At 38.2% G+C, this 72089-nt stretch overlaps 1 long non-coding RNA gene across 1 annotated transcript; it reads left to right on the forward strand.

Annotated features, from left to right (window-relative positions):
• The first annotated feature begins 5905 nt into the window (after positions 1–5905).
• LOC129620563 (uncharacterized) lies at positions 5906–35964 on the forward strand. Its single transcript, XR_008698553.1, has 3 exons — positions 5906–6024; positions 28184–28282; positions 35637–35964. It is a non-coding gene; the product is annotated as an uncharacterized LOC129620563 (long non-coding RNA).
• Positions 35965–72089: the final 36125 nt, after the last annotated feature.

Here is a 72089-nt window from a genome sequence, read left to right on the forward strand (position 1 = left end):
AATACTTGACATGATTTAATTTATCTACAGTAAAATACATGACAGAAATGATATAGGCAGGAGTTCTGACCAAGCAAAATTTACTATATAAGCATGAATATAATAAAAATAATGGGAGATTTTGATAAATAATAGGCAATGAACACTTTAAATTATTAATCACACAATTGGTATTATAATTCTAGAAATTAAACAAGATATTCTGTATTTCTTTACTGACATTAATTTTAATTTTTCCACATTTAATTTTTAGTTGTATCTATATACAAATGTAATTTTAACATAATTGTTATTTTGAGAGAATGTGTTCTGATTTGCAAAAATAAAAAATGAATACTTTTTATAGATAAGAAATTATTTGAAAAAGTACAGTAGATATTAATTTAATTTAATATTTTAAAATATTTTTTAAAATGAAGAAGAATTTTTCTCTAAACTCTCCTCCTATTTTTTAAATAAAAGGTACAGATATAAATGAATAAAGAACAAATAATTAGCCTACCTGATTTGTTTATAGGATTTTCTTTCTTTTTAATCATCACTGATTCCTTTTTCTCTCTTAGGCAAAAGGAAATTTATACGTCCTTAATTCTACTCTCTTTTAAGATGCACGATAATTGTTATCCAATCAGTTGAAATATTCTAATGTGATTAGTACAGAATACTAGTATGTGGACAGATGGGAACATTTTGCTTATATCTGTTAGACCAAGTTAAAAACTCAACTTTAACTTTGTATCTTATGAAAGGACTTTTGCTTCCTAAGACCCTACCAAGATTTCTCAGTCATCAATTGATAATTTCCCATCCATTGGCAAGATTCCATCTGGTAGATGTAAGTAGTTTTTATTACTGTTCACCAAATATTCTATTTTTCTTCCCTATGAAGTCCTTTGGCCAGAGACCACTGGTCTCTGTCCAAAGATCGTGTGATTTGTTTTGGCCAAATAAATGAACAGAGGAGACAGAAGTCATTTCTGGCAAGAACTTTTAAGATCCACTACATAGTTCACTGGTTCTCTTTTTCTTCTACCAAGAGACTGGTAATCAGAGTGATCATTGCTCTACTAGTGTAAATCCTGAAACAAAATCCCTACCTGTTTTAGGATGGATACTTAGAATGATTGAGAAATAAACCTTTGTTGTCACAAATCACTGAGACTTTAGAGGTTATTGAAATGTGAAGTCCACCGAATTATCTAACGGAAGAGATAAACCTGCCATTTGGTATGGGCAGCAATCTCTAAAGAGGCAAGGGAAGAAATAGTGTCATTGGATCTTTTTAGATACTGGAGTGATGGGAAAGGAATCAGTCACTAGACAGGAGCTGTAGTGATAGAGGGATACAGTCATTATCATAATAGTACACCAAGAAAAAGAGATCACGGATCTCTTCTCCACCTGGTTTGCCATCTCCTACCAGTGCATTTCACTGACTGAATTCCACAGGAAGAAGATAAGCATATGGATACAATTCACAGAAAAGAGCCCCTTGAGGCTGAGTTGGCAGAGAAGGCAAAAAAGGATGAAGGGTTGGATTTGGAAGGGCAAACAGGAGAACCTTAATACCTCCTTGTTGCTCTATTTCTAATTCCCATTTGTTTGTTTGCCTGGTGCATAGGAAATACTTAAGGTTATTTAATGGATGAAAGAATAACATAGACTTTAAAACCAAAGTAATCTGGATACTAAGATTAGGCTGCATTTCTTGATACGAAAAAGTAAAGTAGTTGGGGAAGCAATTGTGAAAGAGATCATCAGTTCAGTTCAGTCGCTCAGTCATCTCCGACTCTTTGCAACCCCATGAATCACACCACGCCATGTCTCCCTGTCCATCACCAACTCCCAGAGTTCACTTAAACTCACGTTCATTGAGTCGGGCAGCCATCTCATCCTCTGTCATCTCCTTCTCCTCCTGCCCCCAATCCCTCCCGGCATCAGGGTCTTTTCCAGTGAGTCAACTCTTTGCACAAGGTGGCCAAAGTATTGGAGTTTCAGCTTCAGCATCAGTCCTTCCAATGAACACCCAGGGCTGATCTGCTTTAGAATGGACTGGTTGGATCTCCTTGCAGTCCAAGGGACTCTCAAGAGTCTTCTCCAACACCACAGTTCAAAAGCATCAATTCTTCGGCGCTCAGCCTTCTTCACAGTCCAACTCTCACATCCATACATGACCACTGGAAAAACCATAGCCTTGACTAGATGGACCTTTGTAATGTCTCTGCTTTTGAATATGTTATCTAGGTTGGTCATAACTTTCCTTCCAAGGAGTAAGCGTCTTTTAATTTCATGGCTGCAGTCACCATCTGCAGTGATTTTGGAGCCCAAAAAAATAAAGTCTGACACTGTTTCCACTGTTTCCCCATCTATTTCCCATGAAGTGATGGGACCAGATGCCATGATCTTAGTTTTCTGAATGTTGAGCTTTAAGCCAACTTTTTCACTTTCATCAAGAGGCTTTTTAGTTCCTCTTCACTTTCTGCCATAAGGGTGGTATCTGCATATCTGAGGCTACTATTTCTCCCGGCAATCTTGATTCCAGCTTGTGCTTCTTCCAGCCCAGCATTTCTCATGATGTACTCTGCATATAAATTAAATAAGCAGGGTGAAAATACACAGCCTTAACATAGTCCTTTTTCTGTTTGGAACTAGTCTGTTCCATGTCCGGTTCTAACTGTTGGTTCCTGACCTGCATATAGGTTTCTCAAGAGGCAGGTCAGGTGGCATGGTATTCCCATCTCTTTCAGAATTATCCACAGTTTATTGTGATCCACACAGTCAAAGGCTTTGGCATAGTCAGTAAAGCAGAAATAGATGTTTTTCTGGAACTCTCTTGCTTTTTCGATGATCCAGCGGAAGTTGGCAATTTGATCTCTGGTTCCTCTACCTTTTCTAAAACCAGCTTGGACATCTGGAAGTTCATGGACACGTCTTGCTGAAGCCTGGATTGGAGAATTTTGAGCATTACTTTACTAGCATGTGAGATGAGTGCAATTGTGCAGTAGTTTGAGCATTCTTTGGCATTGCCTTTCTTTGGGATTGGAATGAGAACTGACCTTTTCCAGTCCTGTGGCCACTGCTGAATTTTCCAGATATGCTGGCATTTGAGTGTGGCACTTTCACAGCATCATCTTTCAGGATTTGAAATAGCTCAACTGGAATTCCATCACTTCCACTAGCTTTGTTCGTAGTGATGATTTTAAGGCCCACTTGACTTCACATTCCAGGATGTCTGGCTCTAGGTAAGTGATCACACCATCGTGATTATCTGGGTCTTGAAGATCTTTTTTGTACAGTTCTTCTGTGTATTCTTGCCACCTCTTCTTAATATCTTCTGCTTCTATTAGGTCCATACCACTTCTGTCCTTTATCATGCCCATCTTTGCATGAAATGTTCCCTTGGTATCTCTAATATTCTTGAAGATATCTCTACCATTTGGTTGTTTTCCTCTATTTCTTTGCATTGATCGCTGAAGAAGGCTTTCTTGTCTCTCCTTGCTATTCTTTGAAACTCTGCATTCAGATGCTTATATCTTTCCTATTCTCCTTTGCTTTTCACTTCTCTTCTTTTCACAGCTATTTGTAAGGTCATCCCAGACAGCCATTTTGCTTTTTTGCATTTCTTTTCCATGGGGATGGTCTTGATCCCTGTCTCCTGTACAATGTCATGAACCTCCGTCCATAGTTCATCAGGCACTCTGTCTATCAAATGTAGTCCCTTAAATCTATTTCTCACTTCCATTGTATAATCATAAGGGATTTAATTTAGGTCATACCTGAATTGTCTAGTGGTTTTCCCTACTTTCTTCAATTTAAGTCTGAATTTGGCAATAAGGAGTTCATTATCCGACCCATAGTCAGCTCCTGGTCTTGTTTTTGCTGACTGTATAGAGCTTCTTCATCTTTGGCTGCAAAGAATATAATCCATCTGATTTCAGTGTTGACCATCTGGTGATGTCCATGTGTAGAGTCTTCTTTTGTGTTGTTGGAAGAGAGTGTTTGCTATGACCAGTGTGTTCTCTTGGCAAAATTCTATTAGCCTTTGCCCTGCTTCATTCCGTACTCCGAGGCCAAATTTACCTGTTACTCCAGGTGTTTCTTGACTTCCTACTTTTGCATTCCAGTCCCCTATAATGAAAAGGACATCTTTTCTGGGTGTTAGCTCTAAAAGGTCTTGTAAGTCTTCATAGAACCATTCAACTTCAGCTTCTTCAGTGTTACTGGTTGGGGCATAGGCTTGGATTACTGTGATATTGAATGGTTTGCCTTGGAAATGAACATAGATCATTCTGTCGTTTCTGAGATTGCATCCAAGTACTGCAGTTTGGACTCTTTTGTTGACCATGATGGCTACTCCATTTCTTCTGAAGGATTCCTGCCCGCAGTAGTAGATATAATCGTCATCGGAGTTAAATTCACCCATTCTAGTTCATTTTAGTTCACTGATTCCTAAAATGTCGACGTTCACTCTTGCCATCTGCTGTTTGACCACTTCCAATTTGCCTTGATTCATGGACCTGACATTCCAGGTTCCTATGAAATATTGCTCTTTACAGCATCGGCCCTTGCTTCTATCACCAGTCACATCCACAACTGGGTATTGTTTTTGCTTTGGCTCCCTCCCTTCATTCTTTCTGGAGTTATTTCTCCACTTGTCTCCAGTAGCATATTGGGCACCTACCGACCCAGGGAGTTCCCCTTTCAGTATCCTATCATTTTGCCTTTTCATATTGTTCATGGGGTTCCCAAGGCAAGAATACTGAAGTGGTTTGCCATTCCCTTCTCCAGTGGACCACATTCTTCAGACCTCTCCACCATGACCCTCCCATCTTGGGTGGCCCCACAGGGCATGGCTTAGTTTCATTGAGTTAGACAAGGCTGTGGTCTGTGTGATCAGATTGGCTAGTTTTCTATGATTATGGTTTCAGTGTGTCTGCCCTCTGATGCCCTCTCGCAACACCTGCTATCTTACTTGGGTTTTTCTTACCTCGGACATGGGTTATATCTTCACAGCTGCTCCAGCAAAGCGCAGCCACTGTTCCTCATATTGGTATGCAAAAATGAGGTGATTCATTTTGAACAAGTTTATTTAGCAGATAATTAAGTGAAGAACGTGAGTCAGAAAATGTTATTCATGGCATGCAGTTATGTGCAATTACTCAGATTATTACTGTTATTGATATTGGGTAGAGATCAGCTGGGGCAAGGCATTAGAAGGTCACATGGTTGTGGCATCTGATTACCACAGCAACAATGATAATTAAAGGACTGTGGGAGAGACTATCTCTGTATTGTAAAGCTTATGAAAAAGAAAAAAAAAAATAAACTTAGCATTTGAACTCTCAAACCAAAGCATGAAGAGAATATCAGAAGGTGTATATGGAAGTTTTAAGCAAGATTTTCCCAACCTAGGATACATGTTAAGAATTCACATTTCTTATCTAAGGTAGAGGCACTTATTAGGAAGAAGTGAAAACTATTGTTTGAAATAAGGACATTTGGACAGGCATAGATGAGACTGAGAACTCACCTTTGATGCTGCCTTGAGAATAGAGCTGCTTTTTCCCACTGTCTGATTAAACCAGTCATTCCCTGTAGGAAAACTTTTTAATAACTTCAGCTGGGGCAGTTGCCTCTCAAAAATGTTTCTATTATCCTCAAGACACTCCTGCCCTAGAACCATAATTTTACCTTATTGCCTCCAGAACCATAATAAGATTAAATTTCAGCATAACCTTGAGAGAAAATTGCAAGGTCTGCTCTGAGAGATCAACTTGCCAATTTATATAAACAAGAATCTGGTGAACATGAATTAGATTGAATACTAAAGAGATTAGATCAAGGTGAATGAATTATAAGATTTGATTGGCAGTGGTTCTCAAAATGTGGTCATTGGACCAACCAGCATTCGTGTCACCTGAGAACTTGATAGAAATGCATATTTCCTAGACTCCCATCCTAGACCTAATGAATCAGAAACTCTTGAGCATGGGATCTGGAAATCTGTTTTAACAAATCATCCAGGTGATTCTGGTACATGTTAAAATTTAAGAATCATTGAAATGTGCTAACTGTATGCTTAATGTGGCCTCTATTAGAATTTGAGATTTTGGTATTTTAGCCAGAAAAAATTGAGAGTAAGTCTAACAGTTTGCTGGTAAATGAAAGTCTGGACTCAGCAATTGCCTGTGGTTAATGAGTTTAAGATTTCAGAACTACACTGACATAATGTAGAAAAGGAAGCTTAATGGCTTAAAGAAATGAGCATATCAGAACAGATTTAAAATGTTCAATTTGGTCTACACCTTCACAGTCATGTCCAGCTCTTTGTAACCTCATGGACTATATATAGCCCACTCAACAAGAATACTGGAGTGGGTTGCCATTTCCTCTTCTAGAGGATGGATCATCCTGACCCAGGGATCAAACTCGTGCCTCTTGCAGCTCCTGAATTGTCAGGCAGCTTCTTTATCATTGAGCCACCTGGGAAGCCCCAACTCTTATCTTCCATGGAGGTCACCTACTTCATTCAAAACATAATAGAAGGCAACAGTTAAAGGAAGGGCGGCAACCTTTAAAACCTCTGTGCTGGCATCCCTAAGAGCTGATGACTGACATGAGAGATGTTGCCATGAAAATGAACTCCCTGAGTAGTAGGGCCAAGTGGATGCTCAAACACATCAGAAACAAGGCAGGCACATTATTCTAGTATCCTTATTAATAATAATGTCTTAGTAGTAGTAGTAATAATTATATTATTAATAATAATATAATTTATTAATAATAATAATATATTATTAAACACAGTTTACAGAGTGGTAACCAGAGTGTTTTGACCAGCATGGATGTGTGTCAATGATTAATTGATTACAAGGTCACTGACAATTAAATATGTGGGCAATCTTCTAAGGTGTTCCTTGACTAATATAAAATAAAACCAGTATAAGTTGTCATAGTGAAAATTAGTCTCATACCCAATTCCCAGACTTTAGCCAATTCACAGATCTGAAGTTCTTTAATTTGGGAACAAGCCATGTCCATTTGAGGAAGAATATAGCCTGAAATAGGGCCACAAATGGCACCCATGTCTTTTCCAGACGAACTTGTCATTTACCAAATGATTTTTACTGGGATAGGGAAAGCCTCAGTTCTAATAGTGAATCTGAAGTAATTCCAGTCTGTAGGAGACAAAACACTATCATGGGCCAGTATGGGCTTATAGAGATCAAGTGATGAATGAAGTCTTGACTTCATTTAATCTGACAGTGGCTTCAATAACACAATGTCTTCCTGTGGTCATTTCCACAGTTTCTGAATATATTTGAAAAATAGATTTTTTTTAATCAGCTGAAGCATCAACTTAGAAACTACTGGTAAGTTTAGGTTGCTATGCTATAGAATGTAGTATGTGACTTAAACTAACATTAGATGTTCAATATACAGTGCCATTTTCTTTATAGCCAGAATTCAGAGATTAAGGAACCAAAGAATGGAGGTGGGAGTTACCTCTGTCAGTATTATATATCATATTTCAACAAAGTATTCAGAAGATTTAGAAATCCTAATTTCCAAGGTAGAACAATTTTTGACAGGAAATATAGTCATTGTTCCATTAAATTAAGAGCTGAGACAATCCTTTGACAATTTGGGGGCTTTTCCCACTGAAGAACCAACAGAAAGACCTTACTTTACTGCTAAAGTAATTGTATGTGAAAACTGGGTTAAAATGATACAACAGAGGCAAGAAGAACATGTGTGAAACTCAAGGATTTCACTGGGGAACTTCTTACTCTTCCATGAGAATAGTCTATGGGAAACTGTGGAATCTCAATAAAGTCATCACCACTAAGAGTTTTTAAATTGTAAAAATAAAGGTTTAGTTCACCCAACCAGGTAAAAAACCTCAATCAGAAAAGTATTAATATATGAAAAAAGTAATATTTTTTAATTTTAGATCTCATGCCCAGCTACCAAAGCAGATATTATAGTGGCTATATTTTATGTTAATTTCTTTTCATTTCCCCCTGTTTGCTGCTATTGAATATAAAAATGTTCTGATGGGAGGTCATTTATAATTTACATTTCAGGAAGGAGCATGAAGGAACTGAAATCACTCCATATTTATAGCACAGCTGATGTCAGTTTTGTATGTGGGGTAAGAGTTTCCCCATGTGATTGAGGGGCAAAAATTAATGCTATAAGGCAAAAATGGTGAACTAAGGCAGTTATGCTCTCTCCCCACTCTTCCCATGTATTGATTATCTACTGTGACATAAAAAATTACTCCCCAAACCTAGCATCTTAAAACAACAATCTTTTACTAGCTCCTAATTTTAGTGGATCAGAAATCCAGATATGGATTATTTAGATACTCTTAATCAGGTTCTCTCAGAGGGCTGAAGCCTATCCAAAGACTTGTCTGGTAAAGATCTACTTCCAAGGTCATTCACATGGCTATTGGCGGAATTCAGTTCCTTAGGGTTGTTGGACTGAGGGCCTCAATTCCTTGCTGGACTGGAGACTTTTTTTTTTTTTTTTTTCCCATGTGGACTCTCAGTAAGGCAGCTGGCTTCCCATAGAATGAGGAAGTGAGAGGGCAAGGGAAAATGCCTAATATGGAAGCCCATGATGGAAGCCAGGATGGAATCATATCATGGAAGTGACTTTTCAACACTTGTCACATTCTATTCATTAGAAGTGTGTGACAATGTCCAGCCTTGATTCAAGGGGAAGATACACAAGGGAAAGAATACCAGAAGGTGGTGATGGTTGGGAGCCACCTTGGAGGCTGCTTCTCGGACCCTCAATTCATTCTGTCCCCTATTCTGCCCTGATATGGATGTCAGTTGGACAGCATCACTCAGGCTCTTACCCTTTGGCTTTCTATTGGGTTTTGCCCATGGGAAATCCAGGCAGAAGAATAAAAAAGGAAAGAGAAGCAGAAATACAGTAGAAATATTTCTTTTCCTGCCTTTTTTTTTTTTTTTTTTTTTTTTTTTGCCTTCATGCTGTGTTTCTGGCAGTGGGTAAATTATTCTGCCTCATAATTTGCCTCACCTGAGTGAGTCTGAGCTCCAGATATCACTAAGTAGGGATAATGCCATTCCTCCACTTCCCTCTTCAGGCTTAGGAATGGTTTAGGCTTCCCACAATTTCCAGTCCCTGAAATACCTCAACATCCATTGCTGATTCTTTAATTCTGCACACACATCTATAAATGTTTCTTTCATTAAATTCTTTTGTTTCTCTAATAGAATCTTGAATAGTATACATTTCTTAAAGGAAGACATTATATATTATTAGTTTTTTAGTCATAGTGCCTAACATGGTAAACATTTAACCATTGTTGGGTGATTAAGGGCATGAGCGAATGGGTAGATGAGTGAGCCTACATGAAAGAAAGAAAAATATATTGTTATATGAAAATTCTTTACTGACACAAGACATTAAGCTTCTTATGTTTTGTTTGAAACTATAACAGAGAAAAGAATAAATTGATCTCTAATGAAATCTGACTGTGGCTCAGATCATGAACTCCTTATTGCCAAATTTGGACTTAAATTGAAGAAAGTAGGGAAAACCACTAGACCATTCAGGTATGACCTAAATGAAGTCCCTTACAGTGCAAGTGAGAAATAGATTTAAGGGACTAGATCTGATAGACAGAGTGCCTGAAGAACTATGGACGGAAGTTTGTAAAATTGTACAGGTGTCAGGGATCAAGACCATCCCCAAGAAAATGAAATGCAAAAAGGCAAAATGGCTGTCTGGTGAGGCCTTACAAATAGCTGTGAAAAGTAGAGAAGCGAAAAGCAAAGGATAAAAGTAAAATTATATCCATTTGAATGCAAAGTTCCAAAGAATAGCAAGGAGAGACAAGAAAGGCTTCCTCAGTGATCAATGCAAAGAAATAGAGGACAACAATAGAATGGGAAAGACTAGAGATCTCTTCAAGAAAATTACAGATACCAAGGGAACATTTCATGCAAAGATGGGCTCGATAAAGGACAGAAATGGTATGGACCTAACAGAAGCAGAAGATATTAAGAAGAGGTGGCAAGAATACACAGAAGAACTGTACAAAAAACATCTTCACAACCCAGATAATCATGATGGTATGATCACTCACCTAGAGACAGACATCCTGGAATGTGAAGTCAAGTGGGCCTTAGAAAGCATCACTGCAAACAAAGCTAGTGAAGGTGATAGAATTCCAGTTGAGCTATTTCAAATCCTAAAGATGATGCTGTGAAAGTGCTGCACTCAATATGCCAGCAAATTTGGAAAACTCAGCAGTGGCCACAGGAATGGAAAAGGTCAGTTTTCATTCCAATGTCAAAGAAAGGCAATGCCAAAGAATGCTCAAACTACTGCCCAATTACACTCATCTCACATGTTAGTAAAGTAGTGCTCAAAATTCTCCAAGCCAGGCTTCAACAATACGTGAACCATGAACTTCCAGATGTTCTAGCTGGTTTTAGAAAAGGCAGAGGAACCAGAGATAAAATTGTCAACATCCACTGGATCATTGAAAAAGCAAGAGAGTTCCAGAAAGTCATCTATTTCTGCTTTATTGACTATGCCAAAGCCTTTGATTGTGTGGATCACAATAAACTGTGGAAAATTCTGAAAGAGATGGGAATACCAGACCACCTGACCTGCCTGTTGAGAAATCTGTATGCAGGTCGGGAAGCAACAGTTAGAACTGGACATGGAACAACAGACTGGTTCCAAATAAGAAAAGGAGTAAGTCAAGGCTGTATATTGTCACCCTGCTTTTTTAACTTCTATGCAGAGTACATCATGAGAAACACTGGGCTGGAAGAAGCACCTGCTGGACTCAAGATTGCCGGGAGAAATATCAATAACTTCAGATATGCAGATGACACCACCCTTATGGCAGAAAGTGAAGAAGAACTAAAGAGCCTCTTGATGAAAGTGAAAGTGGAGAGTGAAAAAGTTGGCTTAAAGCTCAACATTTGGAAAACTAAGATCATGGCATCTGGTCCCATCACTTCATGGGAAAATAGATGGGGAAACAGTGGAAACAGTGTCAGACTTTATATTTTTGGACCCCAAAATCACTTCAGATGGTGACCACAGCCATGGAATTAAAAGATGCTTACTCCTTGTAAGGAAAGTATGACCAACCCAGACAGCATATTAAAAAGCAGAGACATTACTTTGAGAAGGAAGGTCTGTCTAGTCAAGGCTATGGCTTTTGCAGTCATGTATGGATGTAAGAGTTGGAGTATAAAGAAAGCTGAGCACTGAAGAATTGATACTTTTGAACTGTGGTGTTGGAGAAGACTCTTGAGAGTCCCTTGGACTGCAGGATATCCAACCAGTCCATCCTAAAAGAAATCAGTCCTGAATATTTAGTAGAAGGACTGATGCTTAAGCTGAAACTCCAATACTTTGGCCACCTGATGTGAAGAGCTGACTCATTTGAAAAAACCCTAATGCTGGGAAAGTTTGAAGGTGGAGGAGAAGGGGATGACAGAGGATGAGATGGTTGGATGGCATCACCGACTCAAATGTCATGAGTTTGAGTAAACTCCAGGAGCTGGTGATGGACAAGGAGACCTGGCGTGCTGCAGTCCAAAGTATGGTAAAGATTTCGCACATGACTGAGCGACTGAACTGGCTGACTGAATGAATGAAAACTGGCAATTTTAAAGAAATAATTTTTTTCTTTTGATAGAGAAGAAAAAAAGAAACTTACTTAAACAAGCCAACAAATTTACAGTAGTGTAAACAGATATTTTTCAGGAGATTACCAAGTTTATGAAGGCAAAATGCATACCAATCCTAGATAGGCATAACCTGAAGTGTGGTTATTTTTATACCATTTCTAAACAATTAAGATTGTTCTAGCCGTATGTGTCATGAAAGACGTTTAAATTTTTGTTGCTAATAAAGGACAATTAAGCTGATGTTTGAAAGTATTTAAGAGTTTTAGTCATAAAATACAACATACTGTACTGTGTTCTAAATATTAATATACAATTAGTAAAGAACTCTAACCCATAGAGGAAAGACAATTAAAAGCATTTACTGTTGTATAACTTCATTCTGCAAGATGTAATATTGTGGAAATATGGATTTTTCATAATTTAGTTTGTCAAGGCAAGGTACCATATTCTTTGAGACTTTGGCTTCTATCATTTCGCCACCATAGTAAGAAATAGCCTTAGTGTTCTGGGCTAGAATTTACCTGTCAATACAAGGCAAATTCTGGAGACCATATGTTTTCTTTCTGTAAAGTATGTTGTAGCTGCCTTGTAAATAACTTTCAAAAATTGACTTTCTCATTATTTTCCCTACCTGTCCTAGCCTTAGGGGACATATATTTGAACAGGAAATTAATCATCTTTGCTACGAGGCACACTTGGTTACTTGCAGTGGATAAGTGAATAAGGAAATATTTGCAAGGCTCACGTAGAGACTATGAGGATGAGTAAAATTTAAAGGTAGAATCCAGTCAACTCAAAAGCATCTTATTAGTGAGAAATTTATTTTTGATGTATTTTTATATAGCCCAACTACCTAGCTAATTTGTTTTTAAAATAAAATCTCTAGGAGTACCTTTTCTTAATTGGCAGTTTTATTGGCATAGTGTTGACAACAGTCCTCATTAATACAACATTCATTGCACTTAAAGAAACCTAAGATGCTGTGCTGCAGGGTGTAAAAATATCTCAAACAACTCTGCACCTTCTTCCCAACATTTGCAATGAATAAAATAAAAAAGTTGAGAGATATTAATAAAGTGACAGAAACCAATAATGTTCAAAAAGAAACTAACTAAGAGCTGTGACTTCTTAATTATGTCTTCTCTTCCATTTCAAACACAGACATGCACAAACCTACATATATCTTAATATCAGCATATTCAAAGATACACTCACTTTTTCAGACTTGAGCTAACTTACAGATTCCCAAAGAGGTGCAAAGTTTAGGAAATAGTTCAGTTAATAGAAAACCAAGAATTCTTTTAACTAAAAATATTTGTAATCAACCTCCCAAGTGGGTAATAAAATATGTGACTGAATGTGAAACAGGCAAAAGTAAGAAGTGACAAATTCATTTATTTCTTAAAAATCAAAACATTATATTGAAAAATCTGTTACTCACTTACCTGCCAAGTTCTAAGATTAGAAATCTTTGTTTTCACTGCAACAGTTGATGCTACTGCAAACTGCTAAGTCACTTGAAGAACCTCCCCCCTGTTCTATTTCAGATGTGTCTTCTTCAATAACTTTTTAATTAAAAAGCTTTACAGATAACCCTAAATTTAGAGTCATAAGAACAATGCTTTTATATTTTTCCCCTCTCTCATGTGTGTATATATGTCTATAATTCTCCAGATTTATTAATATTAAAATAAGTGCTGTCCTGCACTGAAATAAAGCTACAAGTACAATATCTGTCTGTTCTTTAATTACTTCATGGATATCTACCAATGTATTAATTAACTTCTAAATTTAATGACTTTGTCAACTGTACAGTTACTTTTCTCAGTATCTGCTCTTAGTATTGTCCATAGTTTTAAAAATCAAATCAATCATTTTCTATAGGTTTCACTTAATTCAATAACTACAGCTATTTAGTTTATCATTTCATTAAGATACTACTTCTTATTTATAATATTATCATGGTATATTTATTTATTTGTTTGTAATACAGAGAAATATAAGGAACCACTAATAGTATCATAGTATCCAATAGTCACGTATAGATTTGAGAGTTGGACTATAAAGAAAGCTGAGTGCCTAAGAGTCGATGCTTTTGAACTGTGGTGTTGGAGAAGACTCTTGAGAGTCCCTTGGACTGCAAGGAAATCCAACCAGCACATCCTAGAGGAAGTCAGTCCTGAATATTCATTGGAAGGACTGATGCTGAAGCTGAAACTCCAAGACTTTGGCCACCTGCTGTGAAGAACTGACTCATCTGAAAATACCCTGATGCTGGGAAAGATTGAAGGCAGGAGGGAGAAGGGGATAACAGAGGATGAGATGGTTGGATGGCATCACCGACTCAATGGACTTGAGTTTGAGTAAACTCCAGGAGCTGGTGATGGACAGGGAGGCCTGGTGTGTTGCAGTCCATGGGGTCGCAAAGAGTCAGACATGACTGAGCGACTGAACTGAACTGAACTGAATAGTATCATGGGTTAAGAGATGCTAAAAGTCCAGAGTCTACTGAAAACCATTCTTCTATACATGGTATGGTGTGTAAAACTCTCACCATCAGTGTCACTTTATTTCATTAAGTTGAATGGACCAGGACAATTATATAACCTGGTACTATTACAAGGAAGTAATCTAGTACCACAACAGTAACATGATTGGGGTAACTTGAAACCAATCTAAAAAACAATCTTTGCCATTGGGTTTGGGACCAAACTTAACTTTTCATTGAGTCTTCAAATTCTACAACTTTTCCATCATTTAAGATGAATTCTTTAAAACTCCAGGAAAAAAAATTAAAAAGAATCTTTTCCCGCACACACTATTACATAGCTAAGGTTTAGAGAAAGCTCCAAAAGTTGAGGGATGTGTGTAAAAGATCTTAAAGGACAGAGCTGTTTTTATTCACTACCCCCTCCTCTGCTTCAAAGAAAAACAACATAAGTTGCCTATAAGGATAAGGGAAACAGATTTCCATCTGTAAGCCTATAAGGGGCCATTGAAAACAAGGATGTGAAAAAAAAGTTTTAAAAAACACATTCAGAGAAGACTTTAAAATGAAAGCAAACAATTAATGAGTTTTCTAACAACAGAAATTGAGCCTATGCTGAAGCCTGCCATCTATCTCCTTTCTCTTCAGTGACAGAAACAGCTTTTTTTTTCTTTCACTATGTAACCCTATCCTGAACTTTGTGACCTTTACAAGAAAGAAAGGTATTCATGAAATAAAATCAGGATTATCATTGCTGGTGGAAAAATGAGAGACTAGTGGGTTTATTGTTTAGAAACCATTCTAAGTATGAATACTATAGCAAGGAAATTAAAGTTTGTCTGAAAATAACTTTGATACAGAGAACACATTGAAGTTGCAAGTCTATAAACTGCATAATGTTCTAGAGTGACTTCATGGGCAATAATCGCATAATATTTTAAGGAGTTTCCTTATATATGAAGATACTTAATTTGGATAATTTAAAGAAGTAGTTATAACCTTGGGCAAGTTTGTTAATCTTACTCTATGTGTCTCAGTTTTCCCATTTACAGAAATAACAACTCATCTCATAATTTGTTTTTCTGCTGCTAACCTATACAATATATTTAAAATATTTAGAGTTGTGTCTGACACAAAGTAAGCACTCAATAAATATTACTACTATGCCTTTAAAAACAGATTTTTGTTAAAATATAAGTTACAGTGTCACTGGCTAAGACACAGCATTTGGCCCAGATCAGAAATTTAATCTCAGTGCTCTTCTTGACATAAAATAGAATCCACAAAATTTGCAGATGTTCTTCTATGTTTTTTTTTTGTTTGTGTTGTCACTTAGTCATGTACGACTCTTTGCGACCCCATGGATTGTAGCCCTGTAGGCTCCTCTGTCTATAGAATTCTCAGGGCAAAGATACTGGATTAGGTAGCTGTTCCTTCTCCAAGGGATCTTCCCAACCCAGGAATCGAACCCAGGTCTCCTGCATTGCAGGTGGCTTCTTTACCATCTGAGTTTAAATGATACTTATGAGCCTGAAAGCTACAAACCAGTGAGCTATCTTAGAAAACGTTTGGTTACCAGAAAAAAAATGCTTTTTCTGGTCCTCTGACAAAATTTGTACATGATTTATTCACTAAATTAAGCATCTCACTGTGGACCAGCCAGATCATTCACTTGATGGTAAATGATTATCCATTGAAACCTGTTAATTAAAATATACAGTATTAGGTTTTTGTAGCTCAGTCGGTAAAGAGTCTGCCTGCAGTGCAGGAGACCCGGGTTCAATTCCTGGGTCAGGAAGATCCCCTGGAGAAGGAAATGGCAACCCACCCAAGTATTCTTGCCTGGAGAATCCCATGGACAGAGGAGCCTGGCAGGCTACGGTCTATGGGGTTTCAAGAGTCTGACACAACTAAGCACACAACACACATATTAGGTTTTTTCCCATCAGAGAATATCTCTATTGCCTACTGATTAGTCAAATAGAAACAATGCCCCAAGATTTAAGTGGTTCTTATTTTGGAGATGATACATTTCTTCCTATGGCAATGAATGTATGCAAAGCCTACAACAGCTGGTATATGAGAAATATCAAGAGGCTTTGGTTTATGAACTCTAGGTTAAGAACTCTTGAGACAGAAAAAATTTCAAATATGAAGCAAGATTTTCAGGCGTTTTTGTGACAACACAGAGCTTAGGGTGTCAGTTTGGATTTTTGCCTGAACTGAAAAGAATTAGTTGCATCATATATCTTTAATGTATTTGGGTGGTAGAGTTGGCAAAAATTAATATTGTATTTGATTTGGTGTTGCAAATAGACTTTTATTAACACTTTCTATTTATATAGGATAGTGTATTAGTTGTCTAGGGCTGCTATAAGAAATTTCCACACACTGAGTGGCTTAAACAACAGACATTTATTTTCTCACTATCATGCAAACATGGGCTCGATAAAGGACAGAAATGGTATGGACTTAATAAAAGCAGAAGATTTTAAGAAGAGGTGGCAAGAATACATGGAAGAACTGTACAGAAAAGATCTTCATGACCAAGATAATCACGATGGTGTGACCACTCACCTAGAGCCAGACATCTGGGCCTTAGAAAGCATCACTGCAAACAAAGCTAGTGGAGGTGAAGGAATTCCAGTTGAGTTATTCCAAATCCTGAAAGATGATGCTGTGAAAGTGCTGCACTCAATATGCCAGCAAATCTGGAAAACTCAGCAGTGGCCACAGGACTGGAAAAGGTCAGTTTTCATTCCAATCCCAAAGAAAGGCAATGCCAAAGAATGCTCAAACTACCACACAATTGCACTCATCTCACACGCTAGTAAAGTAATGCTCAAAATTCTCCAAGCCAGGCTTCAGCAATACATGAACTGTGAACTTCCAGATGTTCAAGCTGGTTTTAGAAAAGGCAGAGGAACCAGAGATCAAATTGCCAACATCCGCTGGATCATCAAAAAAGCAAGAGAATTCCAGAAAAACATCTATTTCTGTTTTATTGACTATGCCAAAGCCTTTGACTGTGTAGATCACAATAAACTGTGGAAACTTCTTCAAGAGATGGGAATACCAGACCACCTCACCTGCCTCTTGAGAAACCTATATGCAGGTCAGGAAGCAAAACTTAGAACTGGACATGGAACAACAGACTGGTTCCAAACAGGAAAAGGAGTAAGTTAAGGCTGTATATTGTCACCCTGCTTACTTAACTTATATGCTGAATACATCATGAGAAACGCTGGGCTGGAAAAAACACAAGCCGGAATCAAGATTGCCGGAAGAATTATCAATAACCTCAGATATGCAGATGACACCACCCTTATGGCAGAAAGTGAAGAGGAACTAAAAAGCCTCTTGATGAAAGTGAGAGAGGAGAGTGAAAAAGTTGGCTTAAAGCTAACATTCAGAAAACGAAGATCATGGCATCTGGTCCCATCACTTCATGGGAAATAGATGGGGAAACAGTGGAAACAGTGTCAGACTTTATTTTTCTGGGCTCCAAAATCACTGCAGATGGTGACTGCAGCCATGAAATTAAAAGATGCTTACTCCTTGGAAGGAAAGTTATGACCAACCTAGACAGCATATTCAAAAGCAGAGATTTACAAAGGTCCATCTAGTCAAGGCTATGGTTTTTCCAGTAGTCATGTATGGAAGTGAGAGTTGGACCGTGAAGAAAGCTGAGTACCAAAGAATTGATGCTTTTGAACTGTGGTGTTGGAGAAGACTCTTGAGAGTCCCTTGGACTGCAAGGAGATCCAACCAGTCCATTCTGAAGGAGATCAGTCCTTGGTGTTCTTTGGAAGGAATGTTGCTAAAGCTGAAACTCCAGTACTTTGGCCACCTCATGCGAAGAGTTGACTCATTGGGAAAGACTCTGATGCTGGGAGGGATTGGGGGCAGGAGGAGAAGGGGACGACAGAGGATGAGATGGCTGGATGGCATCACTGACTCGATGGACATGAGTCTGGGTGAACTCTGGGAGTTGGTGATGGACAGGGAGGCCTGGCGTGCTGCCATTCATGGGGTCGCAAAGAGTCTGACACGACTGAGTGACTGAACTGAACTGAGCTGAACTGGACTGATGGAAACTGGAAGTCCAGGGTCTAGGGACTGGCAGAGTTGGTTTCTTCTGAGGCCTCTCTTTAGTTTGAAAATGGTGCCTTCTTGCTGCCTTTTCTTACAATTTTCCCTCTGTGCGTTCATACTCTTAGTATCTGTTCATACATCCAAATTTCTTTTTCTTGGGACACCAGACGGATTGGATTAGGATCCACCTATATGACCTCATTTAATTTTTACCACTTCTTTAAGGGCCCTATCTCTTCAAGGCTGCTCCAGCAAAGCGCAGCCAATGCTCCTTACCTTGGACGAGGGGTATCTCCTCATCGCGAGATATCTACCTCACGCCCAAGGTAAGAGAAACCCAAGTAAGATGGTAGGTGTTGCAAGAGGGCATCAGAGGGCAGACACACTGAAACCATACTCAAAGAAAACTAGTCAGTCTAATCACACTAGGACCACAGCCTTGTCTAACTCAATGAAACTAAGCCATGCCTGTGGGGCAACCCAAGATGGGCGGGTCATGGTGGAGAGATTTGACAGAATGTGGTCCACTGGAGAAGGGAATGGCAAACCACTTCAGTATTCTTGCCTTAGGAACCCCATGAACAGTATGAAAAGGCAAAATGATAGGATACTGAAAGGGGAACTCCCCAGGTCAGTAGGTGCCCAATATGCTACTGGAGACAAGTGGAGAAATAACTCCAGAAAGAATGAAGGGATGGAGCCAAAGCAAAAAGAATACCTAGCTATGGATGTGACTGGTGATAGAAGCAAGGTCCAATGCTGTAAAGATCAATATTGCATAGGAACCTGAAATGTCAGTTCCATGAATCAAGGCAAATTGGAAGTGGTCAAACAAGAGATGGCAAGAGTGAATGTCAACATTCTAGGAATCAGCGAACTAAAATGGATTGGAATGGGTGAATTTACCTCAGATGACCATTGTATCTACTACTGCGGGCAGGAATCCCTCAGAAGAAATGGAGTAGCCATCATGGTCAACAAAAGAGTCTGAAATGCAGTACTTGGATGCAATCTCAAAAACGACAGAATGATCTCTGTTTGTTTTCAAGGCAAACCATTCAATATCACAGTAATATAAATCTATGCCCCAACCAGTAACGCTGAAGAAGCTGAAGTTGAATGGTTCTATGAAGACCTACAAGACCTTTTAGAACTAACACCCAAAAAAGATGTCCTTTTCATTATAGGGGACTGGAATGCAAAAGTAGGAAGTCAAGAAACACCTGGAGTAACAGGCAAATTTGGCCTTGGAATACGGAATGAAGCAGGGCAAAGACTAATAGAGTTTTGCCAAGAAAATGCACTGGTCATAACAAACACCCTCTTCCAACAACACAAGAGAAAACTCTACACATGGACATCACCAGATGGTCAACACCAAAATCAGATTGATTATATTCTTTGCAGCCAAAGATGGAGAAGCTCTATACTGTCAGCAAAAACAAGACCAGGAGCTGACTGTATCTCAGACCATGAACTCCTTATTACCAAATTCAGACTTACATTGAAGAAAGTGGGGAAAACCACTAGACCATTCAGGTATGACCTAAATCAAATCCCTTATGATTATACAGTGGAAGTGAGAAATAGATTTAAGGGACTACATTTGATAGATAGAGTGTCTGATGAACTATGTAATGAGGTTCATGACATTGTACAGGAGACAGGGATCAAGACCATTCCCATGGAAAAGAAATGAAAAAAAGCAAAATGGCTGTCTGGTGAGGCCTTACAAATAGCTGTGAAAAGAAGAGAAGTGAAAAGCAATGGAGAAAAGGAAAGATATAAACATCTGAATGCAGAGTTCCAAAGAATAGCAAGAAGAGATAAGAAAGCCTTCTTCAGCGATCAATGCAAAGAAATAGAGGAAAACAATAGAATGGGAAAGACTAGGGATCTCCTCAAGAAAATCAGATATACCAAAGGAACATTTCATGCAAAGATGGGCTCGATAAAGGACAGAAATGGTATGGACCTAACAGAAGCAGAAGATATTAAGAAGAGATGGCAAGACTACACAGAAGAACTGTACCGAAAAGATCTTCACAACCCAGATAATCACGATGGTGTGATCACTGACCTAGAGGCAGACATCCTGGGATGTGAAATCAAGTGGGCCTTAGAAAGCATCACTGCAAACAAAGCTAGTGGAGGTGATGGAATTCCAGTTGAGCTATTCCAAATCCTGAAAGATGATGCTGTGAAAGTGCTGCACTCAATATGCCAGCAAATCTGGAAAACTCAGCAGTGGCCATAGGACTGGAAACGGTCAATTTTCATTCCAATCCCAAAGAAAGGCAATGCCAAAGAATGCTCAAACTACCGCAAAATTGCACTCATCTCACATGCTAGTAAAGTAATGCTCAAAATTCTCCAAGCCAGGCTTCAGCAATATGTGAACCGTGAACTTCCTGATGTTCTAGCTGGTTTTAGAAAAGGCAGAGGAACCAGAGATCAAATTGCCAACATCCGCTGGATCATGGAAAAAGCAAGAGAGTTCCAGAAAAACATCTATTTCTGCTTTATTGACTATGCCAAAGCCTTGGACTGTGTGGATCACAATAAATTGTGGAAAATTCTGAAAGAGATGGGAATACCAGACCACCTGATCTGCCTCTTGAGAAATTTGTATGCAGGTCAGGAAGCAACAGTTAGAACTGGACATGGAACAACAGACTGGTTCCAAATAGGAAAAGGAGTAGGTCAAGCTATATATTGTCACCCTGCTTATTTAACTTATATGCAGAGCACATCATGAGAAACGCTGGACTGGAAGAAACACAAGATGGAATCAAGATTGCCGGAAGAATTATCAATAACCTCAGATATACAGATGATACCACCCTTATGGTAGAAAGTGAAGAAGAACTAAAAAGCCTCTTGATGAAAGTGAAAGAGGAAAGTGAAAAAGTTGGCTTAAAGCTCAAATTCAGAAAATGAAGATCATGGCATCCAGTCCCATCACTTCATGGGATTTAGATTGGGAAACAGTGGAAACAGTGTCAGACTTTATTTTTCTGGGCCCCAAAATCACTGCAGATGGTGACTGCAGCCATCAAATTAAAAGACGCTTACTCCTTGGAAGGAAAGTTATGACCAACCTAGATAGCATATTCAAAAGCAGAGACATTACTTTGCCAACAAAGGTTCATCTAGTCAAGGCTATGGTTTTTCCTGTGGTCATGTATGGATGTGAGAGTTGGACTGTGAAGAAGGCTGAGCACCGAAGAATTGATGCTTTTGAACTGTGGTGTTGGAGAAGACTCTTGAGAGTCCCTTGGACTGCAGGAAGATCCAGACGGTCCATTCTGAAGGAGATTAGCCCTGGGTTTTCTTTGGAAGGAATGATGCTAAAGCTGAAACTCCAGTACTTTGGCCACCTCATGTGAAGAGTTGACTCATTGGAAAAGACTCTGATGCTGGGAGGAATTGGGGGCAAGATGAGAAGGGGATGGCAGAGGATAAGATGGCTGGATGGCATCACTGACTCGATGGACATGAGTCTGAGTGAACTCTGGGAGTTGGTGATGGACAGGGAGGTTGGCGTGCTGCAATTCATGGGGTCGCAAAGAGTCTGACAACGATGAGTGACTGAACACGACTGATCGACTGATCTGATCTGATCTAAAGGCCCTATTTCCTGTACAGTCACATTCTTAGGCATGAGGGTTGGGAGAGTAGGGCATCAACATTTGTATTTAATTGGGACACAATTCAGGCCATAATACACAGTACATGAATTTAATTGGTTTTCTTTGCTTCTAAAAGTGTTATTTCAAATTCCAAATTTTCTTAGTTGAATTATCTATCCTTCAGAAACTTTACATTGTATAGAAATTGTACCTCATTTTCTTACATTAACCTGATGTCAATAAAACTAACAATGGTTAATTTGTGACCCAAAGAAAACAACCGTAGACAAAAGGCTGTATAAAGATAAAATAGTAATAACTGTAGTTTGTAGAGCTTTTCTTGACCTTAAATGTCATCATGGAACAAGTAATGTAAATAAGTAATATGTAGTTTTGAAAAGATTTATAATATTTGTTTAATTGTCATGTTTGCTTTTTATGTAGAAGAATCGGTATACAAGTTATTCTTGGCAATGGAAGGGCTATACAAATTACGTTTTAATTCTTACCATGCTACTGATTTTGCTATGTTAGAAACATATCAATAATATATTTACAAATGTGCCAGCTGAGGTTGGAAATTGCAAGGGAGTAAGAATTGATAGGTTTATATATATAATAGGCTAAAAGATCAAACATTAGAATTTATTTAGAAATAGTATATTTATTGTTAACTTTCACTGTTAAACCTTTCCAAATAAAATATCTTATATTGGTGTGCATGCAGAAATGACAAAAGCTGAATACAAAGAGGTAAAAATTATACAGCTGAACAGTGGATGCAAAGCAAATAAAATCAATATTGGATATTAAAATGGTAAATATTTAGGCAATAAATCTTAGAATATGAAGATTATCAGTAGGTCAACTTCCACATTTGTGAAAAAGATATCAAAAAGAGACCAGTCTACTTACTCCTTTTCCCTTACCAAAAATCTTTTTTGCAAAGAGGAAATCAATATTTTGTGAGAGTTAGATTTTTTTAAAATTTTCCAATGTGCAGTTTTAAGTAATATTAAAAGCATTTAAACCCAGAAAATGTGCAAAATATCAACAAAATTTTAACCCTATTGTGTAGTGTGGTTAGATGAACAACAGAAGTAATTGCTGTCAGTTTGTATTTTTTTGACCAATAATTCTCTGTATTTCCTGCAAGTAACTTGAGTGATGCAAATGACCTTATTTTTACAGCATGCTTTTATTAAATAGTTTATTATTTTGGCAGACTAATAAAGATTTTGGTATTTGCTTTTATTTGCAATAATATTACCACCACATAAAAAAGGATTTTATGTTCTTTTTGAGGAACAAGGAGGATAAAAGTGGTGATGGATAGCGCAACTGAGGCATCAGCAATGAGCTGGAAATGAGACACATAAATATGAAAGCAGAGCTAAGAAAATAGAACTGCACCCTTGGCCTTTCTTAAAAGAACATGCACACTTCAAGGTTCATTCACACTGTTACAAAAACTCCTTTTGTTTCTGATGAATCAGGGCCCACACTTAAAGTCTGAAATGCTATTCATACTCATAACTGACTGACTCCTTCTATTTAATTAGATTCATTCTAGGGAAATATTTCCAAGCTTTCTGAGGATGTTTTGATTTGAGGGGGAAAAAAATCAATTGAAAATTTGGTGGCTGGAGGCAGTGGAAGGGGAATCAAAACAGAGTAACTATTTTTACCTTTATTTAGCACAGTGCACAGAAATGAAAGCTTTCCACACTGTAGCATCTAAGAGTCAATAGAGCAATTGCATAGTATTTAAGGATGTAGGTGGTTAGGCAATTGAATGTGTCATTAAGGACAAATAATATTCAGTATATATATATATATACGTATTCAGTATATATATGTGCATGTTTATATAAACACATTGGGCACACTGCATTGGATGGAGTCTTTTGGAATTATAGCATTTTATCTTGCCAGTGATGGTATGTGTTTATTCAAAAATTATAATTGTCTTCATGCTGCATGTTTTCTGATTTAATGTCAGTATGTAAATTTTACATGTCAAATATTATATATTTATTGTCACCAGAGTATGTTTAGCATTAATTTTATCTTTTCCCATTAATAACTTGTTTCCTTGTAGCAGCATTTAATTGTTACCATGAATGAAGGTAGGCAGACTGTGATAAAGAGAGGAGGGAAGGTAAATCTTTTATTCAGGGCTAGAACCTGAATTGGCAGCTCTTAGCTCAGTAATATTCAAACGTGGAACTATTTTTTCTTTGCACATGAAAGTGTAGCCAATAGATGAAAGTAGGAAGAAGTAATATGTTGTGAGCTGAGAAATCCACTGCTTCATTATCGACATAATTCTTTAGATCTTACAGAGGGAGAGAGCTCTACCATTTGGACTCTTGTCGCAAAGGCTTACAATAGACACGATTCTGACAAGAGGTTGGTGGTAGCTGAACAGACTTAACAATTAATGGTATGCCAAGGCTGAGTTCAGAGAATTACTTTACCCAATGCCAATCATTCATTCCTGGCAGTAGCACTTCACATCTTTCCTGGGATGCCGTCCAACCACAGTGGCATCTAAAATATATCGAGCAGTGTTACAGTTGGAGGTGAAATTGAAATTTGCGCCAAACAGAAGTGACAAATTCACATGGCTGAGTGTTGCCTAGCAATCAGGTCCAAGGGGGATGTGGCAATGCTGCCTTTACCCATGGGGGTGTGTAAGAGGGAAAAGAAACAGTTATGTTAGAGCTTAGGTGGGTTCACAAGTAGAGCCAGGTGTATGAGTGACTTCATTTTACTTTCAGAGTGTAAGGAGGTAGGAATTGAAGTGGCATAGGGAAAGGAGGGCAGCAGCTGAAGTTGGTAGGATAAGCAGCTTTCATGTTGGAGGTTCTCAGCAATTAACCTGGGGGAGGGGGAGAGCAGCAGGATGCCAAGTTGCCAGACTTCCTGCAGAAATTCATGGCAATTGGCCATCCTGCTGCCTTTTGACTGCAGGCCTCTGATGCACCTCTGTTCAGCTGACACTTGGCAGCTGGGTGGCCCCAGGGTAAAGTGAGCAAATGGTGGCTTTCTCTTCCCAGAAATCCACCTGGGAGCAAAGCTCAGCTGGGCAGCCAGACTCAAGAGATGAGTGGAAGGAATGAAACAGTCAGGCTGAAATTCTTATCTTCTGCCCTCATCTACTGTTTCTTTGGGGGGTTTCCCATTCCACCTATTTTTTATTAGTCTTCTCTTTATCTTGGGGAATGCTACTCAAACTCCCCCTACTCTATCCTCTAAAGGATGAAGTGACTGTCAGAATCAGTGATCAATATACAAAACAGCAAAAGGGTGTATCAAAATACCAACTCTGGGGAAAGAAACCCAATGCTTGCCCTGTACAATTTTCTCAGGTAACCACCTAAGAAATCTTATGTAAATTATTTTGTGCTGGGTTTTCTACCTCTCCTTGTTTGGAAGAAGCATGAACCTGGAAATGTGTGGCGTAGATTTAACTGTTTAGTGGAGGAACCCATGGGGGTATTACAGCCATCACACCATAGGTTGTTTTCCTTTTTGCCTACTTTTTTGATATTTTTTTTCTTTTGAAATGTTAGGACCTCATTAACCTAATGAGTATAGTCTTCACAGCCGTATATGAGAGAAGAGCCCAACCTCGACTGAGATGGTGTTCACTATCATTCCCCAGTGTGGTGCTCATTGATCCATAGACTTACTCTTAAAGACTCTCAGCCTGCGCAAATGCCTATTCATAGTGTTGCAAAACTTCAGTGCTATGTCTGGGATGTTTGGTTAAATTTGTATGTAATCTCTTGTTTTCTCAAGGCAGCTAGAACTTCCTAAGGGTAGGAACCTAAGTAGAATCAGATAAGATAAAAAGGTGAAAATGTAAATGCTATATAATAGGTATTTTTGTTATTCTTATGTGTAGTATGCAGTTCATTTTGCAAAAGATGTTTAATAAATTCTGGTGGATCAATGGTCAAACTAAATCATGGATCAATTGATAATGACTGACGAATGTATAAAACTACATATATGTTTAAGAGAGTCTATAGATCATAAAACTGGCTAATAATAATAGCAGCAACTAAATTTATGGACTGATGATTCTGTTATCCCAAATTCTTTAATTAACTCATTTAATTCTCACAGCAACAATATGAGGTGGATATTATGATTCTCATTTGAAATGAGTTGTTTGCACAAAAAGGTTAATCAGTTTTCCCAAATTGTTAAGTAAATGAGAAGAATTTGTTTCTAACTGGGCTTCAGAAATAACCTCCATTAATGGCATTAATGAGTATTAATGGGGCTTCCCTGGTGGCTCAGACGGTAAAGCGTCTGCTCGCCATGCGGGAGACCAGGGTTTGATCCCTGGGTCGGGAAGATCCCCTGGAGAAGGAAATGGCAACCGACTCCAGTACTCTTGCAAAGAAAATTCCATGGATGGAGGAGCCTGGTGGGCTACAGTCCATGGGGTCACAAAGAGTCAGACACAACTGAGTGACAAAAAGGAAAAGGAATGGCATTAATTGCCCATATATATTAAAATTCAGATCTATTCTATTTAATTTCTGTAAGAATGAAAAGCTAAAGCAGAATGCAGTCAGTACACACTTAATGGTCAGCAGAATTTGCTGTTGTTTAGTTGCTCAGTCATGTCTGACTCTTTGCGACTTCATGGACTGCAGCACACCAGACTTCCCTGTTCTTCACCATCTCCTGGAGCTTGCTCAAAATCTTGTCCATTGAGTCAATGATGCCATTGAATCATTTCATCCTCTGTCGCCCCCTTCTCCTCCTGCCTTCAATCTTCCAGCATCAGAGTCTTTTCCAATGAGTCAGTTCTTCACATCAGGTGGCCAAAGTACTGGAGCTTCAGCTTCAGCATTAGTCCTTAAAATGAATATTCAGGACTGATTCCTTTAGGATTGACTGCAGTTCCAAGGGACTATCAAGAGTCTTATCTCACATCACAGTTCAGAAGCATCAATTCTTCACCACCCAGCCTTTTTTTACTGGCAGAATAGTAGTGAAGTGAAAGTTACTCAGTCATGTCCGACTCTTGCAACCCCATGGACTATAGCCCACAAGGCTCCCCTGTCCATGGGATTCTTCAGGCAAGAATACTGGAGTGGGTTGCCATTTCCTTCTCCAGAATAGGACACTTCAAAAATTACCATATCCAATCCCTGAAACCTTTGAATATGTTACCTTACATGGCAAAAAGGAATTAAGGTTGCAGATGGGATTATGGTTGCTTATCAGATTACCTTAATCTAGGGAATGGTTATCCTTGATTAACCAGTGGGTCCAATGTAATCTAATCACAAGAAAATACAGAGATACTGAAGAGAGAGGCAGAAGAGTGTAGAGGAGTCACTGTGAAAAAGACTTGACTGCCATTACTAGTTTTGAAGATGAAAGGGGACCATCATCCAAGGAATGCATACAGAGTCTAGGAGCTAAGACAGGCAAAGGTCTCTGGGCCCTGCCCATACCTTGATTTTAACACAGTGAGACCCTTTTTAGACCTCTCACCTCCAAAGCTGAAACATAATGAAATCATATTGTTTGAAGTAATTAGGTTTGCATTAATTTATTGTAGCAAAATAGGAAATTAATACAGTTTTCAAATTCCAAGATTACAGAATAAATTTTGATTTCTTGCAAATCTAGTGCTGGAAGAGATTATTGATATAAGTTACAGGAGTCAAAAATTGGAAGGCTTGGCCTGATTTAGATTCATTATTAATCTTATTTTCATTTGAACTAGTACAAGGAAAATCTCTCTACATAATCTATAAATTCTGAGCACTTTCCTTTATCTAAAACAAGCAATATCTATTTTTATTCCATTTTAAGCATATTATTTTATTCCAATTTAAGGCACCCAAAATTACTTGGAAAAGAGAAACATCAAGTTCCATGGTCCATGATTTAAGCTATTCTGCCCTGTTACTTCACATTCCTTGCTCTTTTTGTCTTTCCTCCTCTTTTCCATCTTCCTTTAGCGGTCCTTTGTTTAACTCTCAAAACAATGATTTCCTCACACTTGATACTTCTCTGGCTAAAGATCCATAAGAATACATCCCTTTTTAAAAAGTCTCAGTAACCTAATATTTCTATTTCTCTTCTCTTCCCCTTTAGTAATAGTAGTAATAATAATAATAAATGAAAATTTTAAGCACTTCCTATGTGCTAATATTGTGAAAAATGCTTTACATACATTATATCATTTAATCCTCATAAAAAATAAGAAGTAATTACTCTATTTTTGTTTTCAGATAAGAAAAGTGAGGCTTAAAGGTTAGAGACTTGCCATAAGTCAGCTAGCTCAAAAGTAGAAGACCAGGGATTCAAATCCAGAGAAGTGTCCACTTCAGGTGAGTGATTTTAACCTCACTTTCTGCTACTTACTTGTTTAGTTTCTCCCTGGGAGCAGCTACCATACTATCTCCTATGCAAAAAGTACCTGAATGCACAGTGCTTAGGATAAAAAATTATAAAGTGTCAAGTGCTCTGTCCTGAGGGGAGCTCTAGCTGGTTAAGAAATGAACAGAGTAAAAGTGGGGGAAGTGAGCAACCCAGGCAAGTGTAGATGCAAAAGCCAAGGGTATCCTCATTAGAAAGTAGACCCTGGGAATATCAAGGCAGAGCCTTTGGATTATTTAGTTTCATATTTTGAGAACTTCACACCAAGTCTGTGTACAGTGAGTGTTCTACCAGTGATTTTAAAGCTGATATTGCTGGACCTTTAGGGATGTGATGATAATATTGGAGAATCATGTGTTTTATAGTCAGTATTCTAATATATCAAAGAAAATTATCCCTCTACAATGATAAGACTACACAGACTATTTAAAAAGATGAGTTTCTTGGCTGTTGGCTAGGATTATATCAGTTCAGTAAGGTTATATCTTTGTTACTTCATCATGACCAGAATCTTTCCTTAAAGGATGTGTATGTGTAAGAAAATAGGAAACCGAATATTACTTAAACTGTTTGTTAAACAATATATATCAAAACACAAGGATTGTGGAGTATAATGAATTAAAAAGCTTTACAATGGTGAAATAGGCCAGAACTGTAATGTGTACTCAAAAATTAATTCAAAGTTGAGTTTAGTTCAGTTCAGTCACTCAGTAGGGTCCAACTATATGCAACCTCATGGACTGCAGCAGGGCAGGCTTCCCTGTCGATCTTGAACTCCTGCAGCTTACTCAAACTCATGTTCATAGAGTCGGTGATGTCATCCAACCGTCTCATTCTCTGTCGTCCTCTTCTCCTCCTGCCCTCAATCTTCCCCAGCATCAGGGTCTTTTCAAATGAGTCAGTTCTTTGCAGCAGGTGCCAGAGTATTGGAGTTTCAGCCTCAACATCAGACATCAGTCCTTCCAATGAATATTCAGGACTGATGTCCTTTAGGATGGACTGGTTGTATCTCTTTGTAGTTCAAGGGAATCTCAAGAGTATTCTCCAATACCACAATTCAAAAGCATCAATTCTTCAATGCTCAGCTTTCTTTATAGTGCAACTCTTACATCCATACATGACTACTGGAAAAACCATCGCTTTGACTAGATGGATCTTTGTTGGCAAAATAATGGCTCAGCTTTTTAATATGCTATCTAAGTTGGTCGTAACTTTTCTTCCAAGGAGCAAGCGGCTTTTAATTTCATGGCTGCAGTTACCATCGGCAGTGACTTTGGAGCTCCCCCCCTAATCCCAAATAAAGTCTGTCACTGTTTCCATCTTTTCTCCATCTATTTGCCATGAAGTTATGGGACTGGATGCCATGATCTTAGTTTTCTGAATGTTGAGTTTTAAGCCAGCTTTTTCACTTTCCTCTTTCACGTTCACCAAGAGGCTCTTTAGTTCTTCTTCACTTTCTGCCATAAGGGTGGTGTCATCTGCATAACTGAGGTTATTGACATTTCTCCCAGCAATCTTGATTCCAGCTTGTGCTTAATCTAGCTCAGCATTTTGCATGATTTACTCTGCATATAAGTTAAATAAGCAGGGTGAAAATATACAGCCTTGATATACTCCTTTCCTGATTTGGAACTGGTCTGTTGTTCCATGTTCTTGTTTCTTGACCTACATACACATTTCTCAGGAGGCAGGTCAGGAGGTCTGGTATTGCCATCTCTTTAAGAATTTTCAGAGTTTGTTGTATTCCACACAGTCAAAGGCTTTGGCATAGTCAATAAAGCAAGGGTAGATGTTTTTCTGGAACTCTCTTGCTTTTTCGATGATCCAACGGACATTGGTAGTTTGACCTCTGGTTCTTCTGCCTTTTCTAAGTCAAGCTTGAACATCTGGAAGTTCATGTTTTTACGTACTGTTGAAGCCTGGCTTGAAGATTTTTGAGGATTACTTAACTAGCATGTGAGATGAATGCAGTTGTGCAGTTGTTTGAACAGTCTTTGGCATTGCCTTTCTTTGAGATTGGAATGAAACTGACCTTTTCCAGTCCTGTGGCCACTGCTGAGTTTTCCAGATTTGCTGGCATATTGAGTGCAGCACTTTCATAGCATCATCTTTTAGGATTTGAAATAGCTCAACTGGAATTCTATCACCTCCTCTAGCTTTGTTCGTAGTGATGCTTCCTAAGGCCCACTTGAGTTTGCATTCGAGGATGTCTGACTCTAGGTGAGTGATCACATCATCATGGTCATCTAGGTCATGAAGATCTTTTTTCTACAGTTCTGTGTATTGTTACCACCTCTTCTTAATATCTTCTGCTTCTGTTAGGTTCATACCATTTCTGTCCTTTATTGTGCCCATCTTTGCATAAAATGTTCCCTTGGTATCTCTACTTTTATTGAAGAGATTTCTCTCTAGTCTTTCCCTTTCTATTGTTTTTCTCTGTTTCTTTGCATGGATCACTGAAGAAGGCTTCCTTTTCTCTCCTTGTTATTCTTTGGAACTACTGCATTCAAACGAGTATATCTTTCCTTTGCTCCTTTGCCTTTTGGGTCTTTTCTTTTGTCAGCTATTTGTAATGCCTCCTAGGACAACAATTTTGCCCTTTTGCATTTCTTTGTCTTGGTGATGGTCTTAATCACTGCCTCTTGTACAATGTCAGGAACCTCCATCCGTAGTTTCAGGCACTCTATCTATCAGATCTAATCCCTTGAAGCTATTTCTCACTTCCACTGTATAATCCTAAGGGATTTGATTTAGGTCATACTTGAATGGTCTAGTAGTTTTCCCCACTTTCTTCAGTTTAAGTCTGAATTTGGCAATAAAGAGTTCATGGTCTATCTATCAGATCTAATCCCTTGAAGCTATTTCTCACTTCCACTGTATAATCCTAAGGGATTTGATTTAGGTCATACTTGAATGGTCTAGTAGTTTTCCCCACTTTCTTCAGTTTAAGTCTGAATTTGGCAATAAAGAGTTCATGGTCTGTGCCACAATCAGCTTCTGGTCTTTTTTTTCTGACTGTGTAGAGCTTCTCCATCTTTGGCTGCAAAGAATATAATCAATCTGATTTCGGTGTTGACCATCTGGTGATGTCCATGTATAGAGTCTTCTCTTGTGTTGTTGGAAGAGGATGTTTGCTATGACCAGTGTGTTGTCTTGGCAAAACTCTGTTAGTCTTTGACCTGCTTTGTTTTTTCTTCAAGGCCAAATTTGCCTGTTACTCCAGGTATCTCTTTACTTCCTACTTTTGCAGTCCAGTCCCCTGTAATGAAAAGGACATCTTTTTTGGGGTGTTAGTTCTAGAAGATCTTGTAGGTCTTCATAAAACCATTCAGCTTCAGCTTCTTTAGCATTACTGGGGCATGGGCTTGGATAAAAGTTGAGTGAATAGGTTAAAATTTTATGTTTCCAAATACACCCAGTTATAATCTAATAATTCCATGAACAGAGTAATGAATTACTTCTTCTAGTCATCATACTTTAGTGCTAATTGACTTATCAGCTCAACTTCTGTGCCAGGTGACATATAGCTGAGATATGGACACAGAGGAATGTGTCAGAAGGAAGACAACTTTTCTGGAAAGGACTACACAGTTTTATCTAGTTGGAAGTATTAAGGGGCTAGTTTCTTTGGGGCTGGGGGTGGGTGTAGGTATAGAAGAGAGTAACATAAAAGAGAATAAAAAGTATGAAAACAAGAGGTAAGATAATGCAACTAGAGGTAAATGTTTATTTTACAATTTTTCTACTCATGGTACTTAAACCAAAATGGAAACAATAAATAATTTCTAGGTCTCTACTTGAAAGGACTGCACCATTCAAAATATAATGCTGTCCTCAAGAGGAAATGAGATTTGAACACAGGTCTGGTACTAGGATAAGAAGAGTTAAGGCACATCATCTAAGCATATGAATATGTATATAGTAGCATAAAATAAATCATAATTTCATTTAATAATACAGTAGATATCACATGGTAGTACTGAAAGAATTAACCAGGAAATGATCCAAAACTGGGAAGAGGGAGCCATCAGTAAGGCCTGGATTCAAGAGGTACAGAACCAATATACAGGGGTCTGGAGGGAGCATCTGCCTGATTTGCCCTGTATTCCTAGGTATGTACCACATTGGATTCAGTTCAGTTCAGTTCAGTCGCTCAGTTGTGTCTGATTCTTTGCGACCCCATGGACTGCAGCACACCAGGCCTCCCTGTCCATAACCAACTCCCGGGGTTTACCAAAACTTATGTCCATTGAGTCAGTGATGCCATCCAACCATCTCATCCTCTGTTGTCCCCTGGTCCTCTGGCCCTCAATCTTTCCCAGCATCAGGGTCTTCTCAAATGAGTCAGCTCTTCGCATCAGGTGGCCAAAGTACTGGAGTTTCAGCTGCAACATCAGTCCTTCCAATGAACACCAAGGACTGATCTCCTTTCGGATGGACTGGTTGGATCTCCTTGCAGTCCAAGGGATTCTCCAACACCACAGTTCAAAAGCATCAATTCTCCTGCATTCAGCTTTCTTTATAGTCCAACACTCACATCCATACATGACTACTGGAAAAACCATAGCCTTGACTAGACGGGACTTTGTTGGCAAAGTAATGTCTCTCCTTTTTAATATGCTGTCTAGTTTGGTCATAACTTTCCTTCCAAGGAGTAAGCGTCTTTTAATTTCATGGCTGCAGTTACCATCTGCAGTGATTTTGGAGCCCCCAAAAATAAAGTCAGCCACTGTTTCCCCATCTATTTGCCATGAAGTGATGGGACCAGATGCCATGATCTTAGTTTTATGAATGTTCAACATTGGATTACTCTTACTAAAAGAGATTTTTCATTCTCTCTTCTCATAGTAAATAGAAGAGGGCAACTGAAACTCAAGGGACCCCTTTTTTCTTCTCATGACAGCCCTAAGATTCTCAACCTAGCTGTCAAATTCTATAGTACTAATCAGAGGGCTGGGCCCATAGATCCACACAATAAATACTCTCTAATTACACAGTGAAGCATAAAAAAACATTTAATTTGGAGATCTCAGCAAATGGCGACTCTGATACTTCCTAGCAGTATGAATTTGGGTCAGTTATGCATTGATTTTGCTTTCCTTATCTGTGTAATGGGATTACTAAGTTCAACAAAAGATTAACTGAACTATAAGCATAACTGAGGTAACATGTAAATGTGTCTGATAATTATTAAAAACTCAAATGTTGGCTATAAATTTGAAAGGTGACCATTTTGCTATATACAGCTGGAGGCTGACATCTTTCATTGAGGGAAGTTGTGTGATATTTAGAAATTGGGTCTTACTGCTCAAGGCAGTTAGATCTGGAAGATCACTGAAATTCTGTTTCTGAGAAGCAACCATCTAGTCACATTCTTTCTAGGTCCTAAAGCACTGATACAAAATATAATACAAAAAGATTAATGGAAAACTTAACTACACTCTTTGCTCATTGTGCATATGCTTATATCTTGGCTGTGTATCAGTTGGGGTCAGTGGGTGATTTTATTATTAGGCTGGCAAAATTAAAAACAAAACCAAAAAGTAGTAAGCATTTTATTTAGTCAAATGTATTTGACTTAATAGGAAAACACATCTTATTCAGGGATTCTTTCTACTATACTGGTATCAAATTGTCTTTTCTTAATACAATGGTGATAAAAGATAGTAATTATTCAAATTACCTCTCATAGGAAAATGAAAAGTTTTCACTCTATATCAATTTCCCAGTTTTTTTCTATTGTTCATTAATTTTTAAGTTAATTAAATTTGAAATTCTAGAAGTTCCTGACTGTAGCACTGACCAATTAATGGTTTTTATTTTTATTATTAGCATTGACATTATCACGAACAGTGCTAAGAGGAAACTTTCTGAAAACAATATCTGATTGTTCATTGAAAAATGTCAAGTTTTAAAATCCTTACTTGCCTTTCTCAGTATCAAAACCTAACCCGCACCCCCTCAACCTCCCACCCCTAGTTCTGAGGAGGAAAAGATGTGAGAGGAAAGAATAAGCAAGAGTCAGACATTTCTGTGCTCCTGTGGGATCCTACTGACTGAAATATTTAAAAGTGTGGAAGTGGCACAGAGGAAGCCCACTTATTGGTAAGAGGAAAGGTTGCAATTGGGCTTGCACCATCCTCTGCAAGCCTGCTCAGAAGGCTTCTCTGCCCTGACCTAGCTCCAGGCAAGTGGCGATTAGGCCTGTTTGGGGTAAGCAATACAAAGAAGATAAAACACCAACAGCAGTTTGAATATCAAAACTGCTACTTGAGTTGCCACACTCCCAGCAGTATAATGGCACTCACATTTTAGAGGATTTTCATGGGATGAAATTTTAACAGCACTCACATTTTAGAGGATTTTCATGGGATGAAATTTTAACAGATATAGTAGAAAAATTGAAGGAAATAACTCTATAAAAGTTTAAAGTCCATGCACAGTGGTAGATTTTAAATCCATTGTGAAGTCTTGGTTTTGACTACCTCTGATTAACTTTCAAAGACATTTCTATTGTAAATTAATAAACAAACTTTTATAAGGACTGGAGATAGTTTCTGACTTAAGAACTTAATCATGAAGTTGTTAATCTTTAAATGATTTGCAAATATAAAAAGCTACTATTTTCTAAAATTTACCAGCAATATTTGTCAAATTCTTATCATTATCTTTTCATTGAATTTGACTTGAAAAGTAATTTTTATTTGCAAATGTCAACTCTGAGTGTTATGGTGAGTTGTATCAGATCTGTTATTCAGACATATTCACATTTAGTTAAGAGAAACAAGGAGAACCTAGAAACTCTGAGATCTCACAAGATTAATCTGTTATCAGAACCAAGAACATATATGTAAAAGTTTGGTTTGCTCAAACTATTTCAAGCCCCACTCATAATCCTAGACACTTATTTAATCTGAACATATACTTACAAGAGAATTTGCTAAAAAACCTCGTGTCTATAAGTGACAGGAATAGTTGCAATAATACAAATAGACTCGACAATAGCAATGATAACATATATTCCCTAGAGAACAAATATCCTCTCCAACATGGTGGCATTTATGTTCTTTGATTAAGAGTTGATATTTTACCTCCCGGGAGAGCATCCCACTCTTTGACCTCTTCTTCTGAGTTAAGAATTATTAATTGCTCATGCTCTGATTCTGTTTATTTGTTAGAAAAAACAGAAAGGAGTTCCACCTCTTTCCCATTTTTATGCATCCTTTGTGACTGGCTAAGCTATATTAGGTTATATATAAAATACATATATATATATATATATATATATGTATATATGTATATTAGGATAAGTATATATGCCAAGAGAACGCACCAGTCATAACAAACACCCTCTTCCAACAACACAAGAGAAGACGACACATGGACATCCCCAGATGGTCAACACCGAAATCAGATTGATTATATTCTTTGCAGCCAAAGATGGAGAAGCTCTATACAGTCAGTAAAACAAGACCAGAAGCTGACTGTGGCACAGACCATGAACTCCTTATTGCCAAATTCAGACATAAATTGAAGAAAGTAGGGAAAACCACTAGACCATTCGGGTATGACCAAAATCAAATCCCTAACGATTATACAGTGGAAGTGAGAAATAGATTCAAGGGATTGGATCTGATAGAGTGCCTGAAGAACCATGGATGGAGGTTTGTGACATTGTACAGGAGTCAGGGATCAAGACCATCCCGAAGGAAAAGAAATGCAAAAAGGAAAATGGTTGTCTGAGAAGGCCTTACAAATAGCTGTGAAAAGAAAAGCAAAAGACAAAGGAGAAAAGGAAATATATACCCATTTGAATGCAGAGTTCCAAAGAATAGCAAGGAGAGATAAGAAAGCCTTCCTCAATGATAGGTGGAAGGAAATAGAGGAAAATGATAGAATGGGAATACGAAGGGAACATTTCATGCCAAGATGGGCACCATAAAGGACAGAAATGGTACGGACCATGCTGTTGGTATGGACCAACAGAAGCAGAAGATATTCAGAAGAGGTGGCAAGAATGCACAGAAGAGCTATACCAAAAAGATCTTCATGACCCAGATAACCACGATGGTGTGATCACTCACCTAGAGCCAGACATCCTGGAATGTGAAGTCAAGTGGGCCTTAGGAAGCATCACTACGAACAAAGCTAGTGGAAGTGATGACATTCCAGCTGAGCTATTTCAAATCTTAAAAGATGATGCTGTGAAAGTGCTGCACTCAGTATGCCAGCATTTTTAGAAAACTCAGCAGTGGCCACAGGATTTGAAAAGGTCAGTTTTCATTTCAATACCAAAGAAAGGCAATGCCAAAGAATGCTCAAGCTACTGCACAATTGCACTCATGTCACATGCTAGTAAAGTATTGCTCAAAATTCTCCAAGCCAGGCTTCAACAGTATGTGAACCGTGAACTTCCAGATGTTCAAGCTGGGTTTAGAAAAGGCAGAGGAACCAGAGATAAAATTGCCAACATCCATTGGATCATCAAAAAAGCAAGCGATTTCTAGAAAAACATCTAATTCTGCTTTATTGACTATGCCAAAGAAAGCCTTTGACTGTGTGGACCACAACAAACTGTGGAAAATTCTGAAAGAGATGGGAATACCAGACCACTTGACCTGCCTCTTGAGAAACCTGTATGCAGGTCAGGAAGCAACAATTAGAACTGAACATAGAACAACAGACTGGTTCCAAATAGGGAAAGGAGTAGGTCAAGCTATATATTGTCACCCTGCTTATTTAACTTATATGCAGAGTAAATCATGCAAGATGCCCTGCTGAAGGAAGCACAAGCTGGAATCAAGACTGCCTGGAGAAATATCAATAACCTCAGATATGCAGATGACACCACCCATATGGTAGAAAGCGAAGAAGAACTAAAGAGCCACTTGATGAAAGTGAAAGAGGAGAGTGAAAAGTTGGCTTAAAACTCAACATTCAGAAACCTAAGATCATGGCATCTGGTCCCATCAGTTCATGGCAAATAGATGGGGAAACAGTGAGAGAGTTTGTTTTCTTTGGCTCCAAAATCACTGCAGATGCTGACTGCAGCCATGAAATTAAAAGATGCTTACTCCCTGGAAGAAAAGTTACGACCAAACTAGACAGCATATTAAAAGCAGAGACATTACTTTGCCAACAAAGGTCCGTCTAGTGAAAGCTCTGGTTTTCCATGTAGTCATGTATGGATGTGAGAGTTGGACTATAAAGAAAGCTGAGAGCCAAAGAACTGATGCCTTTGAACTGTGATATTGGATAAGACTCTTTAGAGTCCCTTGCAATGCAAGGAGATCCAACCAGTCCATCCTATAGGAAATCAGTCCTGAATATTCATCTAAAGGACTGATGCTGAAGCTGAAACTCCAATACTGTTGCCACCTGCTGTGAACAATTGACTCATTTGAAAAGACTCTGATGCTTGGAAAGATTGAAGGCGGGAGGAGAAGGGGACAACAGAGGATGAAATGGTTGGATGGCATCACCGACTCAATGGACATGAGTTTGAGTAAACTATGGGAGTTGGTGATGAATAGGGAGACCTGGCATGCTGCAGTCCATGGGGTCGCAAAGAATTGGACGAGACTGAGCCACTGAACTGAACTGAACCAATATTAAAGTGGTTACAATGTGTAACAGAACACCATTCATGCATGCACCTGTCTTCCTCAGGTTTATTCTGACAGTGGGTATGTGTGTGTGTGTGTGTGTGTGTTTGAAGGGAAGATAATAAATACAGCCATGTATATTTTGACACAATATTGAATGTCATAAAGCAAAATTTAATATTTTTCTTCTTTAAAGCCAAAAAAAAGACCATTCATCAATGAATCTATTAAAATTAAATTGACTAGAGAAATGTGTTTATTTTCTTTAACTTTTATTTTGTATCTTGATGTTTAAAATTATTCTTAAATTTTTCTCTGATCCTCATTTTATGTCTGTAAGTTTTTGATTGACTAAATTTAGTTTTTTTTGTTGTTGAAGTATAACTCTGCAATTTTTAAAGATTGCCTTACCAGTCAGAATGTATCTTCAGGTGTATGTGTGTGGAACCTGGGAAAAGGTGGCATATACATCTTTAATATCTCTCCTGCCTTTAGATTTATGGCAAAATCATTTAAATATAGTATTATGTTTTTATAATATCATTGGGAAATTGAAAAATTAAAATTTTAAAATAATTTTTGTCAAAACTAGATCATTATAGTCTAAAGAATATATTTGGACTCATGCTACATCAAAACACAGGACAGGCATGGCTATTCAGGTTTGTTCCCTGATCAAGTCATGCAGGTAACATTTTTGTTTCTAGACTTTCAGACAAGAAGTTTCAGAGAATGAATATATAGTTTACCTTAAGTTAATTTCCTTTTAAATCAATATATGTTATTGATATTAAAGGGATATACAGACTGTATTAATGTACTGGATTTGAATGGACCATTCTAAGAATGAGCAATATATTTGTATATAAGGACATGTGTGTGTATACACACCCATTTTTAGTATCTAATAAAAAAGAATTCATGGGTCTATATTCAAACCTGAGTACACATATTCATATTTTATGATCAAGCACAATTCTGACATCACTGACACTTTGCATTGGAATAGGACAAGCTGGTGTCACCAAACAGGAAAATTAATTCATTCAATCCTTAGTACACTCATGGAAGCCATGCAATTCATTATAAGCATATTGCCAGTAGAAAGACAAACAACATGTTTATTCTGTTAGATCTAAATCATAGCAGGGAGCTGGGCTGGTGGAAATATAGTGCATCCAGCCTTAAGCATTCTGAGTTGTATTCATGAATGACTTACAATATGCCTGGGTTCCACTCCAGTTCCTTATAATTTACACTGGGTTATTATACATTGTGCTTCTTCCCAAATCAGCTGTATCCATAAGAGACTCATGCATTATGGAGCCAGGGGAACACTCAGCACCAGCTGAAGAATGCTCTATCCACTGGGGAAATGGCAAAATAAAAACCACTCCCTATATAAATGCACAAAGAATGCTAGTCCCTAAACGTCAGATATTTCTGAAACCCCACCTAAGAAAAGTCTAATGTCTGGTCTCAAGAAGTGTGTGACTGGCAGTTTGGAGTAGATAATTTTAGCTGTCATCAAGTTGGGGAGCCTGGCTGGTTAAATCTTTTGCAAGTCTATTGCTTTTCCAAACATTCCTCAGAGTATCTAACACACAAACATACTTTATTGAGCAACAACAAAGGTTGTTTTCCACCCACCCTACTACCTTATTCAGACTAATACAAGAATTAAGACCAATGAAAGGGGAAAAGACCAAAGAAAGGGAAAAAGTAAAACCCTAGGTGTTTAAAGTTCTTTGCTCAGACAAGATTATTTTTTTTAAGTTTTTAATTTGTAGCACGCCTTCATGGATACCCTACTTTTAAATTTCAGTGTAGCATTAGTAGTACTTTCTACTTTAAAAATAGACAGCCGATGGGAATTTGCTGTATGACTCAGGGAACTCAAACAGGGGCTCTGTAACAACCTAGAGGAGGATGGGGAGAGAGATGGGAGGGAGGGGATATATGTATACCTATGGGTGATTCTTATTTGTATCTGTCAGAAACCAAAGAATTCTGTTGCTTGACCTGAGGCCAAACTATGGTGGAGGTAATGACCTAAATCAAATGCCTTACAATTATACAGTGGAAGTGACAAATAGATTCAAGGGATTAGATCTGATAGATAGAGTGCCTGAAGAACTATGGATGGAGGTTCATGACATTGTACAGGAGGTAGGAATCAAGACCATCCCCAAGAAAAAGAAATGCAAAAGGGCAAAATGGTTGAACGACAAGGCCTTACAAATAGCTGAGAAAAGAAGAGAAGTGAAAAGCAAAGGAGAAAAGGAAAGATACCCATTTGAATGAAGAGTTCCAAAGAATAACAAGGAGAGATAAGAAAACTTCTTCACTGATCAATGCAAAGAAATAGAGGAAAAAAATATTGGGAAAGACTAGAGATCTCGTCAAGAACATTAGAGATACCAAGGGAACATTTCATGCAAAGATGAGCACAATAAAGGACAGAAAAGGTATGGACCTAACAGAAACAGAAGATATTCAGAAGAGGTGGCAAGAATACACAGAAGGAACTATACAAAAAAGATCTTCAGAGGGGAGGAGCCAAGATGGCGGAGGAGTAGGACGGGGAGAACACTTTCTCCCCCACAAATTCATCAAAAGAGCATTTAAACGTCGAGTAAATTCCACAAAACAACTTCTGAATGCCGGCAGAGGACATCAGGCACCCAGAAAAGCAGCCCAACTCTTCAAAAGGAGGTAGGAAAAAATATAAACGACAAAAAAAGAGACAAAAGAGGGAGGGACGGAGTTCCGTCCCGGGAAGGGAGTCTTAAAAAGAGAGAAGTTTCCAAACACCAGGAAACCTTCTCACTGCCTAATCTGTGCCGAGCTTTGGAAGCACAGAGGGCAACATAGAAGGGAGGAAAAAAAAAAAAAAAACAATTAAAAATCGCAGATTGTGAGCCCTACGGTAACTCCCCCAGCGGAGAAGCAGCGCAGACGCCTGCACACGGCATTAGCAAGCGGGGGCTGGGCAGGGAAGCGCGGCGCGGGCTGTGTCCCTTAGAGTAAGAATCGGGCCGAATGTCCTGAGCGCTATCTGAGTGAAATAATTTGGGCTAGCAAACCAGACTGTGGGATATCTACCACGCGAAAAGCCAGCCCTAACCTAAGACACCGCCAGGCCTGCGCACAGAACAAAGGACTGAACAGAGATAGCCGGCTGCAGACCTCCCCCCTCCGGTGACAGGCAGCCAGAGCCGGAAGGGGGCAATCGCAGCCCCAGAGAGACACTATCTATAAAACTGTAAGCAGGCTTCTTTGCTAACTAAAACTTCTTGGGGGTCTGGACGGTCAACATCTGCCTGAGAAGGTGGCCGGTTTTACACCCAGATAACCGAGTGGTGGGGAGGCGATAAGTCGCAGCATTGGCGCCCGCCAAACACCTCATCACCTGAGCTGCTCGGATCTGGGAAGAGCACAAAACGCAGGCCCAACCGAGTCTGCGCCTCTGAGGACTACCTGAGTGCCTGAACCTGAGCGGCTTGGACCTGGGAGCTCAGCCCAGGGCCGGCCTCTGATTGTTCCCTGCGGAACAACCTAGAGCCCGAGCAGTGTGGGCAGGGAGGCTACACGCACCGTGAGCGGGGGCAGACCCAGTGTGGCTGAGGTACTGCGAGCGCACGCCAGTGTTATCTGTTTGCAGCATCCCTCCCTCCCTCCCCACAGCGCGGCTGAACAAGTGAGCCTAAAAAAAAAAAAAAATAGTGTCCTCAACCGTCCCCTTTGTGTCAGGGCGGGAACCAGACACTGAAGAGACCAGCAAACAGAAGACGCTATAACAGAGGGAAACACCTTGGAAGCTACAGGCCATAGATTAAAACCCTGTGGTTACTACGGATTACATAGGAAGGGGCCTATAGATCTTGAGAAATATAAGTCGGACCAAGGAACTAGCCAAAAATGAACTGAACCCACAATACTCACAACAAAACCAGAGAAAGACCTAGATATATTTTTACTATTTTTATGATCAATCTTTCTTTCTTTTTTTTTTAAATTTTAAGTCCTCTATTGTCCTTTAATTTTCACTTTTATAACTATTACTTTGCAAAAAAAAAAAAAATAAATAAAAAGACCCTATTTTTTTTTCTTCTTCAGCAAACTTCATATATATATTTTATAATTTTTTGACCGTGTTTTTTTTTTTTTTTTTCTTTTTCTTCTTTTCTTTAACACTGTATTTTTGAAACTCCAAACTCTACTCTAGATTTTTAATTTTAGCCTTTTGGTATTAGTTATCAATTTTGTACCTGTAGTTTCTTTATAATTTTCGCGACCTTGTTTGTTTTTCTTTGTTCGTTTTTTCTCTCTTTCTTTTCCTTCTTCTTTTCATTAACATCGCATTTATGAAATTCCAAACGCTACTCTAGATTTTTAATTTTTGCTTTTATGTATTTGTTACCAATTTTGTACCTTTAAGAACCCAATCTTCAGGACCCATTTCTCACTAGGGAACGAGATTACTGGCTTGACTGCTCTCTCTCCCTTTGGACTCTCCGTTTTCTCCACCAGGTCGCCTGTATCTCCTCCCTAACCCCTCTCTACTCTACCCAACTCTGTGAATTTCTGTGTGTTCCAGATGGTGGAGAACACTTAGGGAACTGATTACTGGCTGGATCTGTCTCCCTCCTTTTCATTTCCCCCTTTTATCCTTCTGGCCACCTCTGTCTCCTGCCTCCTTCTTCTCTTCTCTGTATAACTCCGTGAACATCTCTGAGCGGTCCAGTTGTGGAGTGCACATAAGGAAGTGACTACTGGCTAGTCCACTCTCTCCACTATTGATTCCGCCTCATCTCATTTGGGTCACCTCTAACTCCCTCCTCCCTCTTCTCTTCTCCATGTAACGCTGTGAACCTCTCTGAGTGACCCTCACAGTAGAGAAACCTTTCATCTTTAACGTAGATGTTTTATCAATGGTGCTGTATAGAAGGAGAAGTTTTGAAACTACTGTAAAAATAAGACCGATAACTGGAAGTAGGAGGCTTAAGTCCAAACCCTGACTCCAGGGAGCTCCTGACTCCAAGGAACATTAATTGACAGGAGCTCATCAAACGCCTCCATACCGACACTGAAACCAAGCACCACACAAGGGCCAACAAGTTCCAGGGCAAGACATACCAAGCAAATTCTCCAGCAACAAAGGAACACAGCCCTGAGCTTCAAGATACAGGCTGCCCAAAGTCACCCCAAAACCATAGACATCTCATAACTCATTACTGGACATTTCATTACACTCCAGAGAGAAGAAATACAGCTCCATCCAACAGAACATCGACACAGGCTTCCCTAACCAGGAAACCTTGACAAGCCACCTGTACAAACCCACACACAGCGAGGAAATGCCACAATAAAGAGAACTCCACAAACTGCCAGAATACAGAAAGGACACCCCAAACTCAGCCATTTAAACAAGATGAAGAGACAGAGGAATAGCCAGCAGATAAAGGAACAGGATAAATGCCCACCAAACCAAACAAAAGAGGAAGAGATAGGGAATCTACCTGATAAAGAATTCCTAATAATGATAGTGAAATTGATCCAAAATCTTGAAATTAAAATGGAATCACAGACAAATAGCCTGGAGGCAAGGATTGAGAAGATGCAAGAAAGGTTTAACAAGGACTTAGAAGAAATAAAAAAGAGTCAATATATAATGAATAATGCAATAAGTGAAATTAAAAACACTCTGGAGGCAACAAATAGTAGAATAACAGAGGCAGAAGATAGGATTAGTGAATTAGAAGATAGAATGGTAGAAATAAATGAATCAGAGAGGACAAAAGAAAAACGAATTAAAAGAAATGAGGACAATCTCAGAGACCTCCAGGACAATATTAAACGCTACAACATTCGAATCATAGGGGTCCCAGAAGAAGAAGACAAAAAGAAAGACCATGAGAAAATACTTGAGGAGATAATAGTTGAAAACTTCCCTAAAATGGGGAAGGAAATAATCACCCAAGTCCAAGAAACCCAGAGAGTCCCAAACAGGATAAACCCAAGGCGAAACACCCCAAGACACATATTAATCAAATTAACAAAGATCAAACACAAAGAACAAATATTAAAAGCAGCAAGGGAAAAACAACAAATAACATACAAGGGAATACCCATAAGGATAACAGCTGATCTTTCAATAGAAACTCTTCAAGCCAGGAGGGAATGGCAAGACATACTTAAAGTGATGAAAGAAAATAACCTACAGCCCAGATCATTGTACCCAGCAAGGATCTCATTCAAGTATGAAGGAGAAATCAAAAGCTTTTCAGACAAGCAAAACCTGAGAGAATTCTGCACCACCAAACCAGCTTTCCAACAAATACTAAAGGATATTCTCTAGACAGGAAACACAAAAATGGTGTATAAATTCAAACCCAAAACAATAAAGTAAATGGCAACGGGGTCATACTTATCAGTAATTACCTTAAACGTAAATGGGTTGAATGCCCCAACCAAAAGACAAAGACTGGCTGAATGGATACAAAAACAAGACCCCTACATATGTTGTCTACAAGAGACCCACCTCAAAACAGGGGACACATACAGACTGAAAGTGAAGGGCTGGAAAAAGATTTTCCATGCAAATAGGGACCAAAAGAAAGCAGGAGTAGCAATACTCATATCAGATAAAATAGACTTTAAAACAAAGACTGTGAAAAGAGAAAAAGATGGTCACTACATAATGATCAAAGGATCAATCCAAGAAGAAGATATAACAATTATAAATATATATGCACCCAACATGGGAGCACCGCAGTATGTAAGACAAATGCTAACAAGTATGAAAGGAGAAATTAACAATAACACAATAATAGTGGGAGACTTTAATACCCCACGCACACCTATGGATAGATCAACTAAACAGAAAATTAACAAGGAAACACAAACTTTAAACGATACACTAGACCAGTTAGACCTAATTGATATCTATAGGACATTTCATCCCAAAACAATGAATTTCACCTTCTTCTCAAGCACACATGGAACCTTCTCCAGGATAGATCACATCCTGGGCCATAAAGCTAGCCTTGGTAAATTCAAAAAATAGAAATCATTCCAAGCATCTTTTCTGACCACAATGCAGTAAGATTAGATCTCAATTACAGGAGAAAAACTATTAAAAAATCCAACATATGGAGGCTGAACAACATGCTGCTGAATAACCAACAAATCACAGAAGAAATCAAAAAAGAAATCAAAATTTGCATAGAAACGAATGAAAATGAAAACACAACAACCCAAAACCTGTGGGACACGGTAAAAGCAGTCCTAAGGGGAAAGTTCATAGCAATACAGGCACACCTCAAGAAACAAGAAAAAAGTCAAATAAATAACCTAACTCTACACCTAAAGCAACTAGAAAAGGAAGAAATGAAGAACCCCAGGGTTAGTAGAAGGAAAGAAATCTTAAAACTTAGAGCAGAAATAAATGCAAAAGAAACAAAAGAGACCATAGCAAAAATCAACAAAACCAAAATCTGGTTCTTTGAAAGGATAAATAAAATTGACAAACCATTAGCCAGACTCATCAAGAAACAAAGGGAGAAAAATCAAATCAATAAAATTAGAAATGAAAATGGAGAGATCACAACAGACAACACAGAAATACAAAAGATCATAAGAGACTACTATCAACAATTATATGCCAATAAAATGGACAACGAGGAAGAAGTGGACAAATTCTTAGAAAAGTACAACTTTCCAAAACTCGACCAGGAAGAAATAGAAAATCTTAACAGACCCATCACAAGCACGGAAATTGAAACTGTAATAAAAAATCTTCCAGCAAACAAAAGCCCAGGTCCAGACGGCTTCACAGCTGAATTCTACCAAAAATTTAGAGAAGAGCTAACACCTATCCTGGTCAAACTCTTCCAGAAAATTGCAGAGGAAGGTAAACTTCCAAACTCATTCTATGAGGCCACCATCACCCTAATACCAAAACCTGACAAAGATCCCACAAAAAAAGAAAACTACAGGCCAATATCACTGATGAACATAGATGCAAAAATCCTTAACAAAATTCTAGCAATCAGAATCCAACAACACATTAAAAAGATCATACACCATGACCAAGTGGGCTTTATCCCAGGGATGCAAGGATTCTTCAATATCTGCAAATCAATCAATGTAATACACCACATTAACAAATTGAAAAATAAAAACCATATGATTATCTCAATAGATGCAGAGAAAGCCTTTGACAAAATTCAACATCCATTTATGATAAAAACTCTCCAGAAAGCAGGAATAGAAGGAACATACCTCAACATAATAAAAGCTATATATGACAAACCCACAGCAAACATTATCCTCAATGGTGAAAAATTGAAAGCATTTCCTCTAAAGTCAGGAACAAGACAAGGGTGCCCACTTTCACCATTACTATTCAACATAGTTTTGGAAGTTTTGGCCACAGCAATCAGAGCAGAAAAAGAAATAAACGGAATCCAAATTGGAAAAGAAGAAGTAAAGCTCTCACTGTTTGTAGATGACATGATCCTCTACATAGAAAACCCTAAAGACTCCACCAGAAAATTACTAGAACTAATCAATGACTATAGTAAAGTTGCAGGATATAAAATCAACACACAGAAATCCCTTGCATTCCTATACACTAATAAGTAGAAAACAGAAAGAGAAATTAAGGAAACAATTCCATTCACCATTGCAACGGAAAGAATAAAATACTTAGGAATATATCTACCTAAAGAAACTAAAGACCTATATATAGAAAACTATAAAACACTGGTGAAAGAAATCAAAGAGGACACTAACAGATGGAGAAATATACCATGTTCATGGATTGGAAGAATCAATATAGTGAAAATGAGTATACTACCCAAAGCAATCTATAGATTCAATGCAATCCCTATCAAGCTACCAACAGCATTCTTCACAGAGCTAGAACAAATAATTTCACAATTTGTATGGAAATAAAAAAAACCTCGAATAGCCAAAGCGATCTTGAGAAAGAAGAATGGAACTGGAGGAATCAATCTGCCTGACTTCAGGCTCTACTACAAAGCCACAGTTATCAAGACCCTATGGTACTGGCACAAAGACAGAAATATAGATCAATGGAACAAAATAGAAAGCCCAGAGATAAATCCACGCACATATGGACACCTTATCTTTGACAAAGGAGGCAAGAATATACAATGGATTAAAGACAATCTCTTTAACAAGTGGTGCTGGGAAATCTGGTCAACTACTTGTAAAAGAATGAAACTAGAACACTTTCTAACACCATACACAAAAATAAACTCAAAATGGATTAAAGATCTAAACATAAGACCAGAAACTATAAAACTCCTAGAGGAGAACATAGGCAAAACACTCTCTGACATACATCACAGCAGGATCCTCTATGACCCACCTCCCAGAATATTGGAAATAAAAGCAAAAATAAACAAATGGGACCTAATTAACCTCAAAAGCTTCTGCACATCAAAGGAAACTATTAGCAAGGTGAAAAGACAGCCTTCAGAATGGGAGAAGATAATAGCAAATGAAGCAACTGACAAACAACTAATCTCGAGAATATACAAGCAACTCCTACAGCTCAACTCCAGAAAAATAAATGACCCAATCAAAAAATGGGCCAAAGAGCTAAATAGACATTTCTCCGAAGAAGACATACAGATGGCTAACAAACACATGAAAAGATGCTCAACATCACTCATTATCAGAGAAATGCAAATCAAAACCACTATGAGGTACCATTTCACACCAGTCAGAATAGCTGCAATCCAAAAGTCTACAAGGAATAAATGCTGGAGAGGGTGTGGAGAAAAGGGAACCCTCTTACACTGTTGGTGGGAATGCAAACTAGTACAGCCACTATGGAGAACAGTGTGGAGATTCCTTAAAAAACTGGAAATAGAACTGCCTTATGATCCAGCAATCCCACTGCTGGGCATACACACTGAGGAAACCAGAAGGGAAAGAGACACGTGTACCCCAGTGTTCATCGCAGCACTGTTTATAATAGCCAGGACATGGAAGCAACCTAGATGTCCATCAGCAGATGAATGGATAAGAAAGCGGTGGTACATATACACAATGGAGTATTATTCAGCCATTAAAAAGAATACATTTGAATCAGTTCTAATGAGGTGGATGAAACTGGAGCCTATTATACAGAGTGAAGTAAGCCAGAAAGAGAAACACCAATACAGTATACTAACGCATATATATGGAATTTAGAAAGATGGTAACAATAACCCTGTGTACGAGACAGCAAAAGAGACACTGATGTATAGAACAGTCTTATGGACTCTGTGGGAGAGGGAGAGGGTGGGAAGATTTGGGAGAATGGCATTGAAACATGTAAAATATCATGTAGGAAACGAGTTGCCAGTCCAGGTTCAATGCACGATACTGGATGCTTGGGGCTGGTGCACTGGGACGACTCAGAAGGATGGAATGGGGAGGGAGGAGGGAGGAGGGTTCAGGATGGGGAACACATGTATACCTGTGGCAGATTCATTTTGATATTTGGCAAAACTAATACAGTTATGTAAAGTTTAAAAAAAAAAAATCTTCATGACCCAGATGACCATTATGGTATGATCACTCACCTAGAGCCAGACATCCTGGAATGTGAAGTCAAGTGTAGGTGATAGAATTCCAGTTGAGCTATTTCAAATCCTAAAAGATGATCCTGTGAAAATGCTGCACTCAATATGCCAGCAAATCTGGAAAACTCAGCAGTGTCCACAGGACTGGAAAAGGTCAGTTTCATTCTAGTTCCAAAGAAAGGCAATGCCAAAGACTGTTCAAACTACACACAATTGCACTCATCTCACATGGTAGCAAAGTAATGCTAAAAATTCTCCAAGCCAGACTTCAACAGTATGTGAACTGTGAACTTCTAGATGTTCAAGCTGGATTTAGGAAAGGCAGAGGAACCAGAGATCAAATTGCCAACATCCATTAGATCATGAAAAAAGCAAGAGTTCCAGAAAAACATCTACTTTTGCTTTATTGACTATGCCAAAGCTTTTGACTGTGTGGACCACAACAAACTCTGGAAAATTCTGAAAGAGATGGGAATGCCAGACCACCTGACCTGCCTCCTGAGAAATCTGTATGCAGGTCAAGAAGCAACAGAACTGAACATAGAACAACAGACTGGTTCCAAATAGGGAAAAGAGTACGTCAAGGCTACATATTTTCGCCCTGCTATTTAACTTATATGCAGTGTACATCATAAGAAATCCTGGGCTGGAGGAAGCACAAGCTGGAATCAAGATTGCTGGGAGAAATATCAATAACCTCAGATATGCACATGACACCACCCTTATGGAAGAAAGTGAAGAGGAACTAAAAAGCCTCTTGATGAAAGTGAAAGAGGAGAGTGAAAAAGTTGGCTTAAAGCTAACATTCAGAAAATGAAGATCATGGCATCTGGGTCCATCACTTCATGGGAAATAGATGGGGAAACAGTGGAAACAGTGTCAGACTTTATTTTTTGGGGCTCCCAAATCACTGCAGATGGTGACTGCAGCCATAAAATTAAAAGATGCTTACTCCTTGGAAGGAAAGTTATGACCAAACTAGACAGCATATTAAAAAGCAGAGACATTACTTTATCAACAAAGGTCTGTCTAGTCAAGACTATGATTTTTCCAGTAGTCATGTATGGATGTGAGAGTTGAACTGTAAAGAAAGATAAGCACAGAAGAATTGATGCTTTTGAACTGTGGTGTTGGAGAGGACTCTTGAGATTCCCTTGGACTGCAGGGAGATCCAACCAGTCCATCCTAAAGGAAATCGGTCCTGAATATTCATTGGAAGGACTGATGCTGAAGCTGAAACTCCAATACTTTAGCCACCTGCTGCGAAGAACTGACTCATTTGAAAAGACCGTGATGCTGGGCAAGATTGAAGGTGGGAGAAGGAGGGGATGACAGAAGATGAGATGGTTGGATGCCATTACTGACTCAATGGACATGAGTCTGAGTAGACTCTGGGAGTTGGTGATAGATTGGGAAGCCTGGGTGTTCCAGTCCATGGGGTCGCAAAGAGTTGGACACAACTGAGCGACTAAACTGACTGAAACAATTCTGTAAAGGAATTATCCTTCAATTAATAAATAAATAAATTAAAAATAGAAATCTATATTGTTAAGCCTATATGAAGGGATGATTTAAGTTCTATATGAGACTAGACTAACAAGTTTAATAGTGAAATATTCAATTAATACTGTTCTAATATATGAGCATTTTTTTAGCAAACATTTTTAATGGAAACTAGATATATGCTATAATAATAGTTTTATGTATTTTTCTCACTATTGTATTGCTAGTAACTAGACCATAGGAGACATTCAACGCATATTGTTAAATGGGGGTAAGAAATCTATGGTTTAGTGACATGTCAGAGAGAGAACACAGCTTTGAACAGGTGGTATGTTTATCACAGTGGAGTTTATTTCTCTATGTACGTATGCTCGGAAATCCAGAGGATAAGACGTTAAGCAAGTTTTAATAAAGGGTGTACTAATATCTGTTCTGATCTTTGCCTGTGGCCAAAACAGGGTCAAAGGGGTCTTCAGGGATGTATTTGGCTACGAATATCAGAAAACTCTCACAGTGGCCCTAACAGACCTGATTTTGTCTTCTGCAGCAAAAAGTTTTGGAGTAGGTAGAACAAGGTAGGTGTGGTAGCTCAATAATGCTACTAGGAACTTCAATTCTTTCCATCTTTCTGTCCTGCCAAACATAATTTGTGGGCTCTTGCTCTCAAGCTTGGCATCTTATGATTGCAAGAAAGATACCTGCTGCCATGTCTTAAGCTAATATTTCATCAGGCAAAATGGAAAGACAGAGGGAATGGGGAGTTGGGAATGGATGGTGACAGCACCCAGAAGCAACTGCTTTCCCATCAATCCTAGCAGATGTCTGCTTACGTTTCATAGAGTAGGAGGTGCCACATCATTAGGATACCATGCATTCTGGGATCAGTTCATTTCAGTTGCTCATTCGTGTCCAACCTTTGTGACCCCGTGGACTACAGCATGCCAGGCTTCCCTGTCCATCACCAACTCCTGGAGCTTTCTCAAACTCCTGTCTATCAAATTGGTGATGCCAACCTCCCATCTTGTCCTCTGTCACTCCCTCTCCTCCTGCCTTCAATCTTTCCCAGCAAGAGGGTCTTTTCTAATGAGTCAGTTCTTTGCATCAGGTGGTCAAAGTATTGGAGTTTCAGCTTCAGCATCAGTCCTTTCAATGAACACTCAGGACTGATTTCCTTAAGGATTGACTGGTTTGATCTCCTTGCAGTCCAAAGGACTCTCAAGAGTCTTCTCCAACACCACAGTTCAAAAATCCACAGTCTGGGATAGCAAATAATTTTAGCTAGATGGTTTGTTTCATCTCCAAAAGCCAGGGTTTTATTAGACAAAGCAGAAGTGAGGAAAGATATTGGGTAGATATCGGGCTGTATCTGCCCAAGGACTGAAGTGAAGAAATTAGTTTAACTGTCATAACATAAAATCTGAGCAGTGTTCCTCTTGATTTACACTTATATAAATTCAAACTAAAGCAGTTCTATGGGGAAACAGTTTTAGTGGACATTTTCATGACTGAATAAATTCAGACCTTGTTGTTTTCATAAATAGCTTAATAAGTAAAGATTTCATGATGGATTTCATCATGCATTTATGGCCTCGGGGACAGAAAATAATCTTTCTATTGCCCTGAACTTAGAGCCTTCTCTTATCTGGGTCAACTTCTTCTTTTTTTCTCCTTTCAAAATCATTTTCTCTAAGTAGCTCTCAGAGAAGGAATATTATAAAGAAATTTGTACCCAAATGTAAATGTCTGACAGTATTTTTCTATGTTGTCCTGTTGGTGGGATATTTGAAGTTTAATGGGATAATTGCCTTAAAATCTATCTCTAATTTCAGAAAGAGTAGCCAAGAGACATATTTTTGAAGTGAGAAATCTTAATCTTAGATATGTAGTCCCCTGTTATGGGCAGTTGTCTTTCTTATCTAAGAATTGAACTTTGTTTTGCTTTACCAAGAGTGGTAAAAGAGTAATAATAATGTCTCTTTAATACTTGACAATGTGCCAATGGAACAATTCCTTTAGCAGATGACTTATATGAAACATGTAATTCTATGACTCTTTGCTTATAGAAATATAAGCAATTTAATACTTGTTAGGCGTTAGAGATGCTCAAAATTTTATTTAAGGTTCTGGCCCTTTCCTTGGATTCATTACTTTTATATTACACCAAGACTTTTATTAATATAATGTAGGGCAATGTTTGGCAGAAAGGTATAATGTCCTTTGTAAATTTAAGAAAACTAGAAAGAGGGGAAGGAATAAGTGATTCATGACTAAAACAGTGGAAGCTGTTGTTGCAGGTGTTCATGGATATTGCATGTGGACCAAGAAAGTCTTTATAGTCTTCAAAACAATTTGTCTTCACCTACAAACCGCATAGCCTTATCATGTATTTACTGCTCACCTCCCCATTTGCTCCTGTTAAGTTTCCTTTCTTGCCTTCCGTCTTAACGCTCTTGGCAAAGGAGAAAGCTATGGAAAATATTCATTGACTTCTTACTGAAGCAGTGTTGTTTCTGCATGGGAGGCAGGCTCAAGGAGTATAGCTACAGATCCCAGAACAACTTCCTTGATTTTACAAGAAGGGCTCTGAGGGACCTTTACTGCAGTAATACAAGCAGAAACTCTCATTCTAAGGTTTCACAGAAATGCACATTACCCTCTCTTTACTCACATTGCTAGAAGACCTTGCCCTTAGAGAATCAGAACCTGGGCTCTAGGTATATGTGGACAAGAGACATCTGAAGAGGCACTGTTTTTACTGTTATTTACTCTAGGATACCCTCTCTTCTCTGTTCTATTATCTCCCAGGCAGGCCCTTCTGAGGCTGTGTAGGGTCTTCCTCTCTGCTGAACTGCGTAATAGCCCCAAACTTCCTGCCCTAGGTTGGGAGTGTGGGATGAGGATGTGTAAATAAATGTAAATGGATCTTTTCCAACAATTGTCAAGGAACAAGGAACATTAGAGAAGAATTTCTTTGCCCACATATGGAGCACATTGTCTCTGGCTGTTGAGAATAAGCCTCTCAGTCTCAGAGAATCCTGTCCCTCAGGAATGGCACAGGAATAGCCCCAATTTATAGAATGTAAATTACTTTAGTCAGGATCATATACTTAATGACAATCTTTCCTCCCAAATGGCATGAAGTCTTGAATAATTTAGAAGGAAAAAATAATTAAATACAAGGGTATTCTCTTTAGAGTTAGGGGATGCTTGTGGCCATGCTCAAATGTACATTTGTGCCATATGGGAGGGTTACTACTAGAGAAGTTTCAGTTCAGTTCAGTCTCTCAGTCGTGTCTGACTCTTTGTGACCCCATGAATCACAGCACGCCAGGCCTCCCTGTCCATCACCAACTCCTGGAGTTCACTCAGACTCACATCCATTGAGTAAGTGATGCCATCCAGCCATCTCATCCTCTGTCATCCCCTTCTCCTCCTGCCCCCAATCCCTCCCAGCATCAGAGTCTTTTCCAATGAGGCAACTCTTCGCATGAGGTGGCCAAAGTACTGGAGTTTCAGCTTTAGCATCATTCCTTCCAAAGAAATCCCAGGGCTGAGCTCCTTCAGAAAATGGACTGGTTGGATCTCCTTGCAGTCCAAGGGACTCTCAAGAGTCTTCTCCAACACCATAGTTCAAAAGCATCAATTCTTTGGTGCTCAGCTTTCTTCACAGTCGAACTCTCACATCCATACATGACCACTGGAAAAACCATAGCCTTGACTAGACGAAGCTTTGTTGGCAAAGTAATGTCTCTGCTTTTGAATATGCTATCTAGGTTGGTCATAACTTTTCTTCCAAGGAGTAAGCGTCTTTTAATTTCATGGCTGCAGTCACCATCTGCAGTGATTTTGGACCCCCCAAAATAAAGTCTGACACTGTTTCCACTGTTTCCCCATCTATTTCCCATGAAGTGATGGGACCAGATTCCATGATCTTCATTTTCTGAATGTTGAGCTTTAAGCCAACTTTTTAACTCTCCTCTTTCACCTTCATCAAGAGGCTTTTTAGTTCCTCTTCACTTTCTGCCATAAGGGTGGTGTCATCTGCATATCTGAGGTGATTGATATTTCTCCCGGCAATCTTGATTCCAGCTTGTGCTTCTTCCAGCCCAGCATTTTTCATGATGTACTCTGCATATAAGTTAAATGAGCAGGGTGACAATATACAGCCTTGATGTACTCCTTTTCCTATTTGGAACCAGTCTGTTGTTCCATGTCCAGTTCTAACTGTTGCTTCCTGACCTGCATATAGGTTTCTCAAGAGGCAGGTCAGGTGGTCTGGTATTCCCATCTCTCTCAGGATTTTCCACAGTTTATTATGATCCACACAGTCCAAGGCTTTGGCATAGTCAATAAAGCAGAAATAGATGTTTTTCTGGAACTCTCTTGCTTTTTTGATGATCAAGCGGATGTTGTCAATTAAAGTGGAACAGAGTTGATATTTTCAACCTATAAAAAGCTCTTTGTAAATACATAGAATGACATCAAGATCCCAGGTAGATAAATGGACAAAAGTTATTGAGGCAACTTATTCAGGAGAAAGTAAAATAAGGAAACAGAGAAAATATTCACCTTCTTTTTTGGAGGAATCCAGAAAATGCAGATTAAAACAATAATAAAGGCTCTTCTTATCATTAAAGTAAGTAAAACTTTAAAAATTATATTATACTAATGAGATTGTGGAGAAGCAAATATTTATGTTTATTGCTGGCTGTAGTGTAAACTTCGGAAACAAGTTTGGACATTTTATTACATCAAAAGCTGTGAGAAGTTTTGTGACCAATGATCCTAAGAAATAATTCAATAAAATATTGAAAACTACATGAATGAAGAGTAATTTCTATGTTTTCTATAATAGCTAAAATAAGAAGCAAATATGAAAAGGGCACAATTGTTACAAATTATAAAATAACAGTTCAGTGGAATCAAATGTCTCTTAAAATGGATGATTATACTATGCTAGCATATGATACATGAAATAAAAAAATATTCAAAATTTAAATTACACTCTGTATATAGCTATGTAAAATATTTAACTATATGTATAAGCCCTAAGAAGAAATTTATAAAATAGTATCAATATATTAATTTAGTATGATTTTCAGGAATTTATTCTTAAATTTGTTTTAAGATGATAAAATTTAAAATATGTATTGAGTTTTGTGAGGAGCGTCAACTTGTTGGGATAAATGTGAATTAGATTTATTTCTCTGATAACTCTGTACTATGCTGAGTTCTTTATTTTTTTGCTGAGGTACTACTTCCAATTCTATAACTTAACAGTCTTTTAAGTTATCAGGACAGTTTCTCTAGTTTTTTAAAACTCAGTCCTGTTTTGCAATTTCAATCTCACATTCAATTCAAAACTTTCCCATTTCCCTCCATCTTCAGTTAGACTTATGACTTGCTATGGATTGCATGTTTGTACTTCACCAGAATTCATATGTTGAAACCCAAACCCCACTGTTACGGTATTTGCAGGTAGAGCCTTTGAAAGGTAATTAGGTTTAAATGAAGTCATGAGGATTGAATCTTCACAATGGGATTAGTGCCCTTATGAAAAGAGACCTGCTCCATACAAGGATACAATGAGAAGGTAGCTAACTGTAAATCAGGAAAAAGGGCCTCACCAGAACCCAACAACCTTGAAGTTGTGTTTCACATCCATCAGAACAATGAGAAATATTTTTTTGTTGTTTAAGCCACCCAGTCTATGGTATTCTGTTAGAGCAGCCCCAAATGACCAAGACATGACTCAGTTACCTTCCCTTTTCCCTGTACTTCTATTTTGATGGACATGGCTTCTTTGTGCATGTTTCTTTTTAACAAGTTCATCTCCATCTAATGCCGATTGGCCATCATTCTCCTTTGGTTTATTGGAGGGTCCTGGGAATGCCCCTCTGTATCTCCTGGAATGGCTTTAATCTTTTCCTCCTAGGTCAACCCTTTTCACAGGCCGCACTTTTTATAGCCTCTTACTGCTGGGATCCTCTTAGTTAATGCTGCTGCTGCTGCTGCTAGGTCGCTTCAGTCTAGATAGCCTTATTGTGGATGGGTTGATACCAGCAAGTCAGCTTAAGCCAGCCATCCTACTCAGTGTTTCATAGAAAATTGAGTACACATTTAACAGTGGAATGCAGACTGTTCCACTGACCTCTCTTACATGCCATCTTCTTCTTGCCCTTTATCCATATTTAGTATCACACATTCTGCTGGCCTAGTAGCCTGGAAGTTTTAAAATAAGGTTTAGATAGTCATTGAGAGCAATTCTCCTGGAACCTTCCCCTCTATTTTGGCAACAAGTATGCCATCTTTATTCTTCTGTGGAAAAGCAATAGTCTTGATTTTCAAATTTATAACCCTTGCACTCTCCAGAAAAGCCATGCCTCATTTCCCATAACCAGTCTTTCTCTATATTGATGATGACGGTGGTGGAGGTGATCTTTATGGTTATGTTGAAAGAGTGCTTTTCTACAGGCCTTATAGGGAAGTTGATGCTGGCTACAATTACTAGCATTCCTTTGAACTTAGAAGATTATTTAGATTACAGTTCTGGCACCATTTAAAAACAGGGAATTATCATTAAATGATAGTTTGTAGTTAACTTATAGAATCAGGGGAATAAACAAGATGCTCTATTACTGGTAAATATAGTTAATGACATTGATATTTATTGATTGAATTATTAAATGGTTTTTCAAAAAGATCAGGACAATAATTCAAAATGTTTCAGAAAGGATTCCTAAAGCATCTAAACACAATCACATAGATAACTTATTTTCGGAGTTACTGCCAAAGAGTTCTATCTGCTGAAAATCCTTTCTCTCTCCAAATACTTGTCTTGTATAAATCTTCTCTACAGAAGATCAGTTAAACTTGTCACTTCTGAGTTAAAGTTGTCACTATTATAGATAGAGAAAGGAGATTTTGAGTGAAGAAATCTGGAATGATGGAGCCAATGGAGAGATGGGACTTCTAATTACTTGTTTTATGTTTTACCAGGATTAGGTAGCAATCACATGATAATCAGCAGGAATTCTGTGCTTCATTCTCAAATCTACTTATGAGTACTTATTAACTCACAGGCAATTAAAGGGCCTAAGGGCACAATTCTCTGTCTTGTCAGTAAAATGCAGAGGTATTGCCTAACACTAATATGGAAACTACTATTTTGAATCTATTCTTGAATTAGAAGACAATGGTACAATTTCAAATCAATCAATTCTTCAGAGCTAAAGATAAAAATACTATTTAGAGTTGATGAGAGAAGGAGGAGAAAGTCTTTTATTATTCCTGTTTATGAACTTTTGAAAGTTAGAAAAATCTCATGGAAACCTAGTCTTTGGGATGCTTTTGAATTTAAGTCAAAATATTATTCTAGTGGAGCTATTTATTTATATTTGAACAAAAACTGTCCATTTTTTTCTTATGGATTTTAGTTGAGATGTGCATCATAGATATATTTTTAAATTAATCAATTTGACATAGTAGTTTAAAATACAACATGTCCCTTAAGACCCAACATCTTTGAAAGTGGGAAGCTTGAGGTTGAAATAGCTTAAAGCAGAGTTCAAAAAATGGGCTGTATTAATATCAGTAAGCTTATTTTGCTTTTGATCATGTACCAACAGAAAATCATGTCTCAGAGGTGAAATTGTTGAGTATTATCAACATGCCTCTCCATTGTTGTTACATTTTGCAGTGAAAGCTGATTCTTTATTTAGAACCAAATGTTCAGTTTTTTAGACTATCTTTAAAATGACATGTAATTGGATATAATAAAATCAGTAAAATGTAAAATATCACATGCTAGATGAATCTATAGTAGCTGCTGTGATAAATTAGACTCTGGAAAGAGAAGAGCTAAAGGGTCTGTTGATTGTAATTCTGATCTATACTTGATGACTGTCTCCCAAGAAACAATAGCCAAATAGCATATTTAAACATAAACTTCAAATGAACCAAGTGAATGAACCTTTGACTTTTTTTTTAAAGTATGTAGGCTCAGTCATATATGTTATTACTATCTAGCATTTAACTGCAAACTGTTTTGTTTTCTATTTAATTTTATATGTATAAATTTTATGTATATGCAAAGATTTTACTTTCTATTATATTTCTTGTCTATTTCTAGCCTGCAATCTCTTTATATATTATCAGAAAGATAAAGAATATGGAATATGTGGGAAACCTGGGCTCAGTCCCTGGGTTGGGAAGATCCTCTGGAGAAGGGAAAGTCTACCCATGCAAGTATTCTGGCCTGGAGAATTCTATCCAGTCCATGGGGTCGCAAAGAGTCAGACATTACTGAGCAACTTTCACTCACTCACTTTTAATTTGGTGCAACATTTGAATGTCTGATTTCTCCTTCCTGCAAACTTGTGGGTGTGATAATACTTGGTTACAACTTTGCTGAACTACTGGTACTCAGATCTCTCTCCTAGTTTCAGCCTCACTTGCATTGTATTCCTCACCCCTGTACCTTGTAGTAACAAGTAACAATTTAGTAGCTAATTGATTAGGGATGAATACTGGTAGTCTCATTCATATTTCAATTACTGAGCCTCAGAAGTGTAGAAGTAGCAGGCAGAAGGCTAAAAGTAGCTCAATTTTGTCAAAATGATTTGAGTTGATTGATGGTAAATGAAATCTGATATTTTCCCACTTCCTACATGGTTAGGAATTTTGGTTCTCAAAAGGTGTTGAACTTAATAGTGAGAACTACTGGGAGCCACATCTATGTCTCTGAGAACAATGATTAATTATACAGGTTCTTGAAAATCTAGTTCCAATCTATGTTACTAAAGAGAGCTGCTAAAATTAGATTTTTTTTTTTCTATTTCAAGATATCAGTACTGAAATTCCAAACTTTCATAAGTCATGGTCTTCTTTGAACCACAATTCCCATATGTTTTATATTGTCACTGCATGAATTCTCTATTCCTTTGATGTAGTCAATAATTTATTACTTTTTGCATTTTTTTGTGACACAGATCAAAGAGCCATAAGAAACTGACCATTCATTTCATATGACTTGGGCTTAAGAGATGATAGAAAACAAGAGTAAAAATAGTCACTATATCAAATTACTTTATGTGTAACAAATCTTATTCCATTGAATGAACTTTATAAAAGAATGATCTTATTATAAAATTTTATATAATGACAACCTATTCTACAATAAAATTCTGCTTATGTCTATTATATAATCATAAAACCTGACGTTTTCATTCCTTTTTTACCAAAGCCAGTTGAGCCAGAGAAAAAGACCCAAATATTTAAAGCTGGATATGAGCCATCATTAAACTCAACCATAATCAACCAATTATGGTAACTAAGGCTCAAAATGGTGACTATTGCATGGCATCTACCATTTTTCCTGACCACACTTTTTTTTTTTTTTTTCATTTGCAAGCTAACTCAGACTAGGGAAACCTGTCAGATTCTTTTTATCTTTATCACCCGTGGATGGCAAGTTAAATTTCAAGTAAGATTCCATTCTGAAGCAATTGGAGAACCTTATGCAATTTTGTGTGTGTGTGTTTTTAAGTTACAGAAATCTAGCAACATAGGTTAAATTCCATTATAAATCTGTGTGTGTGTGTGCAATCTTGTGGTGCATGGAGAGAAGTGGGCAAAGATACTATGTACTTTTCCCTATCAAAAGGCAGAAATATAACACCTCCCTGCAAACTCAAAAATATTCATAGTTTCTATCTATGGTTTAAATACAATCACTCATCTTGATTGTTATATAACATTTTAAAAGACTCTAATATTGGGAAACCTATGACTGTATTGTCTTTCAACACTTAAATAGGATGGAGGGAATATACCAAGCCACACAAAACATCATATTTTATCAAGGACAACCACAGCTACCTACTTGGAGATGGGCATGAATATATAAGTCCTAAATCCTTTTATGTTCCTAGTATTTTCTAACACTGAAATCCTGAGCAACAGAAGGCAACCATGATAAGGGTCTTCAGTTCAGTTCAGTTCAGTCATTCTTTAATTACTGTTAGACATTCTCTGCCTTTTGTTATGGCATTTAAAATGTTTACTTTTACCTTTCAAACATAAATTACTAGTTATAGTTACTTTTGTATGGCCAATAGTTACTTTTCTTTACTGTAATTTTATTGATTTTTGTCCTCACACATTTTGTGGCAAATGTATTCCTATGGGTTCTCTTTCCTTTATGCTGAAATACAGTCCTTATTGATGTTAATGGTGAGGATCTGTGTGTAGTAGACTCAGTCTCTGTAGGTCTGATGATGTGTTTACTTTGCCCTCATTCTGAAGTAACAGTTTGAACAGATATAAAATTCTAAATTGACGTCTTTTTTCCTCAACATTTTGAAGGTGTTGCTCCATTGTTTTCTGATTTCTATTGCCTTGGGTAACATATCAATCTATTTTCATTCCTTTGTAGATTTTCAGATAGCTTTTAAATTTTTTGATATTTTACAGTTCAATATAGCTTTTGGTGTGGGCTTATTATTTTGGCTACATGCCTTATTTCATATTTTTATTCAATTCTGGAAAATTCCTTTCAAATATTTATTCAAATATTACTTCTTTTTCATAGTGTCTAGTTTATTTGTCTGAGACTTGTTAGATAAATTTGAGAGTTTCTCAATTTGTCTTACATTATTAAAATTGCTCTTCCTATTTAAAAAAGCTCCTTGTCGCTAGGATACTGGGTGGTTTCTTTGCTCCTTTTCCTACTGTCACTAATTCTCTCTTCAATTATATATAATTCAGTTTAATCCAACCATTGCATTTTTAATTTTAATGGCTATATTTCTAATATTTCTAATTGGTCATTTTTGATATAAATAATTTCTTTCTTTTTTTGTAATTTCTAAATAGAAGTTATTAACTCATATCTCTATAAACATTCAATTTATATTTATTCTGAAGTCCATCAGCCTTTTCTATGAAATTGCTTTCCTATGAAACAACTTCATGTTCTGATTGCTTTATTTTTTTTCTTATTGGTAAATTTCTTCATAAGTTTGGAAACACTGCTTTGCAAAGTTATTTTAAATAAGTTGTTTGTTCTCTCTCTTGGCTTACTCCCTTTCTTTTCTAGGAAATTTGAGGTCTCATCCATTTGGATCCATCTTAGCAAATAATCATGTAATATCTTACATTTTAAAGCATTTTTAATACTTACTTTGGGGATATGTTATTAGTTCTGACAAATAGGCTGTGAGTGGAAGTAACATGTATCATTTCTAGTCCAAAAACAGTTAAGGGCATATGTGGAATAGCCATGTTTTCTATCTTATTGATGGGTATGAAGAACACTGAATTGGCAGATATGCTAGATTCACCTCATCCCAGATTTCCATGTCATTGTTGGAGGACAACTCTTGAGGAGAATCATCTGACTTGAATTGGACTGTGATGTGAACATAGGATAAAACTTTTTCCATGTCATCTAAGTCTGGTAATATTTTGGGTTAATTTGTTACTACAACATAACTTAGCCCTAACTGATATACCACATGCCAGCTTACTGTCTTCCCTAGCCTTTATTCCAGAAGTAGATTATAAAATGATGGTTCAAAGTTCCTACCTTATTGTGATATTTGAGATATTGAAGATTAATCCACTAAGCCAGCAGGCAAGTTTCAGTTCTTATTAGAAGGATGGTGTCTATATTCACTGTTCCTTAGACCTGAGGCCTTCTTTTGTCCCAGGCAGGAGTCACCATACGTTCTCTAACCTCTGGCTACAAGCTGTAAAGCTGACTCTTGTTCTTCTGGAGTGCCCAAGGCAATGGCACCCCACTCCAGTACTCTTGCCTGGAAAATCCCACGGATGGAGGAGCCTGGTGGGCTGCAGTCCATGGGGTCACTAAGAGTCAGACATGACTGAGCGACTTCACTTTCACTTTTCACTTTCATGCATTGGAGAAGGAAATGGCAACCCACTCCAGTGTTCTTGCCTGGAGAATCCCAGGGATGGGGGAGCCTGGTGGGCTGCCGTCTATGGGGTCACACAGAGTCGGACACAACTGAAGCGACTTAGCATGCTTCTGAAGCTGAACTACTTCCTCCCTATCTCTTGTGGACCTGATACCCAGTGAGTCAGGAGCTTCAGCCCTGCTTATCCCTATGAATTTTGGTTCACAGTGATGATTATTTTTTTTAATGCCTTTTTTTCCCTTTTCAAAGTTACTATATGTTTGTAGTAGAGGGTTGTGTCAAGTCTTGCATTTACTAGCTTGACTAAGAAAATTTCAAATACATTTCTCCAATCTGGAGTTTAAAGATTTGAATTCATGGGAAAGCAATTCATGTAGGCCTTCTCAGAGCCCTGTGGTGGTAAGAGAATGTGCAGTTGTTCTCAGCTATGGCTTCTGGTGTCATAATGGACTTTACGCAGTTCTTGACCTTCTGTATATACATTCGCTATCTGTATGTACCTTTGCCATGTCACATTCTGACAACTTTTATGATGCTTTTTAGAGATGTTTTGAAAGCTGTGGTAGAAACAATAAGCTAGGCAAGTGAATCTCAAATTTGAATGATATATGATCTTCTTTTGAAGGAGAAAAAAATTCAAGGGCCCATTTAATGTTGATTGACATTGTTATTTATTAATTTACTTAACATACAAGCATAAAACTAGATATATGCTTATTATTAGAGCTTAGACACAACTATAACAAAAGTAAATTTATAAATTAAGTAAAGCTATAAAAGCAATAAAATTCAGAGTAATATATTTATTTTAATATGACAGATGATGTTGTTTTGATGAATTCAAATTGATGTTTGTAATATGAACAGAGTAATGACCATTGAGATTCATTGTATCAGTTGGATCATGGTGGAAAATGAAAAGCATTTATTTTAGGTGTAGTTGAAGAGAATTTAATAAAGGAAATATATACAATGGTGTAGACAGGCTCAGAAGTAACTGAAGAGGGTTGAATATTTTACTAGTGAAGAGCCATTATGCTGTGAGACTATAAAGGCAAATGAAGATGTGATCATCAGAGCCCGGAGAGAGTGGCTGCAGTTATAGAACAATGTAGAGAAGCTGTGCTCTTTGTTAGAGGAATATAGTCCATTTGCAGGAATCCAGTGGGAAGGAAGCCATCAACATAAATATCTTGAAAATTGTAGTATACATATACAATGGAATATTACTCAGTCATAAAAAGGAACACATGTGAATCAATTGAACTGAGGTAGATAAACCTAGAGCCTGTTATATAGAGTGAAGTAAGTCAGATAGAGAAAAAAAATATATATTAACAAAACATATATATTAATGCATGTATATGGAATCTAGAAAAATGGTACTGATGAACCTATTTGTGGGGAAGGAATGGCGGCACAGATGAGGAGAATGGACTTGTGTACACAGTGGGAGAAGGAGAGGGTGGGATAAAGTGAGAAAGTAGCATTAACACATATACACTACCATGTGTAAAAACAGATAGCTACTAGGAAGCTGCTATATAGTACAAGGAACCCAGCCTTGTGCTCTGTGACAGCCTAGAGGGATGGGATGGGGGAGTTGGAAGGAGACTAAAGAGGGAGGGGATATATATACACACACACATATACATTTATTAGTCGTATGACTGATATATATTGGTCATATGACAAATTCGTGTTGCTGTACAGCAGAAACCAAACAACACTGTAAAGCAAATATTCTCTAGTTAAAAAAACAAATGAAATGAACACCTTGACCTTACTCTTCTCATTCTTCAGCCTCCTGCTACTAACTCCCATTTACTGAACCCAGTCAGAAACCAGAAAGCAAGGGAACCCCTTGATGAAGGTTATGGGCACAGAATAGAATAGAGAGGGGTAGAGAGAGTTGTCTAGAAAGGTAAAGAAAAAAGTTTATCCAAATTCTTTGGAGTTCAATATGTACTATTAGATACTTTGTGATAACAGTTCTCTCATAACATTTTTTTTAATTCAAATGTATAAAAAAATTTGCCTTTCCTTTGGCATGAATACAGATTTACATTTGAAGTTCACTTTTTATTTCTTATTAGTCCATAGCAATTTAAATTCTAATTAGTGCTAACATGATGATGAACAGAAAGAAGGCATAAGCACTGGAACTTGTGGTATATTTAATTATAATATGGTCATCTAGCTGAACCTAAATTGTCTTTTTAAATTACTGTTAATGGAGAAGAGAGAATCCTCCTACACTGTTGGTATATCAATTGATACAGCCACTACAAAAAAAGTATGGAGGTTCCTCAGAGAACTAAAAGTAAAATTATGATATAATCCCACTGCTGGGCATGTGCCTGGACAAAACTATAATTCAAAAAGACAGGCACTCCTATGTTCATAGTAGTCAAATAGTCAAAACATGGAAACAGCCGAAATGTCCATTGACAGATGAATGGATAAAGAAGATGTGGTCCATATGTACAATGGAATACTATTTAGCCATAAAAAGAACAAATAACACCATTTGCAGAAACAGGGATGCAACTGGAGATTATCATACTAAATGAAGTGAGTCAGAATGAGAAAGGCAAATGCCATATGATATCACTTATATATGGAATATAAAATATGACACAAATGAATCTACCTACAAAACAGAAACAGACACATAGACAGAGCAATCAGACTTGTGGTTCCCAAGGGAGAGAAGGGGAGGAAGAGGGATGGACTGGGAATCTGGGGTTGGTAGATGCAAACTATTCAATTTAGAATGGATAAACAACAACAAGGTCCAACTGTAGGGCACAATGAAACTATGTGCAATTGCCTGGAATAAACCATAATGGAAAAGAATAGTTTAGAAAAGAATGGGTATATGTGTCAAACTGAGTCATTTTGCTGTATAGCATAGACTGGCAAAGTACTGTAAATCAACTGTACTTCAATAAAAAAAGATAAGGCTATTTCATGGCACGCAGTATTATATGAATCAAAAAAATTCGTGAATATACAATATTTTAAATGATAAAACAAATAAGCAAATAATAACAACAAAATCCTCAAAAAGATCTTCAAATTGTGCCGAAAGATCCCCTGAGTTCATGGACCTCACTTGAGAAGTTTTGAGCTAAGCCATTTCATGCTTGTATCTGGATAATTTCTTCACATTCTAGAGCAACCTGCACTTTGCTGAAAAAAAAAAAATCTACTGAAGCTCTTCTGTGATAATATCTATTAGAAAAAAAAAACAAAAACTTTAATGGGTCCTCTTATCCTACAGAATTCAGTATAAGGTCCTCAACCTAGAATTCAAAAACCTCCACTTATTTTTCAAGCTTTATATTCATGATTGTTCCCTTAGATATAGAATATATTCTAGCCAAACTAGGATGTGTATTGTGACCTGAATAGATCCTATGTTATTCTGCTTTATTTTCACAGTACCTGCTTTTTCCCCTCTGCTTGGAATATCAGTTGCTTCATTTCTGCTTTTGAAAATCCTAAATATCTCTCTAAACTCATTTCAGATTCTGCCTCTTCCTTGAAGACTGAGTTAACACCAAGGATCAGAATGTCAGACCAAACTCATAGCTCTTATGACAAATCATACCTCTTATACATTATCAAGATTTTGAGCCATTTTCAAGAATGTAAGCACGCAAAAGCCAAAGGCAGAGCAGAGAGGAGCCTGGGACATCCCATAAGATTCCCCATGTCTCCTTTTTGGTAGATGTGCTCTCCAGCCCAGAATAGGCAAGGTCTCTAATGACGACTGCAGGTCACCTCACATAGTTCAAAGCATTTAAGTTAGGAAACATCTCCACCTCGTGCTCCAGGGTCCAGGGAGCTGTATAGCTTAATCACATTCTATAGGGAACCATGCATCATAAATCCATAGATTATAGGCTTGTTCCTCCTAAACAGTCCTAAACCAGGGACATCCTACATTATCAGTCTATTTCCCCAGAATTCCAGTAATTATATTTGAAAGAACATTAGATTCAGTCACTGTCTTCTTTTTCTAGACATATCCCTATGGTAATCGAGAAAGAAATGGATCACTGGTCAACTGTTTTAACTTCTTTCTCTACAGGCACCTTCCTGATTATTTCAATCTTATATAATCGTTCCCTCCTATCTCTTTGTGATTCTATCCTAGAATTATTTTTCTTCTTTGCATTATACTTATATAAATTATGGCCTCCCTTCTTGCAACTCAGCAGAAGGAACATGGTTTATTAATTTTGGGGTCACTAATAGCAGTTTAGGTCTTCCCGGGTGGCACTAGTGGTAAAGAATCTGCCTGCCAGTGTAGAAGACTCAAGAGATGCAGGTTTGATCCTTGTGTCCTGGAGATCCCCTGGAGAAGGAAATGGCAAACCTCTCCAGTATTCTTACTTAGAAAACCCCATGAACAGAGGAGCGTGGGATGCTACTGTCCATGGGGTTGCAAAGAGTCAGACATGACTGAGCAACTGCACACAATAGCACTTTACAAAGTGTCTTGCATATAACTATTTTACATTTAATAACTGTTGGAAGAGATTGCTGCTGCTGCTGCCAAGTTGCTTCAGTCATGTCTGACTCTGTGCGACCCCATAGACGGCAGCCCGCCAGGCTCCCCTGTCCCTGGGATTCTCCAGGCAAGAACACTGGAGTGGGTTGCCATTTCCTTCTCCAATGCATGAAAGTGAAAAGTGAAAGTGAAGTCGCTCAGTCGTGTCCAACTCTCAGCGACCCCATGGACTGCAGCCTACCAGGCTTCTCCGCCCATGGGATTATCCAGGCAAGAGTACTGGAGTGGGTTGCCATTGAAGAGATTAGGGGAAAGATAATTTTCTATTCTCATTATTTCCTATAAATACCACTGTTGAGTCCAGGACAATGGAGAGGAATGGGACCAAGTTTAATTGAGTCTAAATATCTGCTTGTGTAGATAACTTAATAACAGCCCCACAAAACTATGCAAAATTACACAGTAGATGAAGTTGTTTTCAAGGTCTTCCTCCTGAGCACTATTTCTCTCTCTACTCAAGTGCCTATATCTGGATCTTGTTTGTGGGGTGGCCTTTGCCCAGGTGAGAAGCTGGCTAGCAGAGTGCTTCACTGTTCATAATCTCCTTCACTTCTTAATGTCCTAGGGGATATTTTGTGGAAATTTACTCTTGAAATATCAGGATCAATAGCAGGAAAAATAAGAGCAATAATGGCATTGTTCTTGGTGGTGAGGAAGTTGGAAAATAATTAAAACATCAACAGGAAAGATAAGACAGAGACATCAACCATTGAGACATAATAAAGAAGACAGAGGACAGGAAAATATACTAGCTGTTGAGGTGAACGGTTCAGTATACAGGTCTGAAAACCTGGAGTATCTTTGGTGGTGTTGCTTTTATGTGGGTCTTAGAAAACTTTGCTGGGTTAGGAGCAGAGACTTAAAAGGATAGAGCTAACCTGACTAACAGGGTTCTTATGCTCCTTTCAACTCATACAAAATTTCTTTTTCAATATGTGAAAATAATTGATAATAGTTTAAAATGTCTTCTTCCTGAGGAATGTATACATATGCCTAGAATCCAGAGTCTTAGGCTAAAATGATGAAGGAAGTATTTGTTATTGAGTTGAAGAAAATTAGTGCCATATGGACTTTCCTCGACTGAGCAACTGAACTGACTGACTGAATGCTACTTAAATTACTATGTTGGATGTCAGGATGTCTCCTCTTTATTTGGCTCCTTAATACTGAGAATTTATGGACATTTCTAAGCCTAACCTTTCTAACTGGTAATATTATAACAAGTTTCATGCTGTTTCTTTTTCCCTGTGGAGAGAGTTGAAAAGCCCATCATTTCAGTTCAGTTCAGTTCAGTCACTCAGTCGTGTCTGACTCTTTGCGACCCTATAAATTGCAGCACATCAGGCCTCCTTGTCCATCACCAACTTCCAGAGTTCACAGACTCATGTCCATCGAGTCAGTGATGCCATCCAGCCATCTCATCCTCTGTTGTCCCCTTCTCCTCCTGCCCCCAATCCCTCCCAACATCAGAGTCTTTTCCAATGAGTCAACTCTTCGCATGAGGTGGCCAAAGTACTGGAGTTTCAGCTTCAGCATCATTCTTTCCAAAGAAATCCCAGGGCTGATCTCCTTCAGAATGGACTGGTTAGATCTCCTTGCAGTCCAAGGGACTCTCAAGAGTCTTCTCCAACACCACAGTTCAAAAGCATCAGTTCTTCAGCGCTCAGCCTTCTTCACAGTCCAACTCTCACATCCATACATGACCACTGGAAAAACCATAGCCTTGACTAGACGGACCTTTGTTGGCAAAGGAATGTCTCTGCTTTTGAATATGCTATCTAGGTTGGTCATAACTTTCCTTCCAAGGAGTAAGCGTCTTTTAATTTCATGGCTGCAGTCACCATCTGCAATGATTTTGGACCCCAAAAAATAAAATCTGACACTCTTTCCACCGTTTCCCCATCTATTTCCCATGAAGTGATGGGACTAGATGCCATGATCTTAGTTTTCTGAATGTTGAGCTTTAAGCCAACTTTTTCACTCTCCACTTTCACTTTCATCAAGAGGCTTTTTAGTTCCTCTTCACTTTCTGCCATAAGGGTGGTGTCATCTGCATATCTGAGGTTATTGATATTTCTCCTGGCAATCTTGATTCCAGCTTGTGATTCTTCCAGCCCAGCGTGTCTCATGATGTACTCTTCGATGGCAACCCACTCCAGTACTCTTGCCTGGAAAATCCCATGGACGGAGGAACCTGGTAAGCTGCAGTCCATGGGGTCGCAAAGAGTTGGACACAACTGAGCGACTTCACTTTCAATTTTCACTTTCATGCATTGGAGAAGGAAATGGCAACCCACTCCAGTGTTCTTGCCTGGAAAATCCCAGGGATGGCAGAGCCTGGTGGGCTGCCATCTATGGGGTCGCACAGAGTCGGACACTACTGAAGTGACTTAGCAGTAGCAGCAGCAGCAGTATCTTCTTTTCACAGCTATTTGTAAGGCCTCCTCAGACAACTATTTTGCCTTTTTGCATTTCTTTTTCTTGGGAATGTCTTGATCCCTGTCTCCTGTACAATGTTGTGAACCTCCATCCATAGTTCTTCAGGCACTCTATCAGATCGAATCCCTTGAATCTATTTCTCACTTCCACTGTATAATCATAAGGGATTTGATTTTGGTCACACCCGAATGGTCTAGTGGTTTTCCCTACTATCTTCCATTTAAGTCTGAATTTGGCAATAAGGAGTTCATGATCTGACCACAGTCAGGTCCTGGTCTTGTTTTGCCAACCGTGTAGAACTTCTCCGTCTTCGGCTGCAAAGAATGTAATCATCCGATTTTGTTATTGACCATCTGGTGATGTCCATGTATAGAGTCTTCTCTTGTGTTCTTGGAAAAGGGTGTTTGTTATGACCAGTGCATTTTCTTGGCGAAACTGTGTTAGCCTTTGACCTGCTTCGTTTTGTATTCCATGGTCAAATTTGCCTGCTATTCCAGGTGTTTCTTGACTTCCTACTTTTGCATTCCAGTCCCCTATAATAAGAAGGACATCTTTTTTGGATGTTAGTTCTAGAAGGTCTTGTGGATCTTCATAGAACCATTCAACTTCAGCTTCTTCAGTGTTACTGGTCAGGGCATAGCCTTGGATTACCGTGATATTGAATGGTTTGCCTTGGAAACAGACAGAGATCATTCTGTCATTTTTGAGATCTCATGCAAGTACTACATTTCGGACTCTTGTTTACTCTGATGGCTACTCCATTTCTTCTAAGGGATTCTTGCCCACTGTAGTAGATATAATGGTCATCTCAGTTAAATTCACTCATTCCAGGCTATTTTAGTTCACTGGTTCCTAAAATATCAATGTTCACTCTTGCCCTCTCCTGTTGGGCCACTTTTAATTTGCCTTGACTTGTGGACCTAACATTCGAGGTTCCTATGCAATTTCGCTCTTTACAGCATTGGAGTTTGCTTCCATCACCAATCACATCCACAACTGGGCATTGCTTTTTATTTGACTCCATCTCTTCATTCTTTCTGGAGTTATTTTTCCTCTGATCTCCTGTAGCATATTGGGTACCTACTGACCTGGGGATCTTTCAGTGTCCTATCTTTTTGCCTTTTCATGCTGTTCATGGGGTTCTCAAGGCAAGAATATTGAAGTGGGTTGCCATTCCCTTCTGCAGTGGACAACGTTTTGTCTGAACTCTCCTCCATGACCCATCCATCTTGGGTGGCCTACAGGGCATGGCTCCTAGTTTCATTGAGTTAGACAAGTGATCAGTTTGGTTAGTTTTCTGATTGTGGTTTTCATTCTGTCTGCCCTCTGCTGGATAAGAATAAGAGGCATATGGAAGCTTCCTGAAAGGAGAGACTGACTGAGGGAGAAACTGAGTCTTGTTCTGATGGGCAGGGTCATGCTCAGGAAATCTTTAATCCAACTTTCTCTTGTGGTTGGCACTATGTTACCTCCCTGTTGTTTGACCTGAAATCAAACTATGGTAGATGTAATGAAGATAATAGCTATTTCCTTCCAAAGGTCCCATGCAAGCACTGCCACACTCAGTGCCCCCAACCCTGCAGCAGGCCATCATTGACCCACGCCTCTGCCAGAGACTCCTGGACACTCATGGACAAGTCTGGGTCAGTCTCTTGTGGGGTCACTGCTCCTTTCTCCTGGTCTGCACAAGGTTCTGTTTGTGCTTTCCAAGAGTCTCTTTCCCCTGTGCTATGTAAGTCCTGGTGGTCTGTGGTGGGGTTAATGGCGACCTCCTCCAAGAGGGCTCATGCCTTACCCAGGTCTTCCGCACCCAGAGCCTCTGTCCCTTTGGCAGGCCACTGCTGACCCGTACATTCTCAGGAGACACTCAAACACAGTTCTGGCTCAGTCTCTATGGGGTCTGGGTCCTGGTGTGCACTAGTTTTGTTTGAGCCCTCTGAGCATCTCTGGTGGGTAAGGAGTTTAATTCTAAACATGATTTTGATGACTGTGGCTTTGTAGTAGAGCCTGAAGTCAGGTAGGTTGATTCCTCCAGTTCCATTCTTCTTTCTCAAGATTGCTTTGGCTATTCGAGGTTTTTTGTATTTCCATACAAATTGTGAAATTATTTGTTCTAGCTCTGTGAAGAATACCGTTGGTAGCTTGATAGGGATTGCATTGAATCTATAAATTGCTTTGGGTAGTATACTCATTTTCACTATATTTCTTCTTCCAAACCATGAACATGGTATATTTCTCCATCTGTTAGTGTCCTCTTTGATTTCTTTCACCAGTGTTTTATAGTTTTCTATATATAGGTCTTTAGTTTCTTTAGGTAGATATATTCCTAAGTATTTTATTCTTTCTGTTGCAATGGTGAATGGAATTGTTTCCTTAATTTCTCTTTCTGTTTTCTCATTATTAGTGTATAGGAATGCAAGGAATTTCTGTGTGTTGATTTTATATCCTGCAAATTTACTATAATCATTGATTAGTTCTAGTAATTTTCTGGTGGAGTCTTTAGGGTTTTCTATGTAGAGGATCATGTCATCTGCAAATAGTGAGAGTTTTACTTCTTCTTTTCCAATTTGGATTCCTTTTATTTCTTTTTCTGCTCTGATTGCTGTGGCCAAAACTTCCAAAACTATGTTGAATAGTAATGGTGAAAGTGGGAACCCTTGTCTTGTTCCTGATTTTAGAGGAAATGCTTTCAATTTTTCACCATTGAGGATAATGTCTGCTGTGGGTTTGTCATGTATAGCTTTTATTATGTTGAGGTATGTTCCTTCTATTCCTGCTTTCTGGAGAGTTTTTATCATAAATGGATTTTATAATAGCCAGGACATGGAAGCAACCTAGATGCCCATCAGCAGATGAATGGATAAGAAAGCTATGGTACATATACACAATAGAGTATTACTCAGCCATTAAAAAGAATACATTTGAATCAGTTCTAATGAGGTGGATGAAACTGGAGCCTATTATACAGAGTGAAGTAAGCCAGAAAGAAAAACACCAATACTGTATACTAATGCATATATATGGAATTTAGAAAGATGGTAACAATAACCCTGTGTACGAGACAGCAAAAGAGACACTGATGTATA

The sequence above is a fragment of the Bubalus kerabau genome, chromosome 10, assembly GCF_029407905.1.
Source record: "Bubalus kerabau isolate K-KA32 ecotype Philippines breed swamp buffalo chromosome 10, PCC_UOA_SB_1v2, whole genome shotgun sequence".
Taxonomy (NCBI): domain Eukaryota; kingdom Metazoa; phylum Chordata; class Mammalia; order Artiodactyla; family Bovidae; genus Bubalus; species Bubalus kerabau.